We start from the raw sequence: 53,322 nt of genomic DNA, 5'->3' as shown, positions 1-53,322 counted from the left end.
TTTAAAAAAGTGAATGTGTGAATTGTGACGTGGCACCAAAAAAACTATAAGGATTTTTCTTTTTCTCTTCGGACACAACGTATAGTTGTAAATAAATAAATAAATAAATAATGTTATTAAACAAATCACAAGTTGACTCTATCACTGATTCACTGGCACTCGGCTCGCAGTTTCTCTCCTTCTTCCCCATTCCTCAGCCGCTCTATGCGTGTCGGCGACCATGCAGAGGCATCTCTCTCGGCTCACCTTCCTCCAGCTCCACCTCCATGGAAGCCCTAAGGAGCCCACTCTCACCCACAAGAACCCAAGCGCCGCCTTGAAGTCGACGACGACAACAACAAGACTCATCGCTTGTCAATATCGCCGTCTCCCTCCCCGCACCGAAGTTCATTCATCCACCTCATCCTCTCCATTCTCACGCTCCTCTGCTTCTTCATCCTCTACCTCTTTTCTCACAGTCCTTCTCAATCAGGTACTCATTCTACTTTAACACTACAACACTGCGCCTTATCATCATCAATCTTCCATTCCTTCGTCACTATTTCATTTTCCTCGCCTTCTTGTTTCAGACTTGGCTCAGTTCAACGATTCAAGCGCTCCTCCAGTCATTTCGGTATGATGCATTTGTAGAAACCGGAGACGGTTTTTTTTTTGGAATTTATCTAGCCATGGTAATTTTTTGGACTGATTTCGTTCTTGTTTGTTGTCTTTAGATTCGGCGGTGGAGATGAACGACATTCAGAAGTACATAAAGGTGGAAAGAGGCGATGTTTTAGCGATTCGAAGCCTGCGTAATTTGCGAGAGATCGGGAAACAGTCTCAGAAATCCCGGCCTCACAGGAAATTCGCTGATTTCTAATCTTGATTTCTCGCTGCCTTTCATTCAATATTCTTATTCGTGTATATCCGAATTGCTTGCGAAAATATTTTTTTTTTGCCGCTTTCATTTTTGTACAGGCATTTCGAGTTCGGAATTGATTTCCACTGAATAATCATAATAGCACAATAATTCCCATAAATCTTTGTCTCCTGTTGGAGCTGCTCGGCCAAACAACTGGAACGGCGAGTGTAGGATAAAAAATGTGAGTTCCGGCGACGGCGTAAGATAGAAGAGGACAGGGTGTGGTGCGCCGAATGTTGGAATACAGCTGGACTTTGGGACCGTTAACTCGTCTCGGTTTGCGGTTGAAATGCCAGCTGTAAATGGTGGTGCTCATAGGAATAGTACACCTCATTTACCCTGCAATTGATTTTCTCAGTTGGCCTCAAAAAAAATAAAAAAAGGAATGCCATTTTTCTTGATGGAGTATTGAATGTTATTTTGTGGAGAGCAAAAGTAGCAATGGGTGAGTATTTGGGAGAGGGGAGAGGATTTTCATTAATTTTGCTAATAATTATTTAATGCATCTATTTATTTACATGACATTTTTCTTTTTAGCATTCACACAAAATTTCGTCCATAATGACGAGCGCCTCTTGATTCCAGTATGCATCTATTCTTGGTTTAAAATATCTTTTGGTCTTTATTCCTTTGCTGAGATTCACGGGGAGGGCTAAATTAAGAGCGGTTACACGTGTTGCACAATAGTGTCGGTGGGGGGTGATCAAGTTCTAGATCTCTAAGAGGACCATATGATTGAGTTTGTGTTTGGGCTGATTGGGTGAACGTTGTGGTAGCACTAAGAAATCGATTATCATCTTCGTCAACATCAAAGGATCAACATCAAACAGTATGCTACCTCAGGGTCTTATTATTCGTCCAGTTATAAATTACATTATAAAATAGGTTTTATATTTAAAATTAAAAAAAATAAGATTTTGTATGACTTTTTATTTAGTTCTAAATATAAGATCTTAATTCACTTTATTTTTCATATTTATTTTTTTCAAGACAGTATTTTTAATAATGATAGCTTTAACCAATAAACCTGATTAGTAAGGATATTATAAAAAAAGTAATAACTATTTATTATAATAACCAATCTAATTTTTTTTTAATTTACCCAAATTAATTAATTAGTTATTGTATTTAACACTCAAAGTGGTAGTTGATTTACGCGAGAGAGGGATCAATACTAATGAAAGAACTAATCCATTTAAATCCCAAGTTGTGCTACTTTATTGAGTAGTGAACATTGTTCTTGCATTTAGTCCTAAATGATGAACATGGGGCCAGTGCCCTGTGGATTGATGTTCAGGAATACGTGGCAGGTGGGGAGGCATTATTGTGATGGTTTAGGTGGTGGCGGGGAGAGGATGATCCAAAATGACGATAAAAACGGGGGTCCCACACAAACGACACAAAATGGAAGGTGATTTGTAGTGTCGTTTATCACTGTTGGTGACGCCGCACCAACATGTCGTTTCACAGTTGATGCTGGCTTAAATGCCGCCCACCCTGACGCGATGCTGACATTAAAACATTACCCTCCTCTCCACGAACGCCAGGATATCTTCCTCTCCTCCATCACTTTATTAACCCAACAACTTATTTAAAATTTATATTTTCAATACGGATAATGTTTCAAATTATAAATTTAGTCCCTAAAATTTTTGTCAATTAAGTGCCTAAAATTTCATCAACAATTTTATATTTCTATTTGATCTATTGGACCAGTATTTTTTTTTTGGCTGTCTGTGAGTTAGCAATTAGACTATCTGTGTGTTGAAGATTACGTGTCTTTAAAATATAAGAACCAATTGTGTGTGATTATGAAGTATTAAAAGGACATGCTATTAATGTTAATCTAGGTCACGGGGTTATGTTAAAAAACATGAGGGATGGAGTACATGGATATATATCATTTTCATAAGAGATGGAAGTTATTATGGGAAGTTAAAAGAACACTGTGAGAGTAGCGACCAATGAGCTTGTAAAAGCAACCTATTAGAATATCTGTTCATAATGCACACATCAAAATCAAGAAAATACACGTGGCAACGCGTGATGGAATTGTAAAGTCGACACTTTATTAAAATTCGTTTAACTTTTTTTTTCGTCGGTATTATTATTCATTAAAATAACAATTTTGTTGCCGGAGTGGTGTTAGGGCGCTATTCCTTCATAGCAAAATTTAACTTACTTAGCCACTACGTATCCAATTCTTTACTACTAATAAATAAAAAAAATCAGATGAAGTATCTTCCTAATAAAGGTTATTCAATTAGTAATAATTCGAACACGTCAGAGTAGGCAGGGGGAAAAGGAAAACAAAACGAATAAACAAAATTTTATGTGGTGAGATGGAGGCATTGTATGGAACTGAAAATTTCCGAAATGCCTAAAGTCCAATGATGAAGCTTCCTTTAATGAAAGTAACTCTGTTTTGAAACGTTACGCATAATTTATGACGAAGACATTTGGATAATTAATAAACAATCCAATGGGTGGTGATTAAAGCGTAAAACAGGCGGTCCCCACACAATTGAAAAAGACCGCCGTGGTCCCACCATCACGGGTGGCACTTTTCGGCCACGACAATTAAGCTCGTGAATGTGAACTCCTCCCTCACATGTGATCAAAATTCAAAGGCATATGGCCATCTAGCACATAGAATAAAGTAAAATTATTCAATTAATACCAAACATGTATTTTTTTTTTGGCCATATACTTTTTTTGACCTGGTTTTTTTTGCCATAAACCAAACATATGTTCTTTCCAAAAAACAAAGGTACCAAAAACATATTTAAAGTTTGTTTGTTACTTGCAGTAAAATGAAAAGCAGTAGTTTATAGTACTTTCTATCGTATAAATTTAAAATTCTAAAAGATGGGCCTGAGATTCATTTCATGCCTTGTTGGGCCAGTTGAGTTGGGAAAATTTAGCTCAAATAAAACGAAATTATTTTAGCTTAAGACCCTTTAACCTATATGTTAAGTGGTCTAAACCATTTAACCCATAACTCGGCCTATGTAAATTTTTTTCAAACGATTTATAAACTACCTAAACACACCCTGAATTAAGAATCAGAGAGTTGGATGATTTTACATTAGATGGTATTTGAACACAATAACGTGTCTGTTTTACCTCTTGTTGTAGATGATAAAGATGATAAGGGCAAATCAAGAATTGATCTCGTGTCAAATTCAAAGCAAGATCTGAATGTTATGAAATGCTTTGATCTAGATGTCATTTGGGCGTTGCGCCGCTCTTTTAATCCTTGCTGAAATTCCAACCATCACCATTGCTAAAACCACCCCGGCGGCACACACCTCATTCGACCCTCGGAGTGAGGTGGAAGGTGGTGGTTATTCCATTGCTTCCTCCTGCAGAACTTGAGCTCCACTAAATTCATGTAGCAGTTAAGCTCACTACTTATATGTGCGCCTTTGCAGAAGGCATCCTCGAATTTAGAGTTTCAGTTCTTGTAGTAACATCTGGGCATTACCAGGGTTTGTATTTTATAAACAAATGGGGGAAGCAGGAAAACTGCAAAGGCAGATCATTATCATCCAGTTTATCTTTGTTACATGAAAGAGAATTAAGCAATTGCAGACGAGTTCAATAAACTGGAGAACCTGTTTCAAATTCAATCTCAAGCATAAGAAAGAAGAAACACATATTGGTCAAAAGATACCTTATAGAAACAATTCGCAGAATGTATATACAAGATGCGAATTAAAGGATCAAGCCCTGAGCAGGAGGCGGCTTTGAAGAGTGATGCTGCTCACTTGCTGCTGCTTTGGGAGACTCTGATAGAACCTGTGCATATTGATCCTCCACTTTTCGATGTTCTTCCTGTTCTGCATTCTCCACTTTTTCTTTTGTCTTTTGTCCCACATCTCCGGCTGCCTTAGCAACCTTGTTAAATGCACCTGTTACCCAGGAAGCCCCGGTAAGCACGTATCTGTTCTGCATTATAGCAGAACCAGCTGTACTGACTTTCTGTTCTGCAGCAGCAAATGCTGATTTGGTTTTCTCTGAAACCTGATACTTTTGATCCACTTCTCGAACTCTATCACTCACAACTGAAGCACCAACACTTATTTTCTCAGTAAGTCCAATTTTCTGGTCAAAAGATGCGACTTTAGCAGAAGCTGTGGATGACAACTGGTGCTTCTCATCAAACGTCCTTGCTTTGTTGACAGCATCTTTTCCTAAGATGAAGCCCTTGGCTAGCATGCCTGAGACCACATCCTCTGCCCTCCGTAAAGCAGATTCACCACCAACAGGAGGTTTTGTGTCTGTTGCCTGCAAAAGATTAGACAGTTCTTAGTCTGAGCAGTGTAGTTAGTTTAGTGTAGAGGTCCTCTGTAAGGCTTACAGATGACGCAAGGGCAGCAGGTGGAAGCTTGTAATCTGGATCCATAGTTACTGTAACTGATAGATCAACTATTGTTGCTCCCTGACATGGATGAAACTCTGTCAAACGTGGTTATACATTGTAATTTACATAAATCAATACACTAAAAGGAATAATTAGTAGAGGTTGTGAAAATTGTCATAATATTTGAAAGTATCCAATAGCTCAGATGAGGATATGCTAGCAGGTTAGACTCTACAAGCTCGTAAGTTGTTTTGCGGTACAAACTCATCATCCGATATTGAATAATTATGTTATGTAACCCACAGTCCGATAGGAGGAGGATAAGAATCTAGAGCAGAGAGGGAAATTTTCCAGCATCCAGCCTCACAGGAATCAATAAAATATGTCCAGTAACTATAAGATCATAAAACCTTTAGTTCCAGACTTCAGAGAGGATGGTGCTAGTTCGTCTTCTGAAGCTCCAACTACAAATTATTTCATCTTCCAAGGAAAAGGACAAATGGGACTTTTATATTAACAGTTCTGTTCGATAAGAAAGAGATTTTCCTTGATTAAAACCTTTAATAGCGACATTGAAAACTTGAGGATAATTATTATTTCAACAACTTTATATGAGGATCAGATCATCGGCATCAGCAGTAATACCATGACTTCTCTTATAACGTAGTTAGAGCTGAAAATAAACAGCACAGCATGTCCATTTTTTGTGATTGCTTAAAATAATGACTGATGCTGGCTCCAAACCTTAAAAATAATCAATGTTCAAATTGGATACAGGTGCTTCTAAAAAGTACAAAACTTTCAAGGGATCAGCTAAAATGTAAATTGAATAATTACATGGCGATTTAAGATTCTCCACCATGTACATCACAATGCATATAATAAGCAACTTTTGACAATATTCATATTAACATGGGACTATGATTAAGGTTTGCATGGAAGACCCTTGAGAAAAAGAAACTTTTGAAAGCCATTATAGAGTTTCTCAGTTCTAACCATGTGCGAGTATTTAAAGATCTATATATTCCTTGTATTTCAATGATAAAACGTGTCTCAATTACTCTGGAAAAAAAACTCCCTATGTCAACTCAAAGTAACACCTTTTGGGTATTGACAAATAATCATCTACTGTAAAATACAACAAAATAATACATATTAAATGATGATCAACAAGTTACCGATAGTAGCACTGCAGTCTCAGCTCCTTGCAAATCCTTGAAGGTGACGTAGGCAACTTGAGACCGTTCATCATGACTGCATCAACACAGAAGCTTATCATTTGAATAAAAAGAAATTAGGATTGAAAATACACTGAAGGAATAATTCATGAGGTATAACACTAAACACACCAACTGACCTCTGCATTTCAACATATTCAATGTCACCAGAAAATGAGAAGAACTCTTTTATGTCTCGCTCTGTTGCTCCCAAGGAAACATTACTCACTTTAACAGTTGTTAGCTGAAAAGAATAAAACACTTATATAGTAAAATCTTGTGGAAAATCCACCTCTGTATATGCTATAGCATTTTGAAATCCCACACTTAAGGGCAGCAACAACAAGCCTTGTTCCACTAGGTGGGATAGGCTACATGAATCACACGACGCTATTGTGCTCTATTAACATTTTGAAGATAAACAAAATTACTCATCTATACTTTGTTACTTCTTTGAAGAGCACTCCCCAGATGGTGTCTCCCATTAGTTTCTCGGAAAAAGAAACACATATGAATATTAGTATGTTATAAGTGCTTTCAAGTTGTCAACTCATTCTTACCACTTGTAAATAGTTTTTATAACTGCTACTTCTAATCATTATCTTTCTGTGGTTTGCTACATAAACATATACACGAGAGAGGCTGTGACATATGGGAGGTTAAAAACCCAATAAAATATGTTAATCATTTAAAATGTGGTTTATTAACCAAACCAGCAGATTAAATTAGTGTGATTGTATCACATTATTCTAAGTTAATCCTTAAAATGATTCAAATACACAAAGGAGGAAAAAAACCTTAACCCACAAACTTGATGTTAGGATCAACACTTCAAACATACGCTAATCAGAAACAACTGTTGTTTATCCACATCACATGGTCATATTTCAATTAGACAGACTATAGAGAAATGCATACTTGTTGTAAAGCTTCAATTTTGACTCAGAATATACACCTGAGTCAATGTTTTAAAAGATAAGTAAGAGTTTAATTCTTCACCCACCAATTACCACATAATATTATCCGATTAATGAAATATGACACCGACAATTCAATTACTCTACAATCAGGCACTTGGAAAAACGAGTTTATCTAACATTACTAGTTGTTCAACATTTAATCCTTATGTATTATTTCCGGCTAATATTGTTGCCTGTCCTTGAATAATATATATACATATGTAAGTATATGCATAAAGTTTGCATTGTGATCTTCATGATGTTTTAATTTTTAGGTAATCCTTTGAACAAATTTTGTAGGAATTGATAGGATTGTGTATAATCCACTTGTACTTCCACTTATTTTTCAACCTTTCAACCCTGTTTGGAGACGGAAACATAAACATCAATATTGTCATCAAAGCACCAAATACATAGATCTCCAGATTTCATTGTGTTGTAAGTGTTTAACACATCAGATTGTAGCAGGTATTATAAGCAACATTCATGTCTGCACAGGCACCACAAGGACACCAGCAGTTCTTGGAATTTGCCCATAACATCTCAATCAGCCAATAGCATCGCTAAAAGGTAATCCAACCAAAGTCTAAAATTTTCAATGTTCAACGGGAAGAATAAAATGGAGTCAGAAAACAGAACTTAGGCTAGGCCCTTAGATGGCAGCTCCATCTGTTACATGCTAAGGACTATATGTACTGGGCTTTTACTCTGAACCAAATGTCAAGGGAATTCATTCTTCTATCCTACAATTCTTTTCCTTTGACAATATCTACAGTGTGAAAGAGGACGATTAAAATTATTGGTAGGGTAGATAATGTTTAGCTTTGTCAAATCAGTCTGCAATGGTGTGAGGAGACAAGAAATCAGCTTCGTTTTAGGGTTGAGATCAGGATCAAATACCAACAATGATACAGTTTACAGATTAAGTGAATTATAACCGAAATGAAATAAACCTGGGAAGCATTTCAAAGATTTAAGCAAGTAAATGACGTTAAGAAAGATAATAACGTGTCATAGTTTCCCGAAAGAGATCCTTTTTGCAATTCTGAGAAATGTGAACCACTGATGGAAGAAAGTGGACATTTCATAGACAGGCTTCGCGGAAATTGAAGGTATGCTGATCATTATTTCCAAGTCAAAATCAGAACAGTTTCCAAATCATAAGAACAGACATTGTAGGCCGACATTTCATACAGCTGACATTCCAACAAGCTCAAAACCTTTCCAATCCACAAAAAGATCAAACTTGTAAAAATGTGACATATGCCGAATAACAAGATCTTCGAACACGCGAAACATACCAACAGTACGTACAATGACGACAAGTACTCACCGGCATCTTGAGAGGATTGCAATGAAAGATCTCGGGCGAGCAAGAAGAGCCGCAGATATTAGCTGGCAAGTCGGAACTATGTCTGTAGCAGAGAGTCTAGGGAGAAGCGAGGTCAGCAAAGGAGAAGAAGAAGAAAACGAAAATGGCATCAAGAGGAGGGAGCGCTTTAGATTTCTCTTAGACGGGCAGAGTTTGGAACACGTGCCAGGGTCAGATTCGCACGTGGGAGCACCGTGAAATTCAATCCCAACGAGTTTTCCGACATGGGGACGGCCTGTTGTAATTATAATACGATATAATTGTACTACCGACGCGTTAAGATTTATCAAAATAATGAATTATTATCATTGATATATCAGTCTAGTTCTCATACTGGAAGTGATAAATAATATTATTTCGGGTACTTAATACTATTATAAAAATTAGTTTGACTTTTAATTTAATTCTAAATATAAGATTATAATTCATTTTGTTTATCCTATTTATTTATTTTTTAAAGATAGTTCTTATAATAGTTGCATATATTAAATGTTTCATTAAATGATACTTGATTAGTATTGGTATGTTAAGGAAGACAACACCTATTTATTATAAATAACTAACTTAACTAATTATCTTAATCTACTTAAATTAGTTAATTAATTCTTATACTACGTTTGATCATAATTATAAAATCTCATTTGCAGTTCACAAATAAGATCTTATAATTAAGATCGAAGGTAGTAATAAGAATTGGACATAGTATATGAAAAAATATTAGTGTTGTGTTGAATTGGCATTAACAATTTCGCAATTTAGTTTATTCATTTAATTAATTGATTGATAAGACCGCTTCGTTGCTAAGAAATAAACTCCCATGAATCTTAAACGCTGAAGCGTCGTCTATTGAGTTGATCTGAATTCCATGGACCTTTCGACATTTTTGAGCTTTTAAGAATATTTTTATGTACTACGTATTAGATATAGATTTAGATGAAGGTAAGCAATGAGACTAAGTAAAAGTGATATAGAAAACTTGTTTGGCAAGATACTGTTTCGTAATAGGATTGGGAAGGGACATGAGTGGCATTTTAAAAAGTCAATGTGATATTGAAGTAATTGTATCAGGCAAGCTCTGGATTGCATGTGTAACTGATAAAGGAGAAAAAAAGGGGGGGGGGGGGGGAGACGCCACTAAAATATCATTTGCATATGTTGATGGACCCAAAAGGCATTACATCAATGGCTCTGCGACGCATGAACACACGTTTTTGGAGTTGGGAGTGGATATCACGATCACGATATGATGAAGCCTGTTGGCGTTTTAACGAATTTATGATTGATGAGAAGCTTCGTGGGAGTAGACAAGGAAGATCCAACCTTTTTTTTTTTTTTTTGGTTTGGGGGGGGGGGGGATAGAGAAGTAAAGGCCCAAAATCAACCATCAGCTCTCCAGCACCATTTGCAGGCAAGCAGCAGCCACCTTATTTTCATACAATATACTGCTTTTGCTATCAAGAGAATCTTTCCAAATAAGTAGTTTTCACCATAAGATTGGGTTTAGTAGAAGATATTATTTTTTTATAATATGTTGAATCAATGTTTAAAACCCTTTAAAAAAATGTCTGCATTTAGTGTTGGACTACTTTTTTTAATACTAAATTTAAAGAGAGCTAAAGACCAAAATCAAGAAACTAACACGGGGAATTTCAATTCCAAATGCTCATCAAAAGTCAAGGTTTGCAAGTGAGGCAGGCCAGATTAAAAAAGTGAAGAGTTGAAAAAACCTTCACTAGCAAGAGCATCTACAAGTTGAGGAACATGTTGAATCTTGAGATCCCATGACAGTGTCATTAACTTCTGAATTTGTAAGAAAAGAAGGCTAGCTGCAGGAAAATTATCTCCAGTTTGAAGCTCATGTTCAAGGCATGGGATTCAAGGGTGACTTTCTTGAATCCCAGATCCCTTGAGAATAGCCCATTGCTCAACTTCAAAGGCAGTGCAAATACCAAGCCTATCAATCCAAGAACCTGGATGATCTCTGAAAACACCCCACAGCTGGACCTATTAGTAGAACTAGAGATACCTTCATCAACATTTAATTTGACCCAGCTCAAGGGTGGTGGTTGCCAAACTTGTCTCGGGAACAAGAAGAAAGAACACCACATTAACAAAACTTCTCCAGTTTTGGGAAATAATGGCAGCAAGATCTAATGATCTAACAATGTCAGGCTACTTCTAATCCACGTGCCATCATCCCCTCTTGAAACCCTGCCACATCAGGAGAAGAAGCCCATCTGACGAATTTCAGCGCCTCGCCCTCCTCATATGTCCTTCTCAATTCCCAAATCTCCAAACATATATGTTGGCTTTGGCAATTAGCTTGGGCTCGCCAGGCATCACAAAACCCTCCCAGACTTAAGGGGTGTTTGGATGAGGCAAAACCATGATTTGCAGAATAGCTTCTGGAGAATAGATTTTAGAGAGAATAGATTTTGAAAGAATAGATTTTCTGGAAAAGTGATTCTGATAAAGTGAGAGTGTTTGGATAATTATTGTCAGAAGTGCTTTTTGATATGTAGAAATTACTAAAAAGGACATAAGTTTAAATGATAATTACATATATATTATTAATAAATTTATTACTACCTCCGGTCCTAATTATAAGACCTAGTTGACTTATTTAAGGAAATTAAGAAAGTAAGTTAAGTTAGTTATTTGTAATAAATAAGTGTTGTCATTCCTAAAATATCCTTGCTAATTAAGTGTATTGGCTAGAACTATCATTATTAGAAGGATTATTTTGGAAAAAAAATGCATAAATATGAGAGACAAAATGGATTGGGGTCTTATAATTAGGACCAAACAAAAAGTCAAACGGGGTCTTATAATAAGGACCGGAGGTAGTACTTCAAATAAACATATATTATGAAATATATATTATATGTAATTATCATTTAAACTTATGTCCCTTTTATTATATGGCATAAATAATATAAATAATAAGAAATTAGTGTGTATATATATTAATAAAATAAATAAATATGTTTTTAAAAAAATGATTTATTTTGCCAAATAATTGTACTCCTTGAGCTGAATGAGTACACTCCCCCCCCCAGCGTGCTGAATGAGTCCCCCCCCACGTGCTTGTTCCCTCCGTAGAATTGTCCCTCTGCCTACTTATCTGAAACCAAGGTTTTGTTGGGCAAAACCTTGGTTTTGCCCAAAACCTTGGTTTCTAAAAAAGTGGGGGTGTTTGGCAAAAAAGCCAAACACCCCCTTAATCAGGCCAATTCCATAGCCACCAGCAGCACACTCAAAAAAATGCAATTCGAGAAGAGAGAAGTTTTTTTTTTTAAGCGGGCATGATGACATGACTTGAGAGAAAACTACAAGTTCTATATTTCTTGCTGAGGGCACAGCGCATGTGATGTCCTGCAGTACCAACCAAAGTAGAAGACTAGAAGCCCCTCAATATTCAACTTCACTTTCGATGTTCATTGCTTGATTTTTTGGTTGCCAATGCTCTTTTTTTTTTTTTTTGGGGTCTATTCCCGATTGTGAATGCTGATTCTTATGAATGAATTAGACGTGTTTAAATTAGGTGATGTTTGGATTCAGAGGCGATTTTATAATATACAAAGTAAATATATCAAAAAATTATTTTGATTTACGAAAAAGTGATTTTATTTTTTACTAAAACATATGTATCCTTTTATTGGAAGTAATTTTATTCGAGGTATTGTTAGGTATTAAATGTGCGCACCTCTCACAGCGAGGATTTAAATTTTAATTCGTCACGTTATGAGAAACTAGTCCCTTCCGCTAGACTCAAATGAAAAAGTGATTTTAAAACGTACTTCTCATCACTTCTAAACACCGTATAGATTATTTATTTCATATGTTACGTAAAATTTAAAATATTCCGCGTGGTTCATAAATAAATAGCGCATCTTATATTATTTTATTGGGTACTCCTCCGGTCTTTATTATAAGACCCAATTTGACTTTTTATTTGGTCCTAATTATAAGACCCAATCCATTTTGTCTTTTATATTTATGTATTTTTTTCCAAGATAATCCTTCTAATAATGATAGTTTTAGCCAATATACTTAATACTTAACTTACTTTTTTAATCTCCTCAAATAAGTCAATTGGGTCTTATAATTAGGACCGGAGGAGTATCATTTTATTTTACACGACAAGCGGCACTTAATTGCCAATTAACCAAAAACTGATCGTTAATGGTCATCAACGTCCCCTTCACGGCCAAAAAAATAAAAAAAAATCAATGCCCCCAACCGATCCTTTATCTCTGCCATGTCCGCATCAATGCGTCGTTGCGCTTTCTCCACTCTCAGGAGTCAGGGCCCGTCGATTGGGAGTCTCTGTTGCTGTTAATAGCCCTAAGTCACCTTGCTCTCGTTGCTAGCCCTTTTTCTTTCTCAAGAAAATTCAATTCTTGGTTTTCTCGAGAAAGTTAGGGTCATAACAATCATATAATGAGCTTTCAGGATATCGAAGCTGGCCGGCCATTCGCTCCCCGGCGAAACCTCGGCAATCCCAGCCAAGATCCTACACAGGCCGTGGCTTCCGGTATCTTTCAGATCAACACCGCTGTGTCCACGTTTCAGAGGCTCGTCAATACCCTTGGAACCCCGAAAGACACGCTAGAGCTACGCGATAAATTGTGCGTGTGCAGCTTATGATTCCTCATATTATGATTTTTTTGGGCATTTGCGTTATTCATTGTACCACTTAATTGTTTATTTGCGATAGTTTGGTTGAACGAGTGGCAATTTTAGTTTGCACTGATTGCATTTTGTGTTACTTCCTTCTACTGAGAACAATGGATGAGTTAACTTACACTTCTAAGAGCAGTCTGAGTTATAAATAACTTGTCAGTTAAGGAATTCCTTGAAAATTCATTTTTAAAATTTCGGGAGGAGGTAGTTATGAACGTGAGGATGCTAATAGATTTCTCGCTAACATTGTGTATTTATCATTTTCATTAGTGGTTGAGACCTGGGGAGGCTGTAATTAATTGGACCCATCGACAATAAAACAATTGAAGGAGAGAGATTCTGTGCACCATAGTATTGCAGTTTATACTTCTTTTTAAAGCGGTTTATGCTCTATGCATGTTTATTACTTCACTCCCCCCCCCCTCCCCAAAAAAAAAAAAAACACTCTTCTAACTCTAATGACTTATGGCCCTTTCTTTCATAAACATAAGCTGTTTGCACATTATTAAGTTGAATACAGCTTTTCATAGTCAATTCATAACCTAGGCTTTGGTTTTAGATTTATGAGAGAAGCTTAATATCCATTTTTTCACTTGTTGACTGTTTGTAACCTGCAGGCACAAGACAAGACTACATATTGGGCAATTGGTGAAGGGTACATCTGCCAAACTCAAGCAGGCTAGTGAAATAGATCACCATGTCGAAGTCACTGTAAGTTTGAATCTTTATCCTGTATCCTGTATGCATATCCAAGGGAACTGTTTGATGGTCTGTAAATAGTTATAATGAGGATCATATCCTTGTTATGATGAAATTTTGGAATGTGCCTGGAAACTATTTATAATAACTAATTCTTGCTACTTTGTAGTTGATGGCCTTCTATGTCTTTCTCATTGTTGCAGCCAAGTAAGAAGATAGCAGACGCTAAACTTGCAAAAGATTTTCAGGCAGTTTTAAAAGAATTTCAGAAGGCGCAGCAACTTGCGGCCTCAAGGGAAACAGCCTACACTCCTTTTGTTTCACAAGCAAGTCTTCCTTCCAGGTGACTGATTAACAGTGATTGAAGTTGTAACAGTTAAAATGGAAAGACTATGCCCTCTTCGTTTTCTTGTATTTTTCTTCTTTTGCAATTTGCATGTGCATGCAATTTTATTAAGTGAACTGATCTGTATGCAACAATAATTTTCCTTAAAAAGGCTACTTTTCAGTGTTTACTTTGTCTGCACTTGTTTTTGGGTCAATACTTTCTCATCTAGTGATTGTTAGTGCACTGGTATTTCTCATGAAATATTTTACTTATATGCACATATTGCTCATGATACTGGCCATTGCTTTTTGGTTTGCAGTTATGCAGCCAGTGAGGCGGATGTTAGTACTGATAAGACTTCAGAACAGCGTGCTCTCCTTGTGGAATCCAGAAGGTAATTTCTCACATATTAACGGCTTAGACATTCATTTTGATCTCATCGTTGCATTGCCTATTGCCTATTGTAGAGGCCTCTGCTGTATTGTGTAATGCGACTTGGATCAAATATTAGTGTTACCTATTTTCAATATTATTACACTTTTTTTTTTTTTTAAAGATTTCATTATGAGGATGGAAAAATGATAATCCAAAGTATCTTTATCTGTTTTCCCCCATTGTTGTTGTTTGGAGGGGTTGGCCTCAAGACTGATGCTGGGATTTGCCTTTGCATTCTTCTTGTTGCAGGCAAGAGTTGTTATTATTGGATAATGAGATTGGCTTCAACGAAGCTATAATTGAGGAACGTGACCATGGCATTCAAGAAATCCAACAGCAAATTGGTGAAGTAAATGAGATTTTCAAAGATCTTGCTGTGCTTGTTCATGAGCAAGGAGGCATGATTGGTAACTACAATGGGACCCTCTTTTATAGTTCGTGTTGCCCTCGTATCCGTATCAGCTCAAGTATTTTGTTGTCTGGGCTGGCTGCTGTCATTTGATGTCAAGGATTTCCATTTTGTAGATGACATTGGATCCAATATTGAAGCCTCCCATGCAGCAACTTCAGAAGCAAAGTCTCAACTTGTGAAAGCTGCAAAAACCCAAAGATCAAATTCGTCTCTGGTAAGTTTCATTTATCTATTTAATTTTAAATGTCTCCACCTGCTTCCATGTCATAATTTTACACACGGAACATTCCATTTATATGTGCCTTCTGTGAGGTAATACTTCAACTATATTATCTTTAACAGAATGATCGCATTTCCTTTTTCAAAGCTTTGGGTATTTAGGATCGTTGATCTTTGATATCCTTGTTTATCCTTTTTTCTAGACTTGCTTGCTTTTGGTGATATTCGGGGTCGTGCTTCTCATTGTGATCATAGTTCTTGCTGCCTAGTCAAAGAATGTCGCAATTCAAATTATGAAGCAGACCCGTGTCTTCTGAAAATCAGATGGCCTTCACTGATTTCGCAGAGTAATGTTTTACTAGATTTCATGATTGACTTGAGTTTTAACACATCTGATGTGGTATTAACCCTTAACGTAAATATATACATACATACATATACATATATATATATCTCGCACATATATGGGATTCTCTATGGGCTATGTGTTTTCTTCTCTATATATAGATGTTTGGGTTATAATGGTGTGTCACCCTCCTCGTGCAGTGGCTCTCTTTTTATTTAGTCATCACAAAATAACATTTCCCTGTAAATGCAACAGGTCTCTTGGCGATACGTTACCCCAACACGCGCACGCGCGCACGCACGCACTCACTTTCTTTAAATGACGTCCGCCTCCTGAAAGCTTCACGTTTGCTTGGGGCTGGTCTAACTTGGTACTTGGAGACGATGAAAATGTGTAATTAACCATTTTTTTGTGATAAAAATATCACAGAAAACTTTTCATAATGGTCAGGACTGGAACTGAGAACTTATGATCTATAAACAGCTCAATGTATCAGCGAGGCTCCTACTTCTTGACTAAACTTTTTATTAGTCCGTCTCATTGCAAGTAGTCCTTGAAAATTAAGATAACGATAATGCCCCTTTCATTTTCTTCAACCAGACCAAAGCCTTTCAAATTTTACAAGGCCCTTTCGGAGATGTCAAATCGTCGCCAATTGCAACATGATTACCCTGCGCAATCTTCTACTGCACCGATAATTCCATATCACGTCATCTTGCTCGCGCAATAAAAGAAAACATGCGAAAGAGAAAAAGCGGTGAAACTGGACCGCTGGGTCTAACACTTTTAAAACAAAATTCAATGCATTTTCCAGTATATATTTTGGGTCATTTCTTATTCCGTTTGATTTAGAATAAGAAGTTAAATATCAGCTCCAAAAAAAAAAAAAGAATAATAACTTAAACATAATAACAACCGATAGAAAGAAAAAAAAAGTAACAAGTCACCTGAAGTTAAACGCAAGTAATTTAATAATAATAAAAGTTAACAAAGTGAGAATTTAACCTCAACACACTATGCTTGCTTTCTGCCTTTGTAGGGTTTGACGTTAGAATGACATAATGCAGTACAAACAATTACGAGAGTTGACAATAAGGCTGCCAAAAATGTAAAGGTAGAAACAAGGAGAGCATGGGCCTTCCTTCCACAAGGTATTCTCCAGACAATATCACCACCACTCATTTTAGCATCCTCACTTGTAGCTCTGGAGAAACAGCTCTGATTCTCCACATTTTCCCTTGTGCCGCAATGTACCAACACATCTGGGGTACCGAATTTAACTGTCGAATAGCCACTTTCATTTAAAGGCTGCAAAAAATAATGGGCACAAATGATAACGTATCAATACAAGTGAACTCTGATTTTTTTTTTTCCCGGTTTAAAAGGTACTGCAATTAACCTGAAAATCCAACCAGCAACTAATTGGGTAATTGAGAAAAATAAGTCATCACATGGATTAGGGTAGACTAAGAAGGGTACACGTGCTGGTTTCAAACCATAACGGGATGGGATTTACTCACTTGATATCGCGCGTGCAACGGAAGTTCCAAATTGATGTCAGCTGACTGATAAAAGATGTTTGGATCAACATTTAAGTGGATTTCAACAGCAGAACGATTGGACATAAATGAAGGCAATTCTAAATTGGTATCTCCAAAGACAGCTACATCATGAAACACTGCCATAAAGAGCATCATTAATTACAAGAAATCAAGGAGATGTTTCTGAAATTCATAATATGCATTTTTATATTTAAAAGTACTTATAAAGAGCAATTACCACGACGCTGAACAAGATGTTGCAGTTCGAATGGATCAGCAAAAACCCCAGAGGGAAGTCTTTCAATAATTATGAGCTGACATGAATAGTTTATTCGTTCAGATACTGAATTCGTAGGCTGAGTTTGAAATTTGATTGAAGTCGATAAATGACGATGAGAACCTTCTCCAACAAGGTTTCGCTCTAGATCTGACACTTTTAAAATAGATTTATGGTTATCTGGAAGCACTTCACAGATACCACATGGGATTTCTTGAGACAGGAAAGTGTCAAAATCGAGATCATCCAAGAAATTATATCTCTCATAGTAGGATTGAGTCAGAATTTGATTGAAGTTACAAGCCTTAGCGTCACGATTGATAGGGTCGGAATGTGCAGAGCCCCCTATCTGAAAATGCAAAACATGAGCATCAAAGTTAAATTTGAAAACACACAATTGGTTACACCAAAAGAAAAAGAAGAGAAATGGGTTTAGTAACTGTTTGGGCACAATCAAACTTAGCAAGATATCCATGTAGCCCCAGTAAGACAGGATCAATGCAAAATGTCATACTGGTCGGCATTTAATTAAAACTGAATTCATCATTAATGCCCAATTGCCAGTTAAGTTAAAAACAGACAACATTAGAAATAGCAAGAACAAGAGGAACTCTAGCAAATTTGGCTTGTCTCACAAACCATGCATTACAGTACATAAACTTCTACTGTTTTCTCTTATGTCTGGGGAAGAGAACATAGTAAACCATCAAACGAATATAGATTACAAAAAGCTAACAGCAATCAATGTCAGTATCCAACTGATTTAAAATCGCGGCTTCAACTACCAGCAGCACACTCCCTTCCAGAATAACAATGGCAGAATTGTTCAGCAACGAGAGGAACTAACCTCAATTGAAAGTGCTTGATCAAGCAAACGGCTTACAGGGAACCATATTAAGAAAATCCCTCTCAGCAAAGACATGCAGGAAATATAGCGTGAAGCTTCCATAAAGAACCTAAACAACAAAACATATTTGAAGCATTGATAAATCAAAACCCGAGTAAATAGTTCGAAGCCGTTGCCGCAAATTTTTCATCAACTCATCTGCATTTTACGAGTGAAAAGCGAAAGGCCGGCCGATTCTCTGTTTTTTCCCCTCAAAAAAGAAGTCTACCGAAGATGATTATTATTTACCTTCTAAAAGACCAACCAGAATCCTAAATGCATAATAGATAGTTTTACAACAGAAACCGATAAGAATTCAGATTGCTATCGGATGAGGAAGAGATAGAGCAAGCAATGTAACAGAAAATGTTCGCAAAGTTCCCCTATTTTCTCATAAACCGTGGCATATAGACAAGAAATATAGATGATGGAATTCAACATCACTGAGTTAGAAAATGCGGAGGACACTCCTATGTTCTCTTTTAAAGGTTTCCATTGGAATGCCGACGACGTGAGTGTTAAGCCAAACAAAATCGATAATCTGGTAGGATATATGTGCATATACTAAATTCCAAGCTCCATAAACAAAATCCTAAGACACCCAGATACGAAGACCCAAGATACCTGTATCTTTAGCCTGAGAGTGGAATTGAAATTTGGCCGAAGAATAAAAAACTTGAGTTGCAGCTGGATCGAAGCCACCGTACTGACTGGAGCTTCAGATTGCAACTCTTGGGTTGAAATTGGGCGGCAAATATTGGGCGGCAGACGGGTGCGGGATGCGCATTCAAGGCTGTGTCCGGGGGCTTTTAAATGGACGGTCGGGATTTAAAGAAATTGGACGGCTGAGGTGAGTTTTAGCCACTAAAACGGTGCCGTAGAACAACGGTGCTGCGGGCTGCTGGTCTTCCTCCTAGGTGCATGATTACGTTTACCTGGAGTGGAAGTACGCATACAATGAGTAGTTCATCGCCGGCACATTCATCAATATCAACGACGGCGATTGCCGGTGGCGGAGGAGCCGGTGGCAGTAATTCAACTCTTTCTGCTGACGATTTCCATTTCCCGTGTGATCCTTTGTCAACGTACGAGCGAAAGGACGAGGCCATGTTAGGTTACTTCTACATTCTCTTCTCTCCACAATTATTTCAAAATTTATGGCTTGTATTGTGCGTTTCTTCATTTTATATCCAGAGTTCTTATAACTTCTCGCTAAATTCGTTACTGTGCGGTTATCTAGAATTGGAATATTACCGATTCGATGAAGTTAAAAACGAGCGTTTAATCTCGCCTCCATTCTTTCTGCCGATTTTGTTCTCGAAGCCTTTTAAGCTGCCTTCATAATTTTCTGCCTGAGCTGAGTGTTATGAGATGACCTATTCCGCTGCTTGTTTGGAGAATAATAAGCTGAGTGATAGTGAGAATATGTAATACTTGTTCAGTGGTTTTTACCCCCCCCCCCCCCCCCCCCAAAAAGAAAAAAAGAATACTGAAAAATAAGCCTGGTTCCCCTCACGCCTGAAGATTCTTCTGTTCCTAAAGCTTCTGCAAGAATTAAGAAAACAAGGAAATGTTGTATAAAATTTGTTTATTTTTGCTTCCAATATCCTCCGCTGTTAATCAAATACGTTACATTTCATGCGAGAAATCTCAAGGTATATTTATCGAGAATGAATATCCTTCAAATTATTGCTCTTGTGGTTCTATTTTCCTGGGTTACCTTATGTACTGAATTGTTCTGTCTTTAGAAGGGATGACACGATTTCTCGATGTAAAAAAGTGTCAAAATTTCTATCCTATGGACAAAAGGTCCTGTCATTTCAGCTGATCAAAGGAGAATCCTATTTTCTGGGCTTTTCTATGCCAGTGTTCATGAATTATATCTAAATTCTTTTATAGCAGCATTTGTTTAAGTGATGAAATTCAGTCATAACGTTATTTCGTTACCATAACCAGCCAATTTAAGGATGGGATAATCGCGTCTACTTCTATTGTTCATTGTGGATTCTGTGATTCCTTGTTTTCCCACTGCTAAGCTAATGGGGTTTAATCTTACCATGTAACCTCAGTTTGAGTTCTTGTTAAGACTAACATCTGAGGGATCTGTTTTTATCTTGCAGGATCCTTTTACTCTTTCAAAAAATTGTAATATTGTAATAACATCCTTTAATAAATAAACATTTGGGCCAAGAAAATTAATGGACATCTTGTTTTTTTAGCAGATTTTCCTTTTATATACCAAAGCCTGAAAAGCTATCTATAATAATTATTTTAACCCATATTCCTTGCCATCTCTAATGGTTTTTGCATGGAGTGCTGCATTTGTCTTCTTCAGTTTTGGAGCTGAAGTATAACAACATTCTGTCTGTGTTTCCTAAATTAACCCGTGAAGCGTGCATTTAAAGAATCTGCTTTGTGATCTTGCAGTTCTAAAAAAAGATCTCATGGCTGCGCTTGACAAGGAGGTGAAATCCTTGGATGAGGATAACTGGAAGTTTGAAGGTCCTCGTTCTCGGATCCACCTTGTTTCAAGGGGAGGAGGTTAGTTTATCATCGCTGAACAATACTTTGCTGGATTTCTCTATTAAAATGTGTGACTCTAATTCTAACAGTTTATGTTAAATATTGATTGTGCCAACCCATTTTGATTATGTCATGCCATTAAAACTAGCTTAAATGCAATGATTTTTCCTGATAGGGTTGAAAGTGTGGTAAACATCAATAATGGTGGATTTTACGTAACATGTTGGGTTTGGTCTTAAATGCATTGTTGAAGTTAGATAGTCCAAAGTTCTGTCTATCAAAAACATACATGTTTGATTTACACTTATCTGACAAATCATAAAATTTATTCCTTACTGATACAGAGAAAAGGGAACCTTTGCTCAAAGCTATCATATCCATGCACTTGATACTAAGACTTCCTTAAAGAACTAGCTGATACTAATTCTAACTAATCCCATGTAACATTTGCCCTTTTTTCCCTATTTGCTTAATTCTTTGGCATAGGTATAATGATCTAAGTTTAACTGATATAGCACTTTTTCAGCTTGATTTGTTATTGTACAGCATTTTTTGCCCCCTTTGCATGGCTCTGGATGGTACACAAGCATACCTGTTCCTTTCATGGGCTTGGACATCCATAGATTAATGCATTTCCTCTTAATATTCCGTTACAGGGGGTTTTCTTCGCAAGCCCTCAGGCATCTTAGAATTGGAATTGACTCAACCAGAACAATAAGAATTCTCTGACCTCAAGGATCCAGATTATTATGATGTGCGGTGGTTTTTATTTGTCAAAGAGTCCAACTATTTTATGTGAGACTCAGTTACATCCAGCTGCATAATTCCCTTGCGTTCATGAGAATTGGACGCCATATATGTAGTTATTTATGGTTAAAATATGGTAAAGCATATATTTTTGGGTTTTACGGTGTTACCTAGATGTTACTCGAAGCTGACCCTGTACTATGTTTGTGGTGACATGTTTGTTTAACGCCAATGGATGGGTGTTTATGTTTGCTAATGAGATGATCTTGGTCCTATCATATTAAAATCCTTCCACTCTTGGATGGAGTTTTAAATGCGCCTTTAAGCAAAACCAGGTTAGTTTAGGGCGTGTTAAATATGCATAAATTGCGGGGGTAAAACACATGTTATGAGGCAGTGAGAGCAAGTATTTTGGTTGAGTTCTAATTGTACATTAACATTGTTAAATAAAAATTCCATTATATCACAGCGAACTTTTTGGATGTGTAACAAAACAAAGAAGCGAACAGTTGAGATTAACTGTAAACGGTAAATAGATGACTAAGGTGGATTCACCCAATCCAAATCCGCATCATGATTATTTATCAGTACAAAATCAATTCTTCAAACTGACGAGTGACAAGATATGGAAGAACATCTACGGTGAATGAAGAAGGGATCCCAAAATATATTTCAGCTTCATCCTCAACAATTTCTGGTTAACCCCAATACGATCTGGGAAACTTATTAGAGGGAGGGAGATTATCGAAATGCTCAAATTTTGTGGCATATAGCGGAACTTTTGTGGCATATCGCTCTAATTTTCACAATTATGAGTACTCTCGGTTCTTATCATAGAACGTTAAATTTACTCGAAGGATTCCGTTTATTTCATGTACGAGGTGGGAAATAAACGATTATGAACTTCCTAATTTCTAATTTCAAACAAAAAGATTTTGTCTTTCTTCCTAAACCCAACCCAAAATATGATTCAAGATTATTTGAAAATGGAAAAGAAGAGTCCAGCGGTATACTTCAAGAATGCAGAAGATAATTGAGCAATCCTTTGCTAGAAGGGCAAGACTTGGTACTCACAAATGGGTGATCAAGAAGCTCACCGACTGTTGCTCTTTTCCTCCAATCCTTCTCTAAACATCTCTGCACAAAGCTTTTGCACTCTGGTGATGCCTTCTCTGGCATTTCAAGCTTCTCACCAGAACAAATCACACACATCAATGTGACCCAGTCTGGTTTCTGCCCTGCATCAGTAAAAGGGAAATGACCCAGAAGACATTCTAACATCAAAACTCCTACTGACCACACATCCCCAGCAAACCCATCCATATTTTCACCACCCCATCTCTCCGGATCAACTCTTTCTGGGCTCATATAAGCACACGTGCCTGCATTACAATCTGATGCCTCAAACCTTCCTTCTACCACATGACTGACTCCAAAATCTGCGATCTTCACCTCCCCTTTGTCATTCACAAGCAAGTTTGAAGGTTTGATATCTCTGTGCACTATGTTCATGCCATGCAAATACTTGAGTCCTTCCAAAACTCTCTTTGTCAACACAGATATCACTTCCTCTGGTAGTGCTTTGTGTTCTCTCAACACGTCATGTAATGAACCCCTTTCCATGTATTCCATAACAAAGCTAATGCCGCCGCCACCACCATTTACATGAGATTCACTGCAATTATTGTCAAAAACTGCATGGCACCTCACAATATATGGGGAATCCACTCTTCTGAGAATCTCCGCCTCACGTTTAGCCTGCCGAGATATTTCAAGAGCATTCTGGTTGAACCTGAGGACTTTCAAAGCATAGAAGGTTTGGTTCTTCTTGTGATGGACTTTATACACTGTACCGCCATTGCCATGGCCGAGAACTGTGAGTTTCTCGAGGCTCAAAAGGTTGTTGGTGGCCAGAGAGTTGCTACAGGAGGCTGGGACTTGGGTTTGATTGCAGAAATGTGGTTCGGGAACTGGAGGTGATGGTAAGGAAAGCCTCAGAGCTTCCTGATGCCTCCTTTCTCTTACCAATGTCATTTACACCTGCACTTGAAAAATAAAACCAGTGATGCCCTTCTGTGATGTTACTTTCTTACTTGTGAGGATATAAAAATAGGAAACAGATCAAAGTGAGATTCAAGGGACACACATTCTTGAGTGATTAGTGTTTGTGATAATTCCGAAATAGATGGGCAGGTGAGGTTTTGGTGGTGATTTCAGAGCCTAGTGGCTGTGATTGTAGTTTGTTCTATGGCTTAGGTATGTGCTTTTTCTGCCATTTGTTACTCACCATTTCTTTTTAGTTTTTTTTTTCTTTTTCTCAATTGTCTTACCATTAATAGCTCTAGCCCAAATTACGTGGCTTCAGCGTGAACTTGTGTGTAAAGAAGCAAGATGATCTGTGCATATAGAATACTGGCAATTGTAGATTTGCGACAACATCGGGCATCAAGGGTGAAATGGCATCAAATGGTTTATTTTAACAAAAATTATTGTAAATATTCTTGACAGTTATAGTTATCTATAAATGCTAAGATTTATTATAAAATTTTAAGAAAATTATAATTTTTTAAGATTTTTTTTTCTGTGTGAGGATCCTTAGGGATAATTTATCATATCAAGATTGATAGCGACTTGATGGGGATTTGCACAGAAAATTGTTAAGCATACAATAGCAACATCCACAATTAGAGAAAATCCCTTCATCAAATTATTCGGATCGCAATCCGAAATGAAAGGAAAAACCACGTATAAAAGGTAGCAGTGCTTAACAAACTAAAACTAAGCAAACTGCAACGTCTTATATATATGTGTGTGTATATATATATATATATATATATATAAGTAGGGCTCAAAGTTTAACTCCAAACGCGACACAAGTCTCTCTGTAATGACACATGGCTTTTCCCTTAAAAATTTGATAATAAGAGCCATGTGAAATCAATAGAATTTTTAATATGATTTATGTGAATTTTTTTTATTTATAAATATTTGATATGAGTGGGTTTTCTATGTAAAAATCAGTTGGCAAATGATATGTGATATCAACCACAATTATAGTGATTAAGTCAGATATTTAAAAATTGAATTATCAATCAATATCATTTTGAAAATTGATTTGATGGGGGCAATCTAAATTCCTTTTTTTTAAAAAAAAATCTAAAATCATATTAATGGCATTTGAAATGTTGCTTCATGTAGTTATATATTGCCCATGCCTCCACAAAATGGTAATGAAGTAAATATAAGAAAAAAAACATTCTGGCCAACAAAAAATAAAATAATGCCTCAAATGCACTTTCTCGTGACTCCTTTGATCCACATTATAAATCACCTTTGAGAGTCTAACAAACAAAGAAAAAGATATGTTAAGAGGGATGATTCAAAAGTTTGATCTTCGGTTTTAATTATAAAATCTTATTTGGAGCCTACAAATAATATTTTATCATTAAGACAGGAAGTAGTAGAAACATTTATGGTCCGTAGAGCTGCTAATAATCACGAGTTGGAGGCACGGCCAGCTTGTCTACAAACACGGCCCTTTGTTTGCAAAAGGTCTTTTTCTTTTTCAAAGGAAATAGTCGATTGCTTTTCAAATACCACAATACTGAGAACCTCGACCCACCATCAAACATATCTAGTTCTTGAAATCCTGAAGACTTTCCTGAGCATGAATAAAGAGGCGTGACAAAACAAGGCGGCCCAAGAGTAACGGCTAGGGGATGGCAGAGAGACAGAATTCCGGAGAGAAATTTCAGGGGCGGTTCCATTTATGGGGGAAAAACTGGCTGTCTGTACCAGGACGACAAATGAGTTGGTACAAAAAAATCAAAGGCCGAACTTACAGCAGCTGATGTGACCATGACATCATAATTTTAGATTCAACATGAAATCAAAAGATATACGTAAATGTAAACAAGAAATTTAGACTAGGGTCTCATATGCACAAACTTGACCCAAAAAGACCAAACACAAATCATCAGCTACTTTTCCAATGAGCAACTGCCGATGCGGTTATATTTTAGACATCTTTTCCCTTGCTTTTGAATTTTATATATTAGACATCAGTTCCGTGCTGTTTGAGCCCGGGGATACCTTGAAAAAATGACATAATTCTACATTTTGTAGAGGGCCAATCAAACTTTTTTTGCGTCAGAAGAAAGAAGCCCCATCTGCTCTGTAAGTTGATCCATATTTTCCGCTTTGTCCCATCCATTTTCGACTGCCTGCGCCTCATTTCCCTTTAACACATCAGCAGCATCAATCTCAATCTCCCCCGGCAATGGACTTTGCACGAAGTCATCCCAAAAAGAAGAGTTGCGTAACAAGTCATCAATGTCAGTATCAGGCGAAATACTACCAATATCAATGGGCATCGACCCATTTACCCCCAGTAAGTTAGGATCCATGAATCCCTCATCTCCTGTTTCAGGTCCCATATAATTCTCTTCAGGAATATCAAGAATACTTCCTGTCGCCATCTCTGGTATTGAAGAAAGCTCAGGCATGACATCTACCTCAGAAACAGGGACAGAAAGTTTCTCAGATGCACCAATGAGCACATTTACATCGGGGTATTGAGCAGTCGTAACTTTTTCAGAAGCCCCATACTGTGGAGAAGACTGTTTTTCAGACTTGCCAGCTGAGGGAGCATTCACTGAAGTTGGGGGGACCTCTTGAAGGGTTACTCCACAACTCCGATTTGAAGTGCTCCCACTGTCCATTGCCCCTGATGATGTTGAGCCATCGCCGATCAAGTAATTGTCTGAGTTATTATTGAAAGATTCTAGCCAAGGGGTATCCAATTTCATGATCTGCCTCAACATTGCTTTAGCAGCTTCATTCATCAAAGGTTGGTACTTAACAATTTGTCCATCAGAAGCAGTAGCACACTCTGTTTCAGGAATACCCTCCTGCTTAAGGCGTCGTTTTTTGTTGGCTTCAGTTATGCGTCTATTGCTCTCATTTTGCTGTTGTACAAACTGTGTCAAGAAGCCAGGGCTCTGGACAGCCTTTGCAAGGAATGACATCATTTGCTGCTGACGTTGTTCCATGCCCTGAAGGCGCTGAACCATCTGTTGCATCTGGTTATCAGTGGCCTGTTGCTGTTGTCTCAACCTCACAAGCTCCTGCATGAGCACATTCTTATCTCTTTTGAGCCTTTCAACCTCTTCCTCTAGACCAAACTTCCCAACCTCTACACATGGCCCTACAGATGAACTCTGCCCATGAGATTGTTGTGCCTGTTGCGGACTATGACCATGGGCAGGTTTCCGCCGGGTTATACTCTTAAGCAAGTGCTTCTGACCCCTCAAAAAGCCCTCATTAGCAAATTCCCACCGATCTGGATCGACCTTCCTGAAACCCTGTTTAATTATGTTGACAATAGGAAAAGAGATAGGAAGGAGGTAAATCATATGTTCAGTTAAAAAGCAAAACTTTTCAGTCAGCATGTACAAACATGATAGTAGACGCATACTTAAATTACAAGCTGACAGATAGAATGTGATGGATCCATAACTTTCAGACCTATGATGCTAAAGGGCCATAGCAAGAGAATGAAGACAAAAGATAGTACAACGGCAGAGGCTGCATTATCCACCACTGTAGTGGCTAGAGGATTCTAGAGGGAAATGGGCACAATAACAAATTATCACAAGGGACATAATCGGCAAAGAGAGGAAGAATTAGAGTCAGATGTAGGAGAGACTCTAGCCTCTTAAATTAGACGATGCGTTTTTCTGGTGTGCGAGTGTCAGTGTGCGTGCGTGTCTTTTTGCATTCATTGCTACTATTATGCTTAGACCTAAATCCTTGTTCTTGGAGTTCTATTGAGTAAAGTTCCATTACTGGGGGTTTGTTTAGTAAATCATAATATTTGTACAGCCATTTTGCAAACTTAAACGCCTGGTTCCCAAGCTTAAAACGCTGAATCCCCAGGTTAATACCTGGTTCCCAACAGAATGAGGAAAAAAAGAAAATAAAAAAAGAGCACACATGGATATGGTGCAATGATGTATCTAAAGGATACATGAGAGTCTAGCCATCAAAATAAATGTGTTCGTCTAACTCAAATCTGGCAATTTGGACCTGCTCCACAAGAGGGAGAATTTAATGTTTCAGAATAAAACAGAAGCCAAAAGGCCCATCATGCTATTCAATGTTTCAGAAAACGTCCATCAGTTTAATCATTAGTAATAATATGAAGCCTAAATCACAAACCAGCATGGGCAAACACTCATGCAGGTTCAAGCAGAATTTGAGATGCTTCTGCTTTACCAGTCCAAATGACTCCCATCCTTCAGTTTTGTAGGTAATGGCATGCGCACATTATATTTTGGATCTAATTTTCAAAATGAAAATCTTGAAAAGTCTATGTTTCTGATTATCATCAACAAGTCTCATGGCCAAGCAGATTGCAGATCAACAACATCAACCCCACATAAAGGATCCAGACCAGTATTACAATTTACAACCTAACTGAAAAGTGAAAACTGCTCTTCGTGCAAACAGATATATAAATAAAAGAGTCATAACCATTTGGGAGAGACTCAGAGACAGAACTTACTGTTCATTCTAAACTTATTTAAGGTGAAACTCATTTCTTCACTACCAAGTGATGAAACTCAGTTGTCATAAGCTAAGCCTCTTCAAGCCTTCTACTCATATCTAATCCACAACAGATTAAATTAAATATAGCTTATGCGGAGGGAACCTAAAGATTATGCATGTCTACAAATCACAAAAATATCCCCAAAAGAAGAAGAAGAAGAAGAAGAAGAAGAAGAAGAAAGTAAACTAATAAACAGGGCTGAATTGCTGATAAAGCAAGCTTGCAAATGGCTAGGCTTGATTCCTAAAATACAGCAGTAAATGCAACCCTTAAATCCTGCGTTTAAATAATATAGTTATGGTTAATTCAGCATGAAGACACGATTGCCAAAATACATCATCCCATTAATTCCTCTAGTTCCAAGTATTAGGTTAACCTTCGGAATAGGATGTCTTCATGCTAAAGAATGCAGTTCTGTTCCACTAAGGCAGGTGATCTATTCCACAAGACTGCTAAAATGGAAACAATCTTCCTCCATGCAGCGATTGACAGAGCTGCTATGCCATTTTCTACAAACCCTAAGCTTTGTGTCTCCATTAGCTGGAAAAGCAAGTTAAATTAATCTTCTTATTCAAAGCATCAAACTTACATGATTAAGGGTGTGTTTGGATGAAACCAAACCGTGGTTTGGAAAAGTGATTCTGGAGAATAGATTCTGGAAAAAATAGATTCTGTGAAGAATAGATTTTGTAAAAAAGTGATTCTGAGAAGTGAGAGTGTTTGGATAGTTGTTATCAGAAGCACTTTTTATATATACAAATTACTAAAAAAAAGACATAAGTTAATATGATAATTACAGAAAAAATAGATTTTATGATATATTTTAATTTGAAGAAATAAAATTGTTAATAATATGTTTTTTACCAACATAATTAATAATACATAAGATAATATAATTAATAAATAATTAATGTCTATATATATTTATAAAATATAAGATTAAATATATTTATAAAAAAATATGTTTATAAAAAAAATAACAAGATACATATCATATAGGCCCTCACACTCTCCCTTTTTTCTCCAAAAGCAAAAAAATTTTGCTTTTTCCAAAACCATGGTTTTGACCCAAAACCATGGTTTTGGTTTTTGGAGAGGCTGTTTGGGTAGCATTTTCCCCAAACCATGGTTTGGGTCCCCAAACCATGGTTTGGGGTGCTATTCAAACAGAGCCTTACTCATCTAATCTAATCCTAGTAACAGGAAAACTACAATCAAAAGTTATTGTGTCACATGATTAATTTAAGCTTTGAATTCTGCAGCAACACAAAACCAATATCATTGTCCAAAAAGTTGACAAGCCGGGCAACAAAGCAGTTTACCAGAGAATCCTTGCTCGAGACTCTAAAACCTTCTTAAAACAATTTGAATTTGAAATATGTCTCCTTTGTAGTCGCGCATATAACATGTCCAATGGCCATTTATATAAATATAACACAGGAATGAATGCAATTAAATAATTGATAAACAGCTTTCTTGGTCAAATTTCCTCTTCCAACCTCTTGACTTGATGAGAAAAGGCAAGAGGAATAGATATCAAATTGAAATCTCACATGCTATTTGATGCATAGACATAAAAATAAGACATCCTGTCCCAGCTCTGACTTAGTTCAAGTGTAAAGCAACTACGAGCTTGATGCTACTATATACTTTATCTGGAAACGATCCAAGATGATAACAGGGAAACAGTGATTCAGGCAATACCCAAAAACGAACAGAGAAAATAGAGCCACTCCTCCTCACTCCTTGATATTACAGCCAAACTCACCTCAACTAACGTATAAAATTACAAGTCACATGCACCAGATCAACCTGTAACATTCAAAGTCAAACTAAATAAACAACCTTTCCACCATTCCCATCAGCAATTCTAACTTCGAATGGTTACCAGCTCCAAAAAAAACACAGATATAGAAATTCAGTGGTTGTCTAATCACCTACACAACATTCCAAGCATGATTGGTTGGTTACAACAACCTTTAATCCTTATTCTTTCTCTCTAGCCTCCTCATCAGCAGTTAAACTCAACTTGGTCCTCTTGTTACTCTTGTGCTATCCTTTCTTTCATAAGCCTTGAACGCTCTTGGTCCAATTGCTATGGGTCCATCAAACTTCTATAACTTCATTATTTTGCGACCTACTAGTCCAGTGATTGAATTCAAGGATAGCTCCACATAGGCCAATATTTTCCGAGATTTCTCTATAATCTGTTCTTCTATTTCCCTAGTCCCCATGTCCTATGTTCCTTCCTCTTCATTTGAGATTAGTATCTTAATTTGCTTGTTTATACACTACTGATCGGCCCAGATTTTTCTTGGATTTAAAACAAAGTCTACGCCCTCGCCTTCTGTCAGTCTCAACCTAGGACAATCTCTTCTTGTTGCTACTACTGCCATTGCCACTGGCAATAGAGATAATAGGGATGGTGACCTAGTTACTAAAGGTCTTACTCTCCTCATCCCCTGTCATTTCCAGATTCTTCCAAACCAGACTGTAATTTCCACTTTTGGGCTAATGATCTTAAGACTCAAAAACCATTCATTAGTGTTTCCTAGTTGTTCACAACGTAATCCTACAAAGAACACTTCACCATCATTGGTGGACCCTTTCTTCTTATCCGTTCAGCCATAAAATTTGCCATATTTGGGCCTGGCCTTATAAGCCCACAATTATCGTAGAGAACAGAATATCTTTACGCCACAAAGAGAATGATTCCTATGCCACTATGGGAGTTTATCTGTTCCACAAGATTGTTGGATGTGAACCGTAAACAATCATCTACCTCCATGTAATGATTGGCAGCAGCTACATAGTTTTTTACGAATCCTAGGCCTTGAGCCTCCACCAGCTAGAAAAGCAAGTTGACATAAATAAATCTCCATATTAAAAAGCTTATATAACCCTCATTTCATCCTAGCAACAGCAGAACTAAAATCAATAGCTCACGGGTCGTGTTGATGTCTAACTTCACCATTCAATTACATAACTCTTTGCAAAGAAATAGGTCATGGTAGAGGGCCAATATCATGGTACAAAAACATATCGGTAAATTCACGCTGGACATAATAGCAACTCTTTAGCGAATCTCTAGAGATCCCAAAACTCTTCAAGCATTTTGAATTTGGAAATGTCTCACCACTTCATTTATATAGTATGTGCAGCATCCTTTTAAATATGATACAGGAATAAACTTGCAATTAAGTAACTGATAAACCTGAGAATTGCTTTCTTTGTGAAATTTCCCTCTTCTGATCGATCTAGATGCTGAGAAAATGCAGGGGGAATAATATCAAATTGAAATTTCACAGGCTATTTCGTAGATATAAACAAAGTAATACATCCAGTCCCAGCTTTCAGACGTAGCTGAAGTCCAAAGCAACTACATGATCTATTGGATGAGGGCCTCAGGAAACTAGCTACATTATCTGGATACGAATCAGGGAGATAAAAGAGACAATGGGATTCGGGTCACGCGCAAAAACAAAGGAGGAGAAGAAAAGGGTCAGTCCTTCTCGCTCATCAACAAAGAGCCACACTAATCTCAGATAACGCAACTATAAATCATAATTCACCGCATCAATCCAAAACATTCAAATTAAATAAACATTCGATGTTAAATTTCAACCCCATCATTCTCATGACCAATTATAAAATCCGTAAGGTTATTAGCGCCAAAAATAACACTGCTATAGGGGGGAAAACTGACGTTGTCCAATCACTAATAGATACCAGCAACAACATGAAAATCAAAATGAGAGCTAAAGAGAAAGGAAGGCATACATATGTATTCAACTGCCTAACAAAGCTGGAGAAGTTATTGTGCTTGAAGTACTTAGGCAAAAGGTCCCGGGCAAACTCAGGAGGGTTCCAAACAATAAAGCTATTGTTGGTTGAGCTCCAAGAAACGATCGCATCACTGGACGGGTCATCCACCATGTCATATGTCTTACTAAGAAACGGCGGAGGCGCGTTGGTATTGGGAATGGGAGCAGGAGCCGGCGTCTGCGTGCCGCCACCGGAGCCGCTGTTATTTGCTCCGTCCATGTCAAGAGTCGATTTACCAACACACAAGAATTTAAAATATAAAAAAAGAAATCTTTTTAAAAAATATGATTATCTAGAATCTATCGTTTTAAAGGGGACGCAATGCCGGCCATTTGTATGAAACTTAAACCCTAGTTGGAGGCAGGCATAGTCCAGAGAAGTGTTGGACTTGGAAAGGAAAGGAAAAAGTGAAGTGACAGAGAGAGATAGATCGACGAAGTTCAAGACTTTATAAAGAAAATGGGGTTCAAAAGGACAGGATAAAGAAGATTGTGTGTTTTAAGAGACGACGAACGGAGGATGCGACCTGGGTTTTACCCATTGAGGGACTGAGAAGAAGACGATGGATTTTTTTTTTTTTTTTGCTTTTTTTGCCTTCCCTCTTTTTGGGGCCAAAGGGGATGGATTACTTTTTGAGAATTATGAATTTAGATTGGAAATATTGCGTTGACTTGTTAGACATTGGTTATACTCCAGATTTTAAGATCATTAATATCCATTTTAAGAGATATTTTTCTTTTGACAACGATTTTATTTTTTATTTTTTTTGCCATTCTTTTGCCAACGATTTTAACACATATAGTTATTTTAGTAATCAATCTGATAACAGTTCGTAAAGTTCTTCTATCACACATGCACAGCAGCATAGGCCTCTTATTTTTTTATATAAATGTATAGTTTAATAATATATTTTAAAAACAAGACATGAAAAACTTAATATAATAAATATAAGAAACTTAATTTAAATATTTTTATAGAAAATTAGTGAACTTGATTATTTATAACAAATAGATATTGATCTTTTACTCAAAAGATAAATATATATTGATCTCTTAGAACATTAATAAAAAATTATTTTCACACGCGCAATCAATAAAAATGATATAATAAAAGTTTTATAAACTTGAAAAATAAAGATATTGAAGTCTCATATTTAAAAAAGCTTCTATATTTAGGTTTGGAAAAAGTAACATGAGACATTTATTCAATAATCTATTGATCTTCTACTCAAAATATGAGACATTATTCAATAGTTGTTAGTTGTTAACAGAGGAACACATTTATGTTGCTTTATGCAATATACAAAGAGGATAAGAAATTAACAATGCTAAGAAAGTTCTGGTTAAAAACAAACATAATGCTAAGAAAGAATTAACCAAGTTATAATAAAAAAACTCGTCTATTGTCATATAATTGGTGAATTGGATGGCAAATACATAGATTAGAGTAGCTGTATAAATTCATTTATATAAGAGCTAACCATGTCACTGCGCAAGAAGAGAACAATCTGCCCACGTTTGATTGCACGGTTGAAAAATGTTTATACATATAACATATATTTGTTAGGATTAATATAATTTTTTTATCTCTTGAATTTATTCTTATTTTGATTTTAAGTCCGGCAATAGATAAAATGATTTTTAAGTTTTTATTAAATTATAAGAACTAATATTTAAAAAAATTAAAAAATTAAAATTTATAATTTAAAATTTAAGGGATTAAAATCAAAATAAAAAAAATTTAAAAGACTAAAGTTTATATTCAATCTATTTGTTATTTATTATATTGTAATTGTTATTTTTATTTGTAATTCAAAAATATAAATAACTTATTGACCGTAAAACTGCTTTCATTGTCTTGTCACAGACCTCCTATGCTCTGAACTTCACATGTTTATTGGGACTTTTTACATGTTATAAGAAAATCAATAATTAAACATTTATTATTATTGTCATTTAGTATTCCTCAAGACTCATTTCGCAACGCTTCAAAGTGAGTCAAGGAGTATTAACATATATGTCTGGATTCCCCGTTTTTGCCATCCGCTGAGAATTCCCGCTTGGCCTCTCTGGGGCATTTGGCGGGAGGGAAAAGGGAAGGAAGAATGAGCTCGTCGGCTATGGAGGATGAGGCCCCTGACCTGGTTTGCCAACTTGAACACGTTCAAGGCTTGGTCGATGCTCTCAGCGCCGTTCGTTGGAAACGCCACCAGGTAGTTTATTCTCGCTTACATCCTCATTTTCCACTTGGAATTGCGTCCCCGAACTATCACAACTATATCGATCTCTATGTGAATCAATTAGCTTATCGCTGTCGTCGCATCTAGGACGCGGTGGTAGAGTTGTCTGAGCACGGCATCGTTTTGATTGTGGAAGAAAGCGGTTGTCTTCAGGCCAAGGTTTATCTCAAACGCGAGGTACCCATTTTGCTTGTAATATTTGCATTCTTACTGGTATATCATCATAATTACGTATTGCGACGGTCTTCTTAATTTCTCTGGGGAGTTCTGGTCGCAACATTCAAGTTAAATTCGAGTGGCATTCAGTATTTTGCCCTTTTTGCTCATGCAGTAATGCCTAGATTTGAGTTTGAATGTGTGTACTTGTAGCTATTCGCTCGTTATGATTACAACGCACAGGGACGGCCTCGTTTTGGAGTAAGCTTGGGCCTTCTAGTGGATTGTTTAAACGCATTCTCGGTTCCTGGTCAGTCAAGCATGATTGAAATTCAGTACCCTGGTCCTGACATGCAGGTTCTTCTGAAGTAAGTATATGGCCTTCGTTGATAATTCGTGTTTCACTGATTCGGGGACATGCAATGCTGACAGATTCGTCTTTCCTTGGCAAATTATTTATTAATAGACATTTTCATTTTTAGTGCCTGACAATGGCAAGGGCTGATAAGACCTGAAAATTCACTGGTTACTGAGTGCTAATTACAGTTCGATGGACGCATTTCTTTAATCTGATGCGTGAATTAACGTTTATCATTCTGCAAAGTAAAGCTGTCCCCGGGAAGAAATAAATAATACTTTATCAAGTGAGAACTTCTGATGGATTCTGTCATTCTTTTTAGTCTAACTGGCATGCTGGCAAGTTTCATGGATTTTTATTGAACACAATACTTGGTTACTTTTAGTTTCTTACAGTGCTACAGGTGTAAAACTACACATTTTGTGGAACGGCCTGATCCATGAATGAAATTTACCTTCTTCACTATTTTAGGAAAGTTGATTCGGAGGTTGCTAGCATTTATGCAGAGATCAGGACAAGGATTCCTGACACAATGCCATGGGACTACAACTTTGAACCGGCTGGAACAAATCCTCTAACGTTTACTGTTAAGGTATGCTGCAAAGTTCTCATATCACTATGTCCCAGTTAGATGCTGCTTAACATTTCAGGTCTTGCCACCACAAATGCTGCTTTATATGTACACCTTGTTCCCTCAAGTTTCCAAATCTTGTATTTGCTTTATGAGATTGACAATAAGGTTTTTAATATTTAACTCTATAATAAGCTACTCTGCACTTGTACATGCTAATAAATTACTTTTGAGTTATGGAATAGGCCGCTTACCAACCTTAATGGTGCTCATTATTAAAATTCTTGGGTGCACTAAATGATGCGAGTTGTATTTTTTGTACTGTTTTGGAATTTATGGATCTATTCATGCTTTTTGAAAGAAAAACCATCTTGTTTAGTTTATTTTGGAGAATGCACTGCAACTTATATTCCAATTATGATATCAAAATCTAGTCTGCAGCACTGAAGGAAGCTATTGAGGATCTAGAATGGCCTGGATCAAGCATCCAGATCATTCTACAGCCAGTTCCCCCTTCTGTAACCTTGAAAGGTGAAGGCCATGGAGACTTGCAGGTTTGTGTTGTCTTGAACTAATGAATGAGCTCTTGTCGCTCTGGATCAATCTTATAGTGACAGTTTTTCTCATTCTCGCAGATAGACCTTATGTATTATGCAAATACTGATCTCTTGGCAGCATTTCAGTGTGATCACCGGGTTTCTTACAAGTAAAGTTTTGCATCATTACTTGAAGTAAAGCATGTTTTCCCTACCGTCATAATATCAAGACATTTCTTTGAATTCATGTCAGCAGGTACAAATACAAGTTCCTCAGAGCGACAACAACAAACATACCAAGCAGTGTTATCAAGGAAAACAGAGGAAGCAAGCTAACCGTTGGGAGAGGTGGACTTTTGAAAGTTCAGCATCTGGTTTCGATTGGCAAATTGCCTTCCTCACATGCATATGTAGATTCTGTGGGTTACCAGCAGCCAGGCCGTATAGCTTATATTGAATTTTTTGTGAAACCAGAGGAAGTCGAAGATTCGGAATAATTATTAGACAGTTTTTGGAATATTACTGCTGCCAGGCTTTGCAGTGTACCTTGACTTTTTTAATGAATCGCTGTTGAAATCAAGTACAGGAGTAATTAAGGTTTTTCTTTTTAGTTTTACTATGTAAATCATAAATTTCTAGTACAGGAAAATGTTCCTTTTCCCCTTCTAGTAATCTTGCAACATTATAAACCATCTAGTTTGCAGCTAAGCCGATAGCTAGAAAATTTTTTTAATACTATGGAGTTTAGGATTAATACTCATTAACTTATGTTACTAAATCTGTATTGAAACAAATTTCTTACTCTTTTGTTTTCTGGTCTGGAAGACTCATATGGCACTATGGGTACAGCTTACTATTCTGTTCGTTCGAAGGTTTAGTTAGTAAATCAGGTTGGCTTTTGTAGAAAGCTGAACTAAAATCAACAGTAAGTATATCAATTTCCATCTATGGTATCAGGGCTGAGACCTAGATGGACAATATAATTTTTTGCCTTCAATTTGTTGTAAAGTCCCTCAATGCATGATTTGATTGTACAAACTAACTCTATAAATAGGGATACTCTTGGGGTCAATGTTCTTACTTCCAACATAGAATTGTTAACATATGTAGTTTTCTCCTCCTATTGAAAAATAAACAACCCTTCATAAATGCGCTATCAGTTTGTCACTATTGCTTGTTTATTCCCTTTTGCTTGATTTTGGATCCTATCCTTTGTTTTACATAGTTCCATTTAGGGGTGAGCAAAACCGAACCGTAACCGAAAACCGAACCGAACCGAATTCAATTTCGGTTTTTCGGTTCGGTTATTTCGGTTTTCAGTTATATATTCGGTTTTTATTTTTTAAATAATTCGGTTTCGGTGTTCGGTTCGGTTAGTAGAAAAAAAATTCGGTTATAACCGAATAACCGAAATAAATATATCATATATTTATATTTAATAAATATTATTATATTAAATATATATGTAGGTATATGTGAACTTTTTTAATATATTTATATTCAATAAATATGGTTATAACAAATATTATTATAATAAATCACATTGAATCATAAAATATTTATTAATTAATAGTTGTAATTGTGTTTTATTATTATTTTTAATTTAAAATCATTTTTCATATTTATATATTTCGGTTAATCGGTTAATCGAGCCGAAATTTTCGGTTAGTTCGGTTAATCGGTTTCGGTTCGGTTTTTAAAATTTACTCTATTCGGTTATTCGGTTAGTTCGGTTATCACCGATAACCGAACCGAAAAACCGAATACTCACCCCTAGTTCCATTGCCTTCCCCCACCCCAACCCGAGAGTATGAGAGAATAGCCTAATAGTAAGAGGATTTTCTCTTTTTTTTTTTTTTGGAACTTCTATTGAAATTTTCCAAAGAAACACTTAGGATTTAACACTTTATAACATGAAGCGGTTGTAATATTGTACCCAAAAAAAAAATTGAAGCGGTTGTAATAATGTATCTCTAAAATTTCTTAAAAATGATAACTCGATAAAATTGAAGAATTTCTAATATTTTCTCATATCACTTTTTTATGTTAGATGGCGGACTTTTCACTGCCTTTTTATTTAGTTTTTTATTTTGTTCTATTTTTTGTTGTTTTATTTTATTTTCCCAATGTTGTCGCTTGTCCTCTGCGTTTTGGAAGTTTTCTCGTGACTCTAGAGTTTCTATTTTTCCAAAAAAAAAATAAAAGAATAATAAAGAAGGGTGATGTATTGGAAGAAGGAAGAGAAAATCGCTTGGGAGTCCCACATCGCCTATTTTATCAAAGAAATGACAGAATATAAATGATTGGAAAGGCCTACCCTCTAGCTGAGCTTGGTAGCGCAAGCTTGTAACACCTGGTTGAGCTAGAGGCTGCGTTCGCTGGCTTGCCCGTTCCAAGTCGGGTGCTGAGTCGCGGGGCCTAGGCGAAGGTCTGAGTCTCGCGGCTCCTAGACGGGAGGAGATAATGCGTGAGGCTAGCTTCACAGAGCAGCGAACACCTCTGGCTCTCTACAGTGAAAGGATAACAGGCCGCTGCACCCCCGGCTCACAAATGCCCGGTGATCCTAGCTGCTTTGAACCATCATTCCTTTTGAAATTCCCGTTTGGAGCGGAGTAATACTCGTCATTCGTTGACTGTAGTATGTAATCGCCTTCGTTTTTAATATTACTCTCTGATTTGGAGACGTTTTAATGTTGATGGACCTGTCTTTATTTCTTTAGCAGACGCCTTTATTTTCCTTGCTTCAGATGAAAGGGGCCAATGGAAACTGACAATTTATAGGTCACAGGTTTTTAATTACAGCTAGATATGGACCCTTTTATATTCTTGAATAAATTTTGAATTACACTTCGACTTACATTTTTCTGTTGTTACTGAGCTTTGGGAAATACGTAGACTTTGAAAGGAGGAGCATTTCTCTCGTGTAGTTTGTTGGGGAGAATGTTATGCAGTGCAACTTATCTTTCAATTATGGCGTCAAATTCTAGTCTGCAGCACTGAAGGAAGTTATTGAGGATCTTGAGTGGCCTGGTTCAAGCATACAGATTATTCTACAGCCCATTCCCCCTTCTGTTACTCTAAGGGCCTGTTTGGTTTGAGGGGAGGGGAGGGGAGGGGAGGGAGGGAGGGGTAGGGGAGGGGAGGGGAGGTTTCATCCTCACCTTGTTTGGTTTGATTAAAAAGGAGGGGAGGGGAGGGCATTTAATGATCCCTTGTTTGGTTTAAGGAGGGGAGGGGAGGGATAGTAATAATCAATTTACCATTTTACCCTTACATATTAGTTTATGTTTTTTATTGATATATTATATAAATTAATTTACATCTTAATTTAAATTATATAATTTAATAAAAATTCAGTCTTATCATGTTAATATGTGTATTAAAAAATTGGTATAGTAATTTTTTATTCTAATTAATATAATAATATATTTAAAATAATCCAATTAACAAATTTTATATGCTATAAGAAAAATAAAATTTTATTTTCTTTAGGCTATCTTTTTTTCCAGCTTTAAAATATATTTAATAAATAATATATTTATAAAAAACAATTAATTTTATAATATTATAATTTTTTATTTAAATATTTTTTATTTTTAAATAATTTTTATAATATATTTTTAATTATAATAATGTATATATTTTTTATTTTTTTACTTAGGATAATATATTTTTTATTTGAAATAAATATTATAATAATATATTTTATGGATAGAAGTGGAATATTAAAAAAGCTATAAGGGCATAATGGTCCAAAATTTTGGCTCCCCTCCAAAAACCCCCAATTTGGAGGGGAGCCAAAATGGGGGGAGGGAGGGAGGGGAGGGGACATTTTAGCTCCCCTCCCCTCCAAAATTTTTAACCAAATGAGGGGAGGGGCTCATTTGCCCTCCCCTCCCCTCCCCTCCAACCAAACACACCCTAAAAGGTGAAGGGCCGCGGAGAAGATTTGCCGGTTTGCATTGTTTTCATTAATGACTGAGCACCTGCCCCCTCGGATCTATTATACTGTAAATGTTATTGTCTTGCTCGAAGATAGACCCCTGCTATGAACCTCACACAGAGTAGCAGAATTCAAAGGAATATATAGTGCTTAGAACTCCAATGACTCAAAAATCAGTACAAGATATACATGCAACTCAAACCAAATTACAAAGATTGGAACTTGAAAGGAGAATGATAACGGAAGAATTACACCATAAGGGAAAACGACATGAATCAAAAAGGAGAGAAACTTTGAGATCGGAGAACTGAACCACAGGTAAAGGAGAAACTTCAGAGAGAAAAAGGGAGAGGATTCCACAGTAATCGTTAACAAACTCTGCACATGACAAGCATGTTCCCTTCTCTCTACGTCATCTTCCTTGGTCATCGATTCACCATGCTTCATTACATTAGTTCAGAGTTTATCTTAACAGGTGCACAGGCTCCTCAGAGTGTCAAGTAATATCCCAAGGGGGGGAAAAACAGAGGAAACAAGCTAACCACAGGATGAGGTGGGCTGCTGAAAGTTCATCAGCACGTAATATTGCCAAATCCGCTGCCTCACGTACATATATCGATTCTGCGGGTTATCAGGACGAATAGCTTATATTTACTTATTTGTGAAATCAGAGGAAATCGAAGACTCTGCGGATGATTATTAGGCTGTATTAAGCAAAATTTCCCGCCTGGTTATGCATTGTGCCTTGACATTCTCATTGGTTTGATGTCGAAATGTAGTACAGGAGTGATGAATGATTTTATTTTACTTTTACTGCGTGAAAAACGAATATCTTGTGCAGGAAGATGTTCTCTCCTCCCTCTCGGAACTCTTGACAGTCGTAAATTATCTGGTTTGCGCAGAAAATTCCTCCCCAAAAGAGTGTAGTGCTCCTCAAACTAGATTTATGCTTATATATGATCTTATAAGAGTAACGTTTGGGCAAAAGATTGAAGATTTCAAAAGCTCTTCCATATGGTTCCACAAATGTATGGTTTGCTGCTGCTCTTACAATTCTTAATATTAGGTTGCAGGTAGCTTTGAATCAAATGGGCAGTTTCATTATGTAAATACATGAATATGACATTTAACTGTTGCAGTTGACTAAGTTGAAGTGATATAGGGTTTTAGTGCCGAGTATAGATACCTTGAGAAGCATGCTTGCCAAGTGTAGCATGTTATGGTCAAAGAAAATCCGGTCTGTAAAGTACTGAACTGACAGCTGAGATAAACAAACTTTACTGATATTGTTGAGTTTATGTTGTCATCACTTAGGAGATTAGATGATAAAGATGAGACGGTGGCGTTGGATTATTTTGTCTTTGTGAATGAAGTTTTAGGGATGATAATAAAATCATCAGATACTGAACAAAAATTCTGGGTGCAGCTTATGGGAAAGAATGATTATTGCAGCTTGATAATTATTGTATGAGGAAAAGGAAGTAATTTACAAATTCTTTTGGCGCGTAGTATGTAAACGGTTTTTCCTAAACATTGCATTATTGCCTCTTAATTAATTACTACCTCCGGTCCTTAATATAAGATCTTGTTTGACTTTTATTTTAGTCCTAAATATAATACTTCAATCCATTTTATCTCTTATATTTATGTATTTTTTCAAAGTGGTTCTTCTAATAATAGTAGTTCTAACCAGTCTATTTGATTAGTAAGGATATTTTAGGAAAGACAACACCTATTTGTTACAAATAACTAACTTAACTTCTTTTCTTAATTTCCTCAAATTAGTCAACTAGTTCTTATTATTAAGACTGGAGGTAGTATTTTCCAAACCGCTAAAAGAGATATGATAGTTTTCTTTAACAACTATTCAAATATCTCCAGAGCAGTTGGGGTTAAAATTTTAATTACATGAAGTTATTGTGTGCGTTGTCTCTGAAATACTATATACCTAATTTTTCTCATATATTATGTCATTCTTAATTATGTTGGATGGAAAATGTGTTTATGCACGGTGTATTTCTAGTCAGAAAATCCGTATAGAGAAGAGGGACTTTAGTGAAAAATATATAAAAACTCGATCTGTCTTAGGGCCTATTTGGATATCATTCCAAACCATGGTTTTGGAGACAAAACCATGGTTTGGACCAAGTGATATCCAAACAGCCTCATTTTTGTCAAAACCTTGGTTAGAATCAAAACCTTGGTTTGGACTGATGAAACCATGGTTTTCTGGAAAGTGACAATTTTTCGCTTCTGGAAATTAAAAAACGAGTCGTTGGGACTGTCAGAGGCTATCAACGGTGTATTTGACAAAAACACCCACAAGAATTATTTCACACTTCGCCTGTTCGTCCTTGGCCTTCGCTCCTCTGAAGACGCCTCTTCACCCCTGCGCCGGAATATGTGCTAACTTTTAATGCGTTCATGTATATCTTATATATCTTATACCCCTGCGTCGGTGAGGATATATATAATTGTTAATGAATTGGTTTCTTTATTAATACACATGATAATCAATAAATCAATAAATATACCAAATATTTATTTCTTTGAGGTCTGGGTTCGGCATACCAAATATAGCGCCACTTCAATATATTATAAACAAATTTATTTTTTGAAATTAAATTATATTATAAAATTTATCTTTTATGTAATTATCATATTAACTTATGTCCCTTTTTGTAATTTGTACATATAAAAAGTGCTTCTGATAACAACTATCCAAACACTCTCACTTCTCAGAATCACTTTTTTACAAAATCTATTCTTTATAAAATCTATTCTTCTCAGAATCTATTCTCCAGAAGCTATTCTCCAAACCATGGTTTGGTTTCATCCAAACACTCCCTTAATTAAATATGGTTGAGACGTAGATGAAAATAATATCGTTAAAATAACTGCCTCCTGTATGAGTCCACTGATACTCAAACCTGACTGTATCAAGAAAAGAAACTATGCAAAAGATGGTGAAACCTTACTGACTAACTGATAAAATTTAAGAGGGAGCTTATTTTTCAAAGTTGATTTTAATTAGGCTGAAAATGTGTGGAACTGGAAGTTTATTTTGTGGTTAAAGTTTGCTGAGGATTAAATGATAGTGCTTGCCTTTTTACCAAATACTCCTCCGGTCCTTATTATAAGACCCAATTTGACTTTTTATTTGGTCCTAATTATAAGACCCAATCCATTTTGTCTCTTATATTTATGTATTTTTTCCAAGATAATACTTCTAATAATGATAGTTTTAGCCAATATACTTAATTAGCAAGGATATTTTAGAAATGACAACACTTATTTATTATAAATAACCAACTTAACTTACTTCCTTAATTTCCTCAAATAAGTCAATTGGGTCTTATAATTAGGACCGGAGGAGTACAAGTACAAATGGGCATCTAATTCAACGATGAACACAACTCAGGTTTCTGACTTTCTTCTCCGCTCTTCTCTCGTCCTTATCGCATATGCTTAATCGTCTCAATTTAATTTTCCTCTGAGATAAACACTTATGGGCAATATTTTTTTTCTAATGATATAAATTAATACAGAATACAGCGTAAAGATAAGTAAAATATAATCATAGAGCTCATGAATCTCATATGTTATTTTATTGTCTTGGATCATTCTCATGCTTACAAACTCCATCATGTAAAAGATTTAATTTGGACTAAAATAGGCATTAATAAACTTATAATTATTATATATATATCTCTTTTTTTTGTATTTGTTTCAGACCTTTTGCTTATATGTCTATGTCAACATATCGTTTTTCCGTGTCAATTATGTATGTCAATTATGTACTAGCCCTATTTAATTTAACACATGGTATCATTAATTATTAGAATTGACTGAGTAGCTAAGTTAAGGCAACGTCTTTTATTTTCAATTCTTACTTGAATTATGTATTATCATGTCTCATTTTCATGTTAAAGATAATAAAAGATGAGAGTGGGCAATCAACCGAAAGTTTAGGACCTGTTTGTTTTTGTGTGTTGAAAACAATTTTTTATTTTAAAAAATAAAAAATAAAAAAATTGTTTGACTATTTGTTTTTAATTGAGTGTTTTTAAAAATAACAAAACAAAAGTTTTTGTATGTCTTATTTTTTGTTTAGGAAAATTGGGAAAGTCTTTCTTCTCTGTTCAATAGCTTTTTTATCATCTGAAAACTTGAGTTCTCATTAAAACTTCACCCTTCTTTTTGAGTATGTTTATTTTCAAATATAATTTTTTAAAACAATCATCCAAACAGATTTTTTTATTTTTTATTTTCAAAACTTGTTTTTGAAAAACAATTTTATAAAATTATTTTGACAAAAACAAAACAGAACCATATATGTCCTTAAATTCCAAGGTTGTCAATAACTTGACGTTATCTGAAAACCCGAAAGGTTCAATAGTGCCATTGTGTTTGCAAGTTAATGAAATTATAGATAAGACAGATACAGATGGATATAGTGATGAACACAACTAATATCCATCACCTGTATTTGACTTGTGTACATACATATTTATGAGTTGTGATATCATGAACGTAGACTCCTTCGATTTTCTTTTTTGGCCAATTAAAAGAAGTCATTACGTTCTTCGATGAATCTGCATGTTCTAGGCAGTTTTTTTTTTTTTTTGCCAGCATGTTTTGCGTAGAACTAGAACTTTAAGGCTCAAGGCCTCAAGCTAATTAATGAAAAGGTTTTTGTTTTTTTGTCTTTAGGGGGCTCTTGCAAATCTCACATATCTTAGTAGGACAAACTTTAATTTCCTTTAATTCTTATGATATTTATTATTATTATTTTCAGTTTTAAATATAAGATTTAGTTTGTAACATAAATTTTATTACAAACTAGCTCTTATATTTAAAATCAGAAGTAATATTTTTTTTAATTTTGTTTATAAATTACTTTTAACATATTTTTCTGAAATCATAAAAAACCTTAAAGCTTATTAATAATGTCTATTAAAATTTGATAAATTTTTAATGTTATCTTATTTAAGATATAATTTTTTAAAAGAAAAGAACAGGCTATGTATAAAATAATAATAAATGAATGTTAAAATTGTAAAAAATTTGATGATGTGACTTTTAAATGGGATAAGATTATTTTTCTACTCAAAATTTATGCATAGGACAAAAAATAAAACTTCTTTCTGGCTTATAAATATAATTAGAGGAAAATTAAATATCATTATGAGTAGCATCTCATAGTAATGTGTCCAACGCACTAGTTGTTAAATTGAAGAGGAAAATTAAATGTTGCTTTTTCTCTATACATTTCACATGTCGATAAACGTACGTGTGACTTCACTTAAATATTTCTTATATCAGTTAATATATATAAGCGATAACATTGAGCGAAAAGTTCACGAAGTTAAATATATATGAATTTCTTTTTTGCCGACCACTAAGTTATATAAATACAAATATATATAAAAAATCAATGATTAAATATGGACATCAAAATAGTAATTTAGTTTTTTGGATGGAGCTTTGCGAGTTTTTTTTTTTAAACAAAAAATTGGATCCAACTTTACGGGTGAAAATCTTTGCTGGTAAAACAGGTCCACGTACGTTTTCATTTATTATATTTGTTTAAGCTATAAAACGGTAGGTAATTAAATTAAGTTAACAATAAAAACTCATAAATATATTAACAAATCGTGTTAAAAAAAAACTATAAGTAACACACACAGATGCTAGTCCTATTGCGAATGCTACTCATAAACTTGGTAATTAATTTGATTAATTCACTCATTTAATTAAAAGAGAGCACCTGCACCTACTTTTTTTTTACATAAAAAAAAAACAGAAAGTATAGTTGTCAAAGTGCATTAATGGAGGATGAACTTCTAGGTTGGCTATGAGGCATTAAAGATTTCCAACGACTTTGTTGGGTTTATGGGTTGTAGGAAACTTCCAACCACTTTGTGGCTGCTCGTTTGCCTTCCCTTTCTGTCACTCTTCTGCATTCTTTGCATTCATTGTCAACGCCCCTCATCACTTTTATTATTAAGCTCTTCATGATTCTAGCATTATCTGCATTAATTCTTTTTTATTTTTGATAAAATGCATGGATTTTTCAGTGAACTTCCTATGTGTCTTTTCTACTAATCTTTAAATTTTAACAATACAGTCAAACTTTAGAGTTTGGATTATACTCACACGGGTTGTCTCCTTTCATTTATTCATTATTTCCAAAGGTACCTTCAATCATAATCTTTTTGCAATACTTCCTCTAATTCACTATATAAATTGCTTCTAAAATAATAGTTTTGGTCCAAAATATAAATTATTTAATTAATATTTATCTATCAATTTTATCTCTATAATTAATGCTTAAATGTATTGACTCATCGTATTTTTCTCTTTCCTTCACAACCACACTTAATATGTGTAAAGTTGAAAAAAAATTAATTTGAAACAGATTTAACGAGTTAATTACAATTTTTTTAATTCTAATAAATCAATTAAAATAATTTATATTGTGAACTACTAGATGGATGGAGTATCAATTTTAAGACGACATTTTTAATAATTAATTCTAGCTTGTTGAGAAGAAATTTAGAAATTACGTTAGATAACTAGTTGTCTCAGCAGTAACACCATTCGTCTCGTTTGAATGAGGTTCTGAGTTTGAACCCAAAATTGTTATAAATAACATTAATTGCATAAGTTGAAAGGAATTGTCAATTGCCAGTTACTAGTACTCCTATTAGCTAGGCTTTAGCCGGAAAGCCACATACATACAACTTCATATTTATTTAAAGCCGTGCTACAAAATTCCCAATTGCTGATGATATACGTATTTGTCCACTTGCACTTTGCCCGTAGAAGACAAAAGGTTAGAAAATCAACTACATACGCTGATCCTAGCTATCAAATTGGCATTATCAAATTAATAGTTTATATATATATATATATATATATATCTGTGTGTGTATGTATATTCAATAGACGACTTATTATCTTCCTATTCATTCTTGATGTGACAAACCTGTATGCAGGCTGCCACATCTTGCCTTTACTCATCAGGAATGAGTTATCCAGTGGCTAGGTCACACACACACACACACACATAATGATCACATGAAAATAAACGGGACCACAGCATGTTAATTAATTTGTCTAATTACTTTCTTAGTTCACTTCTTTTGTTTACAGACATAGAGAAACTCGTTAGTTCTCGTTTAAGAGTTGGTCACTGGATTTAAACAGAATTTTGTATGGCCATATATATATAACTCATCAAATACTATAGCTTATTTTGTAGGGCACTCTCAATTTAAACAGAATTTTTCAAATGCAGCGAGTTATTAGTCTTTTTGTCAGTGCATGGACCTTGAGGCATAATATTTAATAAAAAGCAAGGAGCTACTATTAGAAGCAAAAATTAAAGGGGAATTGGGTTAATCACATTTGTAAGGAAACAGAACGAGCAATATTTGGAGGGAATCTCTATTAATTACAAATTCACAATGCCTGCTAATTAAAATCTTGGTCTATGTGATTAATCTTCCAATCATAAATATAAGACCGTTTTGTAGTGTAAAATTATACTGCAAAATCTGTCTTACATTTAGGACTGAATGAGTGTATACACACACACACGTATATAACCCACATTTGTACTCATTCAGCAGTATGATAACAAATGCTGAAAATGGTAAATCTAATGTTACTATTTTTCCAATGTGTTTATTACAAGCTCACATGATTACTATATTTCAATATTTGATCATAAATATAAAATCTGGGTAATGAATGAAGTTTAGTCTTAATAAATAGAGAAATTTAGTCATTTTGTCTCTTTCATTTAATATTTCTTACGTTTATTAATTTCATAGCTTTAAAGTTAGACCATTTTTGTCTTACAAAAACAGAGGGGGAGGTCAATTAATTGAATGGTCCAAAATCCAAATGAGTAGGAGTTGGGGTCACGATAGAACATCATCACACGCCGTCTCATCAAAACATCACCGCTAGCTTTTAAGTTCTAATTACATTTGATGATACGCCTCAACTTTCGCAGTCTCAGCGTATATATTCAGATGCTTCGAGATTCATATACAGTTTATTTATTTTCATATAATTGCATAGTTTAAAAAATAAGAAAAATATTCATATTATTGTAACACATTTTAAGAGTAACTTTCCTAATTTATAGCAGTAGGAAAAAAACGATAATGGAGATTTTGATTAGAAACTTGGTGTTGGCATCTTTAATACTCCTCTGGTCTTTAATATAAGACTCATTTAACTAATTTGATTAGATTTAGGAAGTTAGATAAGTTAGTTAATTATAAGAAATGTGACACGTTTTTCATAAAATACCATAATCATCTTTATTAATACCCCCTCTTCCTCTTCTACTTGATTATGGTTGATAGAGTATCTATAGGGGTAATTTAAAGAAAATTGATAAATATGAGAAATAGGTTTTATATTTAAGACCAAAATCAATTCAACAATTGGGTTCTATATTAAGGACCGGAGGAGTATAATTTTATTTTACAACGTACAACCACGCACACACGGAGTATTACTTCAATAGCATTAGTATCTCATATTATACTTTTTGAGATTGATGTCGGTAGTATAAAGAAGTTTGATATTATTATGAAAAGGTGCAATTATTTTATATTTTATATTTTAAATTTTAAATAAATACAGCATATTATATACTATCATAATAGTAGTATATTCTATGCTGGCAAAAAATAAAAAACGGAGTATATTCCACACTACAAGTCTAAAAATACTAAAATACACTCTACAGAATAAAAAAATCCCAAAACCTCGGGCCTTATAGGCTAGAGATATTAAATGTCTTCATTAAATATCTTTCTTAAGCATAAGGTCGTGATTTCAATTCTCATTAACGGTGGTATAACGGGTGTGTAAATTATGGTTGAAAAAACCCAAAATATTAATCAATTTATGTGTGTTCACCTTTAATTCTCTATTGGTGGCGGTTGTCATTTTTCTTTCTATTCTTAAGAAAATCTCCCTGACGTGGGATGACACAATATCCAGGGGTGGGTACTTAAAAGGCTAACTGGAGCTTACTCTTGCTCATAGTTAAGCTCAATAGATCATTCTCAGCAATTTAATCCACCCGGGGTTTTTTTTTTTTTTTGGGGGGGGGGAAGGAAAAGAAAAAAAGCACACAATTTAATTTAAAACCTACACAAAATCAATTAATATCTCATGTGGTGGGTTGTTGTAAGTAATATAATGGTTGGAGGGTCACAACTCATCACACAACACTGAAACTGGAAACCCCGAAGCCACTTTTCTTTACTTTTTCTTAATGTTATCACAAAATTCAGGCACACCAATCTCATACTCTAGCTTCACAGGTGCCAAGGGAAAAAAGAGAACCAACGAAACAAATCTTCAATGGCATTGGGTGTCACAAATAGACTTAATTGCGTATTATGATAGCGTGCACACATATATATACTCTAGCTTACCATTTTCTTACCATATATTCACTCATATACTTGCATTTTCTTATTTAAAAGTTATAAACTAAGCTTCCCACTCTACAATCTTGATCTGGGGTCAAAATTTATAAGCCAAAGTGACCTATATGCAGATAATTTAATTTTCAGACATAGATTTTAGATTCCAGAACCCTGGCCAAGTTGACTCAATGTCCTTGTAGTTTTTTTAATTAAAAAATTAGTTCATAATTAGAGTTATGATTAATTTTCATCACTGTCTTTGAAGATGACGTGTCACCGATATAACAATGAAATATTATTTAGTAATATTAAAACCCTACAAATTAATCAATAGTCGAACCCCTAAAACATTAGGCAAGTGAAAGTCTCATTTTCAAAAATGCGTTGCATTAAATTAGACTACTTATATAATTATATAAATGACTAAAAAAAAAAAAAAAACTCATCCACACTCCTACCCGATTCCTAACTTGCCTGTTGGTTCCTTCATTGCACGTTCACATCACAGCTCACCACCCTCTCTTTAATTCCCTTCTTCTGCATCGCCCTCTCACATTCACTAACTCTACCTTCCACTTCCAGGCACTCCCAGCTATACTCCTTCCCCATTTTCCCCATCAAGCTTCTCTCTCTTTTCCCTTTTCTGGGCCCAAAAACCACCACCTCCATGGACGACGCCAAGGAGAAAAAGAAAGAAGGAGATCCTCAGCCAAAAAAGCAGCAAAAAGTTCCCTTGTTAAAGCTCTTCTCCTTCGCTGACTTTTATGATTACGTGCTCATGGCTGTTGGATCTGTTGGCGCTTGTATTCATGGCGCTTCTGTTCCTATTTTCTTCATCTTTTTCGGAAAGTTGATCAACATCATTGGCTTCGCTTATCTTTTCCCCAAAGAAGCTTCTCACAAAGTTGCTCAGGTTTGTTTCAACTTTAATTCATTCTCACCCACCACTTTCACTCTTCTTCTTCTTCATCATGTATATATCCATGCTTATGGCCATTCTTTCTTCTCCTTTCCCCTTCGCCTTTTCGGCTTTCCTAATCTGGTTTAATTGCAGATACAAGAACATGCCCCTTTTCAAAAGTGAAACATTTTGGGGTTTCCCTTCCTTGATGGCTCTCAATAAATTCTTTTTCTCTTTGTCTGTGTTATCATGCTCTTGGTGGTATATATATATGCTATGAATGTTCACTCGGGTGTGATATATTTTGCAGTATTCATTGGATTTCGTGTACCTGAGTATAGCAATACTATTTTCTTCTTGGACAGGTATACACACACACACACGAACTTAATAAAATAAACTTATAATTAACTGATTATGGCCATATCAATTAACAAACTGATTGAATATGGTGGTGCATGCAGAGGTGGCTTGTTGGATGCATACAGGAGAAAGGCAAGCGGCGAAGATGAGAATGGCGTATTTAAGGTCAATGCTGAGTCAAGATATAAGTCTTTTTGACACAGAGGCTTCAACTGGAGAGGTCATTTCTGCTATAACCAGTGACATTATTGTCGTTCAAGATGCATTATCAGAGAAGGTATGTATGTATTTATATTCCAAAAAGACGACTTTTGGTCACTGAATTGTTGAAATCATATATAAACTTTTAGCGTTTATGGAAATCTCAAAAACTTGGTTAGGTTTGTTTGGAATTGTCAAAAAAGAGGCCAGTGGTTGTGCTGTGCTGTGCTGTGTTTGTGTTGGACCAAGGAAAGAGAGGAGGTTTCTGAATTCTGACACAAGCTTTTAAATGGGAGGGGAATTAATTGCAGTGGGGGGGGGGGTTGGCATTTATAAGTCGGGTGGGATTAGTTATGCTCTTTTAATTTCAAGTTTATTGATTTCCCACTTTAACTGCTCACCTCCCTCTTCTATCTTCACATGTATATATGAAACTGCTCATGCATGGTTCAATATTTACTTGGATATTGGAAACCACCTACTTCCAATTTCTCACTGCACGTGCTTGTCGCTTTCAAATTATATAACCACTACAATAAAATCACTTCGGCCAAAGCAATGTGAAAGTAATTTTGTCTCATAAATTGCAATGCCGCTTTTGGAATGGGGATAAGCAAACACACAATTAAGGTCTTTCTCTTATAAAATTGACGTGAAAAATATTGAACCGTACTGTTACAAGCTCTATACTATGAGGAAAAGTTAATATTGTGTTTGTTTAATTTAAAGTTTTAGAATTTTTTTTAAAATTATACTATATATCTTTCAATATAAATATGTTCAACTTTATTATTTTGAACTCTAATCTTCATGACATAAATTTAATTTCACGACATGGGATTCTTATTCATTAATTTGAAATGTGGATTCTATATTTACGGGCATTGGTTGCTCTGAGGACTTAAAAATTCAGATTGAACTTTGAGTGCAGCTATGTAATTAATTAAAAATAAATATGGCAGCATATCAAATTATACTTTTTTTCCATGTTTTATTTTTATTTACCTGGGTGTATCTAAATGAATTTTCTATTGTCTTTTCTCTCAATTGTTGACCTTCCCTCGTAAAAGCACAAAGTTTGACTCCTCGTTAGGAGATCATTATTACAAGGAATATACTGTAATTCGCTGTAGAAAGAAGCAAAGTTATTGAATAAGACAACTTATGGGGAGTATCATTTTTCGCTTTACATTCATTATTTTTTCCCCTTTTGTTAATTCTTTCCGGATTTATTTTATATGCAATGACTTCAATAACTGCAAATTCAATTGGGTGCAATATTCAAATCAATCACACATGAAATGGCGGGTTTTGCAGGTAGGGAATTTCATCCACTACATTAGCAGATTCATATCGGGATTTATTATCGGATTCGCGCGAGTATGGCAGATCAGTTTAGTGACACTCTCCATTGTGCCCTTAATTGCCCTTGCTGGCGGTCTCTACGCTTACGTCACAGTTGGGCTAATTGCCAAAGTTCGAAAATCCTACGTGAGAGCTGGTGAATGGTGAAATCGCTGAAGAAGTAATTTAACTACCGTCCCTTTCGTGTTCGGCGAAATGCTTGACTTAATATTGTGTGTCCATGTGTGTGTGTGTATATAAAGAAGACTCAAGAATGGCACTGTGTTTCTTTTTGTTTGTGGGTTTCAGGTGATAGGCAATGTTAGAAACAGTACAGGCATTTGCAGGAGAAGAAAGAGCAGTAAGATCATACAAAACGGCCCTAATGAACACCTACAGAACGGTCGAAAAACGGGATTAGCAAAGGGTTTAGGACTTGGCTCCATGCACTGTGTTCTTTTTCTTTCATGGTCCCTGCTTGTTTGGTTCACTAGCATCGTTGTTCACAAGAATATCGCCAATGGTGGAGAGTCTTTCACTACCATGCTCAACGTTGTTATCGCTGGCCTGTAAGCATATCTGAGCTTTAGATGATACTCATGATGAGTACTATTTAATGTATTTAAAAGATGGAATTATTCTTGGTGACACTGCAACGTTTTAAATTGAACTGGTCTGTCTTATTTACCTAAACAAAAAAATTATCCCCTAGATTGGATATGCATGGCAGAAAATAACAGCCAGAGCAAAAAAAATATATTTTTTCATAATCAAGAATATTGTCCAGGAACGAGTTACGTATCTGGCTTTGCTCATTTACCTTTAGGTGATGATAAACTGGAAGAAGTAGCACTTAGATCTTACTAAATTTGAAAATAATTAATCCGTCTTCCTCAG

At 35.6% G+C, this 53,322-nt stretch overlaps 7 protein-coding genes and 2 pseudogenes across 10 annotated transcripts; 5 read left to right on the top strand and 4 right to left on the bottom strand.

Moving 5' to 3' along the window:
- The first annotated feature begins 301 nt into the window (after positions 1-301).
- LOC114740465 (uncharacterized) lies at positions 302-1,485 on the top strand (annotated as a pseudogene).
- A 3,074-nt stretch (positions 1,486-4,559) lies between these two features.
- Positions 4,560-8,797, bottom strand: LOC114740462 (binding partner of ACD11 1-like). Of its 2 annotated transcripts, none has more exons than XM_028928609.1 (5): positions 8,777-8,797; positions 6,625-6,728; positions 6,446-6,521; positions 5,265-5,345; positions 4,560-5,191 (listed from the first exon to the last, which is right to left on the bottom strand). In XM_028928609.1, the coding sequence occupies exons 1-5, from the start codon at positions 8,780-8,782 to the stop codon at positions 4,619-4,621; spliced, it is 840 nt and encodes a 279-aa protein (XP_028784442.1). In that variant the 5' UTR covers positions 8,783-8,797; the 3' UTR covers positions 4,560-4,618. The 2 variants fall into 2 exon arrangements, with proteins under 2 accessions (XP_028784442.1, XP_028784440.1); XM_028928607.1 differs by lacking the exon at positions 8,777-8,797 and adding an exon at positions 7,282-7,493.
- A 4,269-nt stretch (positions 8,798-13,066) lies between these two features.
- Positions 13,067-16,480, top strand: LOC114740463 (syntaxin-22). Of its 2 annotated transcripts, XR_003739689.1 has the most exons (8): positions 13,067-13,446; positions 14,119-14,212; positions 14,404-14,543; positions 14,848-14,922; positions 15,213-15,370; positions 15,489-15,589; positions 15,798-15,941; positions 16,196-16,480. XR_003739689.1 is itself a non-coding variant. In XM_028928610.1 (7 exons), the coding sequence occupies exons 1-7, from the start codon at positions 13,259-13,261 to the stop codon at positions 15,861-15,863; spliced, it is 822 nt and encodes a 273-aa protein (XP_028784443.1). In that variant the 5' UTR covers positions 13,067-13,258; the 3' UTR covers positions 15,864-16,126. The 2 variants fall into 2 exon arrangements, 1 of the variants encoding a protein (XP_028784443.1); XM_028928610.1 differs by lacking the exon at positions 16,196-16,480 and having other exon boundaries at positions 15,798-16,126.
- Positions 16,481-16,888: 408 nt separating this feature from the next.
- On the bottom strand, positions 16,889-19,338 carry LOC114740461 (phosphatidylinositol-glycan biosynthesis class X protein-like). The gene is made up of 5 exons (XM_028928606.1): positions 19,269-19,338; positions 18,606-18,714; positions 17,720-18,107; positions 17,461-17,618; positions 16,889-17,248 (listed from the first exon to the last, which is right to left on the bottom strand). Exons 2-5 carry the CDS (start codon positions 18,705-18,707, stop codon positions 16,955-16,957), a joined length of 942 nt encoding a protein of 313 aa, XP_028784439.1. The 5' UTR covers positions 18,708-18,714; positions 19,269-19,338; the 3' UTR covers positions 16,889-16,954.
- A 187-nt stretch (positions 19,339-19,525) lies between these two features.
- On the top strand, positions 19,526-22,192 carry LOC114740460 (protein SAMBA). The gene is made up of 3 exons (XM_028928605.1): positions 19,526-19,758; positions 21,072-21,185; positions 21,824-22,192. The coding sequence occupies exons 1-3, from the start codon at positions 19,566-19,568 to the stop codon at positions 21,883-21,885; spliced, it is 369 nt and encodes a 122-aa protein (XP_028784438.1). The 5' UTR covers positions 19,526-19,565; the 3' UTR covers positions 21,886-22,192.
- Positions 22,193-22,812: 620 nt separating this feature from the next.
- LOC114740464 (mitogen-activated protein kinase kinase 10-like) lies at positions 22,813-23,948 on the bottom strand. The gene has a single exon (XM_028928611.1). It carries the CDS (start codon positions 23,946-23,948, stop codon positions 22,929-22,931), a length of 1,020 nt encoding a protein of 339 aa, XP_028784444.1. The 3' UTR covers positions 22,813-22,928.
- A 1,926-nt stretch (positions 23,949-25,874) lies between these two features.
- On the bottom strand, positions 25,875-32,919 carry LOC114740466 (heat shock factor protein HSF8-like). The gene is made up of 2 exons (XM_028928612.1): positions 32,305-32,919; positions 25,875-27,277 (listed from the first exon to the last, which is right to left on the bottom strand). Exons 1-2 carry the CDS (start codon positions 32,566-32,568, stop codon positions 26,048-26,050), a joined length of 1,494 nt encoding a protein of 497 aa, XP_028784445.1. The 5' UTR covers positions 32,569-32,919; the 3' UTR covers positions 25,875-26,047.
- A 1,448-nt stretch (positions 32,920-34,367) lies between these two features.
- On the top strand, positions 34,368-36,828 carry LOC114740467 (uncharacterized). 2 transcript variants are annotated; one of them, XM_028928613.1, is made up of 7 exons: positions 34,368-34,561; positions 34,676-34,765; positions 34,958-35,112; positions 35,574-35,694; positions 36,108-36,227; positions 36,309-36,379; positions 36,463-36,828. In XM_028928613.1, exons 1-7 carry the CDS (start codon positions 34,454-34,456, stop codon positions 36,704-36,706), a joined length of 909 nt encoding a protein of 302 aa, XP_028784446.1. In that variant the 5' UTR covers positions 34,368-34,453; the 3' UTR covers positions 36,707-36,828. The 2 variants fall into 2 exon arrangements, with proteins under 2 accessions (XP_028784446.1, XP_028784447.1); XM_028928614.1 differs by having other exon boundaries at positions 34,372-34,561; positions 36,466-36,828.
- Positions 36,829-50,201: 13,373 nt separating this feature from the next.
- LOC114740459 (ABC transporter B family member 2-like) lies at positions 50,202-52,998 on the top strand (annotated as a pseudogene).
- The last annotated feature ends 324 nt before the right edge of the window (positions 52,999-53,322 follow it).

Source organism: Neltuma alba, unplaced genomic scaffold (genome assembly GCF_004799145.2).
Source record: "Neltuma alba isolate B1F8T4 unplaced genomic scaffold, ASM479914v2 tig00003156_pilon, whole genome shotgun sequence".
Classification (NCBI taxonomy): Eukaryota; Viridiplantae; Streptophyta; class Magnoliopsida; order Fabales; family Fabaceae; genus Neltuma; species Neltuma alba.
The sequence above is the reverse complement of the archived record's forward strand: the minus strand, read 5'-3'. Positions and strand labels throughout refer to the sequence as shown.

Excerpts from the sequence above, each read along its gene's own strand:
- LOC114740463 (XM_028928610.1), top strand. The coding sequence starts at position 13,259 with ATGAGCTTTCAGGATATCGAAGCTGGCCGGCCATTCGCTCCCCGGCGA. Across the intron at positions 14,544-14,847 it reads CAAGCAAGTCTTCCTTCCAG|TTATGCAGCCAGTGAGGCGG; the intron begins GTGACTGATTAA and ends TTTGGTTTGCAG. Across the intron at positions 15,590-15,797 it reads AAAGATCAAATTCGTCTCTG|ACTTGCTTGCTTTTGGTGAT; the intron begins GTAAGTTTCATT and ends CCTTTTTTCTAG.
- LOC114740467 (XM_028928613.1), top strand. The coding sequence starts at position 34,454 with ATGAGCTCGTCGGCTATGGAGGATGAGGCCCCTGACCTGGTTTGCCAA. Across the intron at positions 34,766-34,957 it reads AGGTTTATCTCAAACGCGAG|CTATTCGCTCGTTATGATTA; the intron begins GTACCCATTTTG and ends GTGTACTTGTAG. Across the intron at positions 35,113-35,573 it reads GACATGCAGGTTCTTCTGAA|GAAAGTTGATTCGGAGGTTG; the intron begins GTAAGTATATGG and ends TCACTATTTTAG.
- LOC114740460 (XM_028928605.1), top strand. The coding sequence starts at position 19,566 with ATGATTACGTTTACCTGGAGTGGAAGTACGCATACAATGAGTAGTTCA. Across the intron at positions 19,759-21,071 it reads AAAGGACGAGGCCATGTTAG|TTCTAAAAAAAGATCTCATG; the intron begins GTTACTTCTACA and ends GTGATCTTGCAG. Across the intron at positions 21,186-21,823 it reads CCTTGTTTCAAGGGGAGGAG|GGGGTTTTCTTCGCAAGCCC; the intron begins GTTAGTTTATCA and ends ATTCCGTTACAG.
- LOC114740462 (XM_028928607.1), bottom strand. The coding sequence starts at position 7,323 with ATGTTTGAAGTGTTGATCCTAACATCAAGTTTGTGGGTTAAG. Across the intron at positions 6,522-6,624 it reads GAATATGTTGAAATGCAGAG|TCATGATGAACGGTCTCAAG; the intron begins GTCAGTTGGTGT and ends GTGTTGATGCAG. Across the intron at positions 5,192-5,264 it reads CTGCTGCCCTTGCGTCATCT|GCAACAGACACAAAACCTCC; the intron begins GTAAGCCTTACA and ends AATCTTTTGCAG.
- LOC114740466 (XM_028928612.1), bottom strand. The coding sequence starts at position 32,568 with ATGGACGGAGCAAATAACAGCGGCTCCGGTGGCGGCACGCAGACGCCG. Across the intron at positions 27,278-32,304 it reads TTAGGCAGTTGAATACATAT|GGTTTCAGGAAGGTCGATCC; the intron begins GTATGCCTTCCT and ends ATAATTAAACAG.
- LOC114740461 (XM_028928606.1), bottom strand. The coding sequence starts at position 18,707 with ATGGAAGCTTCACGCTATATTTCCTGCATGTCTTTGCTGAGAGGGATT. Across the intron at positions 17,619-17,719 it reads ACATCTTGTTCAGCGTCGTG|TGTTTCATGATGTAGCTGTC; the intron begins GTAATTGCTCTT and ends TCTTTATGGCAG. Across the intron at positions 17,249-17,460 it reads CGTTGCACGCGCGATATCAA|CCTTTAAATGAAAGTGGCTA; the intron begins GTGAGTAAATCC and ends TATTTTTTGCAG.
- LOC114740464 (XM_028928611.1), bottom strand. The coding sequence starts at position 23,948 with ATGACATTGGTAAGAGAAAGGAGGCATCAGGAAGCTCTGAGGCTTTCC.